Here is a 70,544-nt window from a genome sequence, read left to right on the forward strand (position 1 = left end):
ACAAGCATGGCTAATAATGCTAGGAGCTGTAGTTCAACAACACCTGGAGGGTCAAAGGTTCCCTGCACCTGTTCTAATCAGTGTCATAGGCCACCAATTAAATTTCCCATAATGCTTCAGACCACCACTATGTCAGGGACATTGTGGGAAATCAAAAGGGCCAGCTTCCTGGGGATAATCAGAAGTCTCAGGACAGTAAGACCCCAGCAGCTGCCTGAGGAACTTAGGAAGCCATCTTGTACTGAGTCAGATCATTGATCCATGTAGCTCAGCACTGTCTATGGTGGGAGCTGCCAATGTGCTGCCTGTGTGTACCATGGCACTCTCCAAGGCCTTCAGTGGTGCTGACAGCAGGGAGCCCAGAATCTAAGCTTTAAAAAAAAAAAGTAAGTCTCTAGCCTTTCTAGAAAGAAAGTTATAGAGCAAAATGTGCATGTACCTTTCTGAGCTATTTATATTAAATGAGTCAGCCTGACTACTATTGCCTGTCAATGTTATTAGTCAATGAGTGAAGTCAGAGCCCTGAATAAGTTAGTTTTTTGGACACCAGGCAATAGGAATTCCTGGGGTCCTAAAGAGATGCTGTTTTGCCCTCCCTTTTAGTGCATTTCTTTCTTCTGTCCTCCTCCCCCGGTCCTTGGAATCTCCATAGTTTGCCTTGCTGTTTCCCTGTCAACTAGGATGAATCTCTTCTGTGCTGGGTTTGCCGAGGATCAGGTAGTGCCCAGAAGTTGTTTTCTACAAATACTGCTACACAATAAGTGCAGGTAAACATTAAAGAATCCCCCTCCCCCAACAAAGGCAAATGCAAAAAGGCTTAGGCATGTCTCCTGCTTTGCAAGAGCTAAAGATCAGGGACTCATTAAGAATCCACTGTACAGTTAATTTACAGTTCGTTCTTTTTGTGTTTAATGGGGCTTACTTCCATGTAAGTGGGTTCAGGATGGCAGCCTAGGCTATGGTTTAGGGTTGGCATTGGGGAAAATCAGGATTCTCATGCCTTTAAGTTTTATGGCAGGCAGAAATCCAACAGGTCAAGCCTTTTCTAGAATGGAAATACAATGGTGGGGAAAGCTTCACCAGGACTATTGTCTAATATGTCATACCATGCCCCCAATGGCAGCCATTTTGTGACTGGTGACTCTCAAAAGTTGAAATGTGCCCTCTGGTCCGAACATTTTGGTGACCCCTGGTCTACACTGACTGGCAGCAGCTCTCCAGGGTTTCAGGAAGGGTTCTTTCCCAGCCCTATCTGGAGATGCTGGGGGTTGAACTTGGGACCATTTGCTTGCAGATACTCTACCACTGAGTTACGGTTCTTCCTGGAGAGTGCTGCATCCTGACACTGGGTCTGATGATCACCTTGGGGGAGGGAGTGGGAAAGTATTTAAATAGGCAGGAAACAGGGCCTCTTAATAGCTCTACATACAGTGGTGTGGGTCTCAATGGACAGCATACCCCACTGCAGGATAAGCCTTCTCATTTAATAGTATGCATCAGTCGGAAACACTTGACTGTAGTGTGTCTATCATTAGTATCTGATACTTCAAAAATCACTGAGAAATGTCAAAATGAGGGGGCTCTCCAAAATTAAGAGGAGGCACCTGCCTACCAAACACATGAATGTGTGTGTGGTGGCAGTGGTTGGGAAGCTATATGGAAAGTGTATTTTAATCTTGCTAGGCAGCTTTGGTTTTCAAAAATACATACATAGATAATAATTTTAGGTCTCTGCCTTGGGTGTTTATACTGTTTTCAAACCTATCTTGAGCTGCTATTCTTATTGTTTTTTAACCTGTTTTTAGTTGTTTTCATTGCATGATGGTAAATTGCCTGGAGATTTATGTGAATGGCAACTTGTAAATTAATAGTAATTTAACTGACTTTTAATACTTGGTTTTAAATGTATTTAGTTTTCATTGTTATATACCACCTTGAGGGCCCTTTTCGGGCTGAAAGGCAGTATAGATATGTTTTTATAAATAAATAAAAATATTGGGCTATAGTGCAGGAGCTCACTGGCACCTACATAAATATGTTGTTCCCTGTTCCTTGAGCCTTCTTTACCATATATGTCTTTCTTTGTTCCATTTCTGAGTCATATCCAAGAAGTTATATATTTCAGCTAGATATTTCTTGCTATTTGAGATTATTTTCTCAAAACTTGATTCTTCCGTCAGCTGAGTATCAGTCAAAATGAATTTATTTGAAATTATTGAAGCCAAAAGCAGATTCTAACTAGGAATTTACTTTTGATCTCCTCTAAATGTCAGTTTTCTGTTACAACTAGAATATCTCTAAAGTGATAAAAAGTCATTTTCATTCCATAGTTGAAATTTTAAACATGAATCACCTAGTAGGTCAACTAAAATCTATTTACATGGCAAATTCAGTGGGCTTAAGATTCTATCCTTGTTCCATATTCGTAACAAATTGGCTATTATGAGGTTTTGTTTTGAGTACTTTAAAACTAAGTTTCCTTATAGTATGGTATGGATTGGTGGTACTTTAATAGGGATATTGAAGCATTTGGTTGATTTAAACAGCCAGTTAACTAACTGATATAGTTAGCTATATAACAGTCCACCTTTTTTTCTTTCATCAGTGAAGTGCAACAGCTTCTATTCCCAGTCTTTTATTATTCTAAATAAACTTCAATGAAATGTTCTGCTACCAAATGAATTGTTGCACTTGCAATCTGATAGCTGAAAGTTGGAATAAAATGTTTACCTCTGGGAACAAGGCAATCTTAAAGGCAGACATTTTCCCAAAATTTTTCTTCCTTTTGTTTAAGGACAACAAAAAACATTCTCTTTGAGAGAAAGGGAACTCTGCACATGCTCAGATGTACTCAAAAGGGGGCAATCCTACATAGATGACAGGATCTGCATCTTGGTTCTCCTTGCGGGACACTAATGTAAAATGTTGCAAATGAAAATTATTGATTTAATAAAACAGACCTATATAAAATCACCTCTCACAATGCCGTTCAACTGAATTCCTCCCCGCCCCTCGCCCCCATATCAGTTGTAGTCCAAAGCATTCTCCTTGTGGCCACAGCAGCGAATGGTAAAGGTACTGAGGAACACACTTGCACGGGCCTGGAAGTTAGAACTACATTCCCATGATGCTCTTCGCCTCAACGGCCATCTTAAATGGAGTCCAAATATCTCCCTTTGAGCGCAAGGCTTACACAGGTCCGCTCGATGAGAGAGCGAAACTACTTTTCCCATGATGGACTGGGGCTACATCCGCAGGCTGCCATCTTAGTCGTAGTCCAAACACCTCTTTATGGCTATAGCGACCAATGGATCCTTGGCGTTGAGGTGAGAAGTAAAACTACAATTCCCATATTGCACTGCGCGGAAACCTTTGCCGCCATCCTAATTGTAGTCCAAACTTTTGCCCTGTGCCCATAGAGCCCGATGAGTCTGCGGTGGTATCAAAAACCACCTCCCCCAGCAGCCCGCGCGCGGCGAGTGTTCCCTTTTGGGCTTCCTGGGGCCGCCATGATGGGTTTTGTGTGTGTGTGTGTGTGTGTGTATATGTGAGTGAAGTGTGTGTATCAGTATGTGTGAGTGAGTGAATGTGAAAGGGAAGGAGGAAGAGAAGAGAATGAGAGAGACTGAAGGAGGGGGTTCCACCAACACCGTGGGACCTAGCTCTCTCACCTCTGAGGAGCTGTGGGGGGGATTGAACCCCACTCCCCGATTTGCACATTTGGAGGGGGGTGGGTGGGTTTAAAACCCTCCCTTATGTGGGGGGAGGGACAGCTGGGCAGCGCAGACCCCCCCTTGAGGGAAGGAGAGGGGGGCACTCGACTCCCCCCTTCTTGTTGTAGGACGTGGGGGCTAGAAGTGAGGAAGGCTTAGAGGGCCCCACCCCGTTCAATAAGCAAGGGTTTTGCCAAGGTTAACAGACCCCCCCCCTTTCATTGCTTTGGAGGGGGAGAGAAGGTTGAGAGATTGCTAAGGGGCTGGGCCTTTTTCATTGAGGCGGGAGGGAGGAGGAGGTCAGAGACATGCCTGTAATTTAAAGGGAAGAGCTAAACAAAATATTGTTTGGGGACAGGTTTTCCCCTATCCCCTTTTGATCCCCTCCCCCTTCTGCTCCAAAGTGAACGGAGATGTAGTTGGACTAACAAGCAAGGAAGGGGCAAATCCTTTCCTCCTCCTCCTCCTCCTCCTCCAGTAAGCCTAAAGAGTGGGGAGTGGGCTTAGAGAGGGGAGTGGTCTGCCTACATTTGAAAAGGGAAGGGTGGGTGTTCGGGCAACTAAGGAAAATCTCAGTGGTGGGCAGAAGAGGAGGAGGAGTCAGGAGGAAGCAAGGAGGGTTGGGGGGGTGACTGGAGGTTGCACGGCGCGTAAGCAATGCCAAGGCTTCATCCAAAATTAGGGGTGCAGAGGGTCCTTGAGTAGGTGTGTGGTACAGTGGGGTCTTTTTAAAATAATAATAATAATAAATGTTCAAGGGAAGGGAAGCCTTCTCACACAGCATCCCCTTGTTTTCTCCCAAGGGCAAGGAAGGAAATAGTGGAGGGTAGAACAGGAGAGAGGTGTGAGGTGTGGGGGAACTGCTGCTATGAATCTGTGATCACCTCTTTGGGGAAATTGACCCGCCCCTCCGACTCTTCTCCACCCCCTATTTTTGTGGGGGGGGACTAAGGGAGAGACGCACGCACACACAAATCCTTCAACAACTGGCTGGATCTCTTCTCTCTTCCCCCCCCTCCACTGCCCACCATGACAACAAACCCAGCATTAGAATCGCCATCCGCCCCATGGCCACACAGCAGGTGAGTAGCCCATCTCTCCTTTGATCCCCCCACCCCTTCATGGTTTTTAGGGAGTACTCCCCACCTCTAATCTCCTCCCATCCTCAGGCACCTTTTGCGGGTATCTGAGATATAAGAGTGTGTAGATATGTGTGTGTGTAGTGATTGTAAGACGTACAGCATCTTTTCTCTTTCGGAGGCTGCTGATGGATGAGGAAGAATCTTTGGTGCCTGGATGCGCTTCCCAAAGGTAAGCCTCTGCACCACCCCCACCTCACTTGGCTTTGCAAAAGAATGCTTTTCAAGGGATATTAAATCCGTGTCTAGAAACCGACACTTTCTCTCCCAACCCCCATCTCCCCATTCAAAATTAATTTGCTGTTCCCCTTCCCAGACATGATGGTCTGTGAAGGACCACCATCGCTTTGCAAAATAACCATCCCCCTCTCCACAAAAAAAATTAGGTATATGCAGGGTAGATCGTGTGAACGCACACAGCATGTGAAAACATCACAACAACTCAGATGCAGAGAAGGGGGAGGGCTGTTAAGCTGCTAGGCAGGTTGCATGAATGTATTTGTTGGAGGTGGGATCTTGAGCTTCTAAGCCTCTTCTCCCCCCCAACTCCCCCTGAAACGTAAGGTATATTATTGTGTTTTCTCAGCTTTCCCATTCCTCTCCATATCTCCTTTGTTGTTTTGTTTTCTTGGGTATTCTTCTCTTTCCACCCTATGTTCTGTCACCTTGGGCAGGATTGTTTGGGGAGGGGGGATTTTTTGTTCCTCAGAGGAAAACAAGCAAGCAAGCAAGCAAACATCAGGGTGTATTATTTGGCCAGGTTGGTTTTAACTGGGAGGGGGTCACTTCTGGGTGGGCTAAAGCTGGTGGGCAGAGAGAAGGGGGGAAAGCAGAGTAGCTTTGATGTGTGCGGGGGCAAGCGTGGAACCAAAGTTTCTCCTCTACGATTTCCAGGGGAAGGAATTGCTGGCCGTAAAACGCTCTTGCCTCTGTGTGTTTCTCATGTTTTAACCCCTGGGGGAGGGAGGGAAGGGAAGAGAGGGGATGGGCTGCCGAATCAGCCGATTTCATGGGGCCCTGGACCTAGGATGGCTCCGGTCTTGCTCCTTAAGGAGCTGTGGGATCCAGAGGGATCTGCTGGAGGAGGATCACCCCCGAAAGCTGCCTGGACTTTAAAGAGATTTTAAAAGGGTTGGAGAGGAGAAGAGATGGGTCAAGCAGGTTGCAGATGGCGCAGAGAATCTGAGGGGATCCAGCAACGGGCACCATGTAGGGCCACGCTGAGGTGCATGGGATCCCTTGCCAGGACTGGGCCTGTCAGCTCTGAGGCCATGCTGGGGCGTGATGAGGTATTGGTGCCAAGTTCCTATAGACACAGTCGTCTTGCCATCTTGCCTGCCTGCATTCCGCCTGATCTTAAATGCTCAGGAGAGCGAGGGGGGGCAGCATGAGGAAGTCTCACAGTGTTCTGTCTGTAGTGTTTGTGTGTATGCTGTGTGACAGTGGGGAGGGGTGTGTGCCTGGGAGGGGGGAAGATACAGCAAGCTCAAGTTTGTCATTCAATTTTACTGAGGCCTTATGATTCAAGCTGCACATGCTCTTCTGCCACCTAACCCACTCTTCTCCCTGTGCCAGCCCAATGCCCATAACATCCCCTCATCCTGATAAAAGAAAATGTAAAAATGAAGTGTTTGATTGCCCTTTGCAGTAAATAACCTCAAAATGCTATAGGTATGCCCAATTCTCTTCCCTTGCCCCTTTCTCCGGGGGAACTGAAATTCATTGTAGGCAGAGATGATTCTGTGCGGTGGGACCATTTTCTTCTCTCAAATTCCTCCTTGAATCTTTTGGTGTGAGGCTTTAGCCCTTGCTCCTCAGCTGAGACAGTCCCCTGCCCAAGTACATGTAACTCTTTTTAATCATATTTGCCCCTTGTTCCTCTTGCTTTCCCCTCCCTGTGACAAAGCAGGGGCAAAAACAGTGCTTGCTCAGAAAGCGCCAGTTCTGCTCCTGCTCCCCTTTCCCCTCCCCTATAACGCCCGGAAGAATTTGCCCATGTCCTAACAACTCAGTGCGCTGCGTTCCCCTGGCTCTGTCACATCATTTGTTGCCAATGGTGGGACATGGTGGCATCATGACAGGAGGTAAGTTCTGCTGGGCATCATGTAGGAGCAGTAGAGAACTATAACTCCAGCTGCTGTGTCCTTTGGCGGTTGTCACATGCCTAGGGATTAGATCTAGTCTGATGGATCTAAATACTGATGGTAGAGGAGACCGTGTTTGGTCCTTAGATGGCGAGCACCTCAGGACAGAGACCTCTTGTCCTTTGCTTACACTGCTGTGCCATGCACCTGTTGATGGTGTTCTATAAATGAATGAAAGGGTACTTTAAGATGCTTGCTGATGACCTTAACTCAGTGCTTGCAACCCTTTCCCTTTTGGCTTTTCTTTTCTGCTTCTAATGTGAAATGTCTTTACATCTCCATCATCCCTCCTCTAGAAAACATCCTTCTCCTTTGCTGCCTTTCCCCTTCTTCTTTCTCTCCCTCTATCAGGAAAAGGCTCTATGAAAATGGTTGTTCTTAAATTAAGCATATCATTTTTAAAAAAAATTAGACTTGTAATGCTTTGGGAAGTGCTTGCCGTTGAGAACCAGGCTTATCATCTTTTGTTTATGTCCTTGTGATTTGCCCCCTTCCCTGTATCCCAGTCCTCCCTGAACTCTGCTTCCAGTCCCTCTGAACTTTCCCATATTGACAGGTAGTTCCTTGTACGTTACAGCTGTTCTTCCCCTTTTTTCTTTTTCTGAAGGTGAAACTCAAATATCCATTGCCTTCACTACTGGTAGTCACTCTCTGAATGTGCATCAATTTTGTATCAATTCCATTTTTGAGCCACCTGCTTGGCAAACAGGCCTCCAGACAGAGATTGGACATTTCTTGTGAGAAATCACGATAGTTTCTAAGAACTTGACTTGGCTCTTCTTCTTCTTTTTAACTCAGTAAATAAACTAATGTTTTCTTCTTTTCTCCCTTCCTTTTTAAACCTTCTAAAAAGCCTTCTGAAAGCATGAAACATATCCCATGCCCTCCTGGCAGTTTTTCCCCAGGAAGGTTCACCTTTCAGGATAGTGGCATGAAATCAGTATATGCACGATTCTAAACCAGAGATGGGCAAGCTGTGGCCTTTCAGATTTTGTTGGGACTCCAACTCCCATTACCCCCAGCCAGCATGGCCAGTGGTCAGGGATGATGGGATTTGTAGTCCAGCAACATTTGGAGTTACATTATTATTATTTATTTATACTCCACCTTATGGCCAAAGGGCCCTCAAGGCGGCTTACAAGAAAAACACAAATACAGGAATACATCCATAAAACAATACAATTTACAAAATTAAATAACAAATAACTATTAAAAAACAGCGATTACAAAACTTCGAATAAAAATACAGTGTGGTGCAGGCGCCTGGAACGGCAGAAACATCTCAGGCTACCCGCAACAAAGCTATGGGATTGTTCGTTCTCTCTCTCTCCCCCCCTCCCCCCCTCCCCTTCTATACTTGCAAGTCCGACACCTTCAATTGAACTTCTAGTCAGCTTCTCTGGTGGTAAAATACGAGTAAGCTTTCCCCAGCACCAGCTGGTCCCGCAGAAGCAGGGTGGGTCATGGCCTGGATGTTGTTCCCCATCCCGCCGCCGTAGTTGTAAATGACCCCTACCCTTATCCAAACCATTTTAAAGCAGCACAGCCTCAACTGCAACGTGTTAACAAATAACGTGAGAGTTGCTCTGTTTATTTAAAGGTGCTACCCTTAGCTAGGATGCTTGTGTCCTTCTTCCCTCTTTTGCCCATCTTGCTTTGTCTTTGAGAGGGAAAACTTGCCGGCTTTATATTAGCCCCTTCTATAAGAATCTGCCTTACACTGAGTCAGACAGTTGGTCCATCTAGCTCAGTCTTGTCTACACTGACTTGCAGCAGCTCTCCAGGGTTTCAGGCAGGGATCTGTCCCTACTTGGAGATGCCGGGGATTGAACCTGGGACCTTCTGTATGCAAGGCAGAGGCTCTACCACTGAGCTACGGCCCTTCCCTATAAAACAGTGGATAGGGAGAACACACATCCCAAGTGCCATGAACATCTGTAATTAAACCAGGGTGTCTTTTGTTTCTAAGATGTGAGCAAAAAAGACATAACCTAAAGGACCCCTGTTGAGTTGTCTCCTCGCTGAAATCCAGCTTCTCTTTATCCCAGTCCTGCTTTGTCATCAATATTGCACTTGCAGCCTGCATGGGGCTCTCCAATTCTCATTGCTCTTGCAACTTCCTTGTGAGATGGAGTCAATGGTGCTCCCGTTTTAGAGATAGGGGCCCGAGGTTGAGAGGAAGTGATGGGCCCAAGGCTATATGATGAGTTTCTGGCAGAGCTCATATTTGAGTCCAGATCTGAGTCCATCTTTCTTGCCGTTCCAGTAGTTTGATCAGCAAGGCATTTCTTTGGATGTCACTTACGCTTTTGTCCTCCTTGGAATCATTGGTGACCCTGTGCTTTATGACAGTATAAGACTAAGTAGGTTGTATCAGTTGGATACAACTACAAATTTTTGTCCATTTCACAGACAAAAGGTTACACTTTAAAAAAAAATCAGGCAATCCTCTGACCAATAGAATTAATTGGCTAGTTTTTCTTCAATAACACAGAACTTCCTGCAAAGATCCTTAGTTCCATTCATATTTTTTTTGGCATTGCGGTAGAATCGTATCCAGAGCTGTGCATATTCCGTGATTGAGCTGTACATGTGCAAAAGGTGATACTCAGATAGAGAATTCAGCATCAGGACCAAGTTTCTAGGCTTGAAAGTTTATGAGCCAGTGGGAATGAAATGTCTGAGCAGGATTTCCAGTGGAGCAGGGGGTAGAATCTTTGGAGAATCTGCTTTCTGTGACCAGCAGAAACAGAATAAGTAATGTTGAGGAAAGAAATCAATGCAAAACTGCTTAATTTTGCATTGTATATCCAGATCTCCAAACTCAGCTTTTATTAATTCAGTGCTTTGGTGCAGAATCTTTTGTTTTGTACCACAAATATACATAACACTGCTTATTACAATGTTTGCACTCACTGCTTGATATATTTTTCTCCCTTAGAATGTAGTTGTTGTTGTTGTTGTTGTGGGTATTTGATATTTTGGGTCCATAATTTTTCATGGGAGGGAAGTTAGTTTGCAATGAACATTTGCAAGAGGTTGGGACAAACTGGAGGGCTTTCTTTTGGGATGGAATCCCTTTTATCACTTACATCTATATCCTGCCTTTCCCCCATGATGGACCTTAAGGCAGCTTACAAAAGGTACCCAGGCCTGCTTAGCATCAGGAAGGTTGCCACTTCATGTGTCTTTAAAGCCATGTCCTGGAGCCAGTAACCCAGGGAAGGAACTGAAAAAGCTAGAGCCCTGGCCTTCTTTCTGTATTTGTTAGTATAGATCTGGACGCAAATGGAGAGAAACAGCAGACCGTACCCCATACCCTAAAGCCAACTGCTTTTGAAAGAAAAACCTCTTGGATTCAAAAGTGTCTTCTCTGTGGAATGGAGAGCTGATGCTCAAGAAACATGGGTCCAAAGGCACTGTTAATAATCGTGTGGAGGGTTTTCTGTTTTTCTTTTGGATCACAGACATAGTTTTGGAACTGTTGAATTTTATTCAGCTTGATCAGGACAATAGAAAATTTTTTAGAACTTTTCAGATGCTGGGAAATGGAGCTTTTAAAATCTACTATGAGTTTCTTTCCCCTTTTTTGGCTTCTATTTGAGAACTTTGCTGCAGTTATATTCGGCAAAGGCTACTTTGCTCTGCATTCTAGGTGTTGGTATTGTAAGCCAGATTGAGTCCTTACTCTGCTGTGCAATGTTTCTGAGAGAGCTGCAGAATCTAATGCATTTTGGCGAGGGGGGGGGGTTGTTCAAATACAGGGCATCTAAAAAAAGTTAGTTTTTGTGGCAGTTGGGGCCAGCAGACGAATATATTTTTTCCCCTTGTTCCAGTAAAATGGTTTGTTCCTAAGGGCTGCATAGTTCTATTTTGGACAAAATCTAAAGCCATGGCCATATACAGGGTCTTCCTGTTTATAACAAGAAACATTGCCTGAGCATGTTAAAAGCTTGATGTTGTATGTCTGGAGCATTTTCCTGATCTTGGAGAATGAAAATCTTGTGTATGTGTGTGTCAGTGATAACACAGAATGGCCTGATGCAGGTTAAGGTGGACAAGGCAATCTGTGGTCAGGGATGACGGTAAAATGAGGTTTCACTGATTGCTCAAGCCAAAGGACCAGGAAAGTTCGTAAAGAGGGCAGGCTTTGTCACATTACCTGTCCCAACCTAGATGGCATTGGGATGTCTCCTGCAAATTCTGGTTTGCAGTTTCATCCTCTGCAGATCTCCCAGACAGAATCTCTGCTTGACAGACTCAGAAGGTCTGGGCCCACTGCAGGCTCCCTGTGCATGTAGGCCCTCCCAAAGCTGCGAATGGCACCAAGGCGTCCTGCCAAAGTGGATTGAGTGGGTCACCCTTTTCACTTAGACTCGGTTCTCCTTCCCTACAGATTCAAACTAACGCATCATTAATGTGACTTACTCCTTCCAGCAACATGTTCAATTTTTCCTAGTCCCAAAGTTTGGTGATTGTGTTGCTGACATGTATCCCTTGATTATGGGATATTTTGCTTTCCACATCTTCCCTGTAGCACAGGGCTTTGCAGGCCCCATCGATCAGCTGATCAGTGGTAGCAGCAAACCCCCTTTTGGCTGAGCCACATCTTTACCTGTCCCATAGACAGCATCAGATTTAGGGCAGGTGGCTGGGGCGTGGCCAAAGAGGGAGGCCTGGTGGGCTTAGTGCAGCCTGTGGGCCAGAGGCTCCCGGTTGCTGCTATAGCTTCTTTCAGCCTATCATGTGCTTAAGGGTTTTCTTCCCGCAGCAACTATGCCAGGGTCTTGGTTCATTGGTTTTTGCCTTTCAGCGCCATGCTCTTTCCTCCACCCTGGTGACCACCACTTTCTTTACTGTGCCCACCTTGGGAAGCCCCTGTTCCCTCATCAGTTGTGCCTCTTTCCCCCCCCCCCTGCATTGCAGCCCAGAGAGTAGCTGAAGCGGGACGTAGCCAATGTCGTCCAGCAAAGGGGCGGGGGCTGGAGCTCGCCGGCGGCGGACGCGGTGCCGGAAGTGTAAAGCTTGCCTGCGGTCGGAGTGTGGGGAGTGCCACTTCTGCAAGGACATGAAGAAGTTTGGGGGGCCTGGGCGCATGAAGCAGTCGTGCCTCCAGCGGCAGTGTACGGCGGTGAGTGGGGAAGTGCGGGAGGCAGAGGTGGTTTGTGAGCAGTGGCAGGTGGTGGCTCCATGTAAAACCAGGTTTTAGGACCTGACACAGCTCCTTGGAAGTTTGGACTAAAACCCCGAGTAGATTCCACTGCCCCACTGGCATGAAGCCACCCGCCGTCACCGTTTGCGGGGTGGATTTCTGTTCAGGTTTGATGCCATTTGGGTGAGGAGATGCTGTGGTTTTAAATGTGGCATAGGTTTCTGGACCTTATGATTGTGAAGGAAAATGCCTTGAAGTCCTCATAGCCTCTTGAGTGTTCTCGATTTTCTCAAGAGCATCCTTAGCTGGAACAGATGATGAAGAATTCTGACTGCATCTCTCTTTTCACAGTCTTCATTCTGGTTTGTTTTTCTCTCTTCTGACTTTGCTGCAATTCTCGGGCATATAGAAAAAGGTCTGGGTTACAGTTGCCCCCGGCCTTTACCCCTTCAGGATGCATATTGGAGGAACTGAATATATGAATTCTTCTCCATGTTTAAAACACATACCAAACTACGTGACTCCTTAGCATATCAGGGGGAGAGGTTTTTGACCGGTGTTCTGCCTGACATGCTTACTTCTCACTTTCCACATGCAGGGCTTATTTTTCACATGGGAGGGCGTTCACATATGCAACTTCCCCCGCTTGTGCTCTGATGTGACTTAGCACTGTCCCATGGCCTTTCCCCCCCCCATCTGTCGAGAGCTGCAGGTAAAGCCAGAAGCAAATAAGAGCATATTGAGAGAAAGAGGAACTTTGCAAAGAAACTCTGCATCTAAAAATCTAGCATTTCAGGCAGAACAGTTGTAGGTTCTTCTTGCGTGCTAGCTCTTCAGTGCAGGAATTGGTTTCTTTGTTTGTATACTGAGCGTTTATGCATGCGGTTCTCCCTCCACCGCCACCACCCTGTCCTCACACCCTGGTATTGTACAGCCCAGGAGCTGAGCTTACCACAAATTGTGCTTTGTGGGGGGGGGTCCTTCATGTTTGCATCTATTTTCTAGAGGCTGCAGGAGACTGCTTTTGTGCCTGCTAGATCTGAAGCACTTTTGATCCGTTTAGATGCTGCAAGCTCCAGTTATTCCAGGAGCATCCCACCCCATTATTTTTTTTAATCTTGTAGAAGGCCCCTTAACTCTCTATGCCCTGTTGCTTCCCTGAAATATTTGTAGAATGACTTGTCCCATGTTTTAGAATGTTACGACTTTGATTGGCCCTCCTGTTAAAGGCCAGGAACATAGTGGGGGGGGATGCCTCATTTTCTGACTGGGCTGTCTCTGTGATAGCTGCTTTTGGCGTCCCCATAGTAACCACACAGGTGAGTTTGAGGCAGGCATGGGGACCTGTTGGCCCTCCTGATCTTGCTGAACTGCAACTCCCATCATCCCTGGCTATTGACCCTGCGTGCTGGGGCTGATGTGGTTGTCGTTCAGCAACATCTGGATGGCCAAAAATCCCCCACACTTGCTTTAAATGAAAGTGAAACAAGTTGGGACATGTTTTAACTCTCTCAGTGTGAGGCTTGGACCTGTGCTTTCTTGTGTTCAGTGGAGAAACCTTGTCTGTCCAGCGAGCAAATGAAAACTGTAAAGCATTCCCCTGAGTAATGGCACACTTGACTGGGAAATTGTCCCGTAGAAGATATGCTTTTCCACATATTTAAATTAGCTTAAAGGGAGAGTGGCTTCACTGCTCTCATGCATATTAGTTGACTTTTCTGCATGTGATTGCTGCACCCGGTTTTGGGGTTTGGGAAGGAGTCTCCCACAGTGGAAACGACCCTCCCCCGCTGGCTTCTTCTCTATTCCTGCCTCTCACTTCCCCCCCACACCCTCTCGTTGCAGCCAGTTCTACCTCACACAGCTGTGTGTCTGGTGTGTGGAGAGGCCGGGAAAGAGGACACAGTGGAGGGCGAAGAGGAGAAGTTCAATCTGTCACTCATGGAGTGTACCATCTGCAACGAGATTGTGCATCCGGGCTGCTTAAAGGTGAGGAGTAAAAGAGAGAGAGAGACAAGAGCCAGCCCTTGCGATACCACTAGGCCTAACGCATACTCCTCCTTCTCTTTTTACAGATGGGGAAAGCTGAAGGGGTCATCAACAACGAGATTCCAAACTGTTGGGAATGTCCCAAGTGTAAGAGAGAAGGCAAATCGATGAAAGTACGTCCATGGGGCTGTACGATGGGGGTGGTTGAAGATGTTTGCGTGGCCAGCCAAATATGGGCTGAACCCTCAGTGTCCAGCAAAGCCTGTCTTGCCTTGGAGTCTGTGCATGTGTATATGTGGGGGGGGGGGGGCGCAGGTTTGTGTGCACCAGGTTAGATGTGACTTCAGCATTTTTTTGCTCAGTGACCTAATTAGTCACTTCCACATCCAGGATAGGCTTCCAATTTCTGTGCCTTCCCCCACCTCCCAACCCCCAACCAACATCAGAATGAGTGAAGAATGGTTGTGGAGCCTTGAGGGGTGGGGGATTCTGGGGCTGACGTTTCGTGTTCTTGTTATTCAGCTAGACTCCTCCTGCATAAGAGCTGTTGTTGTGCAGAACAACCTCTTCTGAGGTCTTTTGTTTCATTTTTCAAATTTAAATAATTACAAACCACACTTCCATATAAAATATCCATACAGACTAAAAAAATGCTATTACAATAAATATGTTAAAACACGTTTTGCCCTCAAAAAAAGTGGAATTGCATGTTGCCTTCACAAACATATGCTCCTGAACCTCATGGAGGGCCATTGATGGGGCAGGCAGAAGAGAGGGGTGCTTAACCCCTTTTGTGGCCACTGATTCCTCCCCAGGGAATTATTATCCATGTGCAGCTGGTTCTCTCTCCTCCTCAAGCAGGGCTTTATGAATTTATAAAATTATTTATATCCCACTTTTTGACCCTTAAAAGTTCCCTCAGTGGCTCACAGCGAGGCATAAAAAGACATTAACAGTCCAGTTTGTTTATTTTATTTTTAAAAAACCTGAAACCAATAGCAGCATAAAAATCAGAACACGATCAGTGGCAGAAAGAGACGGAAAGAGAACTCAACCCCCAAATGCAATAAGAAGGTCTTAACAGCTTGCCTGAAGCTTACAATGGAAGGAGTCGCTTGAACCTCCTCAGGAGGGAGTTCTGTAGCTTTGATGCCACAACCACAAAGGCCTCGTCCTGTGGCCCAGCCCCCCCCCCCCCGGATAGGCAATGAAATGAAGTGGTTTACTTCTTCCCATTAACAATAAATGCACTGGCATGTTACCTATTTTGGAAATCGGCAGTGAGGGACAACATTTTGAAACACCAGTTCTTTCCACCAGTTCTTTCCTGCGAGAGCCGCTGTATGAATGTTGCAAGGAACATGGGCGTTTAGGGACCCCATGTTTCCCTCCTACTCTTGGTTGAAGTCCTTGAGCAAAGGTGATGTCTGGCTCTCTGTCTAGTATCTGGAAAACGTGCTTCCATTATTCCTCACTCAAGGGAAAGCATTGATTGCAGCGTACCATCTTTTATTGTAACACAGTCAGTGTGTAACACTGTCTTGGAGAGGCTGCATCCTGCCGTTGTCCCGTTTCACGCCCAGTGGAGGTTCCCCCCCCCTGCCTTGACATTCTTGTGAGCTCTGTTGCTTTTGTTTCCCAAAGAGGTGCCCCAACAGGCTCATCTCAGCTGCTCTGTACGTGTCGCGAAATCCCCAACTCCCCACTTTTGTAGGTTAGTGGGAAGCAGCTAGTGGGCAGCTTCCCTTCCTCTCCCTCCCACCCAGGGTCTACTTGCAAGTGGCCCATCTGCAGGCACCTGCTGACTCCTCCTGCCTGTTTCCTGTCCTTGTGTCCTCAGGACTCGGGCGACGGCACAGGGAAGCGACGTTCCGACAATGGCGAGGACGGCGTCCGGTGGAAGTTGACGGACGAGCCTGCTCAGAACAAGAAGAAGTTGGTGCCGGCCCCGCCTTTGCCCCCACCATCCACCGAGGAGGGCCAAGTGCAGGCTGGAGCCCACAAGCGGAAGAAGGAGAAGGAGCTGCCGCCCCCGGATACGGGGCCCAAGAAAAAGGTGAGGGGCTCTGCCTGGAAGGTACTGCGTGCCTTACCAGAAGAAGGGGTGGATGGCTGCCAGGGATTCAGGGCCCTCCCCTCCCTTTCTTCGCACTCCATCCCTGGCATCTCCAATGCTGTGGGTACAGCGGCACCTTCTGATACCCTCCATGGTGCTGGCCAGGCCCTCTTGGCTTTATCTTCCCTCCTTTTTTCAAATACATACTGTAATGACTCCCCCCCCCTTTGGCAGTGACTGGTAGGGTGGGTTGATTTTTAAATCAAGGCAATTTTAGATCATGACTGAAATTGGCAAGGAATCAAAGGCCAATGTAAATTGCCGTTTTGTGATGGTGCCCGTGCCAGTTTCTCAGATTTCCAGGTGTGTCTCTGGGTCCCCTAAGGGCTAGCCAGGGGCTTCTGGGAGGTCCTTGAGCGATGTGGAAAGGCCATTGCCCTCCTCCACCCTCCCTTCGCAGCTTATATTCTGTGCCATATTGCCTTTGAATGTGGATATTCTTTCTGACACCCCTTCTTTCATCTTGCCCGGTGGGGTACCTGAGGAGAGACCCATAGTTGTTGCTAGAGGTCTGAACTGATTGCTTGCAGAGGGCTTTTGAAATTAGGCCAAGGGTTTTGTGAGATTAGGGCCGCACGTTTAAACATCTCTTCTGCCCACTCGCTGGCTAATTTCAGTCATCCCTTCGTAATGTACTGACAGTGGAATCCAGGAGCCCTGGTTACTCTTTCTTCCTAATACGTTAGGAGGACTCTTTTTCAGCCCAGGGGCTGGATCAAGAACCGGCCCACCCTCAGCGGACTATTTTTGGCAGACGGAGGGGGCTGCCCACCTGTCAGTTACCTGGTATCAGATGGCAACTTGAAAGGAGCTCATTCTAAACTCCTATCAGCTGATTGGTAGTGAGAACAATCCCAGCTTTGTCCATTTGCAGGCATGGTTTGTATTCAAACCGACCCGCAAATGGACATTTTTCAGACTTGGTGATCAAGCTAAATGTTTTGGCTTTCTGAAATGACCATAGTACTGGGGGTGTGGAAGATGACTTGTTTCTTCTAGAACACCTCATTCCACCTTCTTTCTTCTTTTTTTATCTCCTATAACTTGCCACACCTTCTTCCCTCCCAGACGTCAAGACAGAGCCCACAAATCTTTGCCCTAAGCCTACTAGATTCCTCCCACTTCCACAGGGCTTCCTGGCTTCCAGGATTCCTCTTGGGTCTTCTAACTTAGGGACACTCCAGCCCAGAGTTCCAACAGCCTTCTCTTCTCTCTTTCAGTTAAAAGGCACGCGGGAAAAGCATTTGAAAAAGGTGAGTGTTTGTGAGTTTCTCCACCCAGCTGGCTTTCACGCAGCAAGGCTGAAATAAGACAGCAGGGGCCCCTGGAGATTTTGTGGGGAGGGATGTGCTTTGCTGGGAAGGCTATGCTCTTCACGCTTACCACAGGCCGAGTTTGGGGTGCCTTGTCTGGCACAGCCACAAAGCCAGATCTGAGCATTGCACTCAGGTGGTATGTTATTTGACCATAGACTCACAGGGTTGGAAGGTCATCTAGCCGAACCTCTTTCTGAATGCTGAATCTGCAATTCAGGGACCTACTGCAGAGACCCTGAGAGATGGCTGCCCAGTCTGGGCATAAAAATACGCCCAGAGAAAAGGAGAGCCCGCCACCTCCCAAGCAGACGTCTTCAAGGAAGCTTCTCCTAATGTTTCACCAAACGTTGCTTCCCTGCCGTTTCCGCCCTTTGGTTCTAGTTCTGCCCTCTAAAGCAGCAGAGAACAAGCCTTCCGTCTTCTCTGGACCTAAGCCTGAGCCATCTCTCAGGCCCCGTTCACATCAGTATAAATTCTGGTGGCTACTGTGTCAGATTTCAAATGGGGACTCGCATGAATCGGTGCTTTTTCAAAGCTGCCTGCATGGAGGCAACTGGCTCTCCTCTCTCCCCCTAGTCCCCTTGAACTTTCTTCTCTTCCCTCGCCCTCCCCACTTCCTTTCCAGGCTACTGAGCAGCAACCTGGTGGGAACAAGTTGCAATCCATGCAGACCTGGAGCCGTATGGGCAGTGGGGACTTTGAGGTGAAGGGCACCATTTCCCACCCCTCCATCCACCTGAATCAGATCACCGCCAGCGACTTAGAGGTGAGAGGTTTGGGCAGGCAAGCAGGACGGAATAAGTGTCTGTTCTAGTGTTTAGGTTGGAGGTGATTAGATGGCGGCCTTTAGAATATAAGAAGAGTCCTGCTGAATCAGGCTCAGGGTCCATCTAGTCCAGCATCCTGCTCTCCTCACTGGCCAACCTTTTTGGGAAGCCCACAAACAGGGCGAGGAGATGACAGGCCTCTCTCACTCTTGGGCCCCCTGCACCTGGTCCCGAGAAGCATCCTGCCTCTGAAACCAGCAGTTGTCGAGTACAGGGAAAGTGGAAGGGTGGTCAGTTGAGAGAAAGGCCGCAGCGCCGTGGCAGAGCATCTTGTCTGATAGCCTGGACAGCCGCTGCCAGTCAGGGCAGGCAATGCTGAGCTAGGTGGACCAATCATCTGACCCGGTATAAGGTAGCGGGAAGGAGGTGGAAAGGCAGGACCTCTGGCCCTCGAGGGAAGCTGCTTTATACCATGCCCAAACTATTTTTATTTTATTTTATTAGGACTATATCCCACCTTTCTTCCAAGGAACCGAAGGCAGCATTGCATGGCCTGCCCCCGTTTTATCCTTACAACCACCCTGTGAGGTAGGTTAGGCTGAGAGACAACAGCTTGCCCCAAGGTCAGCCAGCGAGCTTATGGGCCAAGTGGGTATTCGAACTTGGGTCTCCCTGGTTGTAGGCCAGCACTCCAACTGCTGCCCTGCCGTGGCCCTAGCCAGTGACCAGCTAGCGCCGCTAACAGGAGCTCTCCGGGATCTTGGGTAAAGTTCTCTCGCTAACCTGGAGATACCAAGGATTCAACCTGGGAGTCATATCACTGAGCTACAGTCCCACAAAGCAAGCAACAATTTTAGGAAAGAGGGACTGGGGTTCTTTGCTAAGCATTCTCAGTGTGTTTATTGCCTGTCCAATCCCACTTTTCTCTAGGCTGCTCAGAATAGCGATGATGTAGTTTCCGCAGGTAGTCTTCATGCAGGCACTGACCAGACCAAGACATGCTTAGCTTCAGCATGGTTGCTGTAACACCCATCTTCACTAAACTGCATCCTCCAAGTCCTTGGCAACCAAGCTGGTTTCACATGTGTGTAGATGTGCCCCAAATGGCACTAATAATCACACAGGCCATAAGAATGGCCACTAACTTGGATGGCTTTAAAAGGGGAGTGGTCAAATTAATGGAGGATAAGGCTATTGGTAGCTGCTACCTGCAGAACTGGAGGCGGTGTGTGTGGGAACCTGACAGGGAGAACCAGGGAAGGACATCACAGTGTGCCTCTGAATGCCAGTTGCTGGGGATCAGGAGCAAGAGAGTGCTGTTGAGCTCATGTCCTGCTTTTGTGGGCTTCCCATAGGCCATCTGGTCAGCCACTGTGAGAACAGGATGCCGGACTAGATTGGTCTGGTCCAGAAGGACTGATCTCATGTTCCCTTTGGCCGCTAGGTGGGGCTGTAGTCATATGACAAGGAAAAGCAGTTCCCAAACATTTGCTTCCCACGGACCACTTGAAAATTGCTGCGGGTCTTGGCTGACAACATAAATGATTTTTCTGCCTGTTGTAGCAATTGTGATTCCATGGAATTCAACTTGTAATGCAGTAAGATATAAGAAACAAAAATGGGGAAAAAATAGACTGCCTTCAAGTTAATCTTTATGGCGACCCTATGAACAGGGGTTTCATGGTAAGGGGTATTCAGAGGTGGTTTTACCATTGCCTTCCTCTGAGGCTGAGAGGCAGTGACTGGCCCAAGGGCACCCAGTGAGCTTCATGGCTGTGTGGGGATTCGAACCCTGGTCTCCCAGGTCGTAGCCCAACACTCTAACCACTACATAAAAATATTAATATTCAGTATGATGGAGGTGCTGTCTCCCTTCTTCAGCCACATATCCACAGACACACCCTGAGCAACCCAAATGAAGCAAAAGAACCACTGGTGGTCCACGAACCACTGGTGGTCCACAGACGATGGCTGGGAACCCCTGACAGGGAACATTATCCACCCTGGCCATTTGGGAAGTAGGTATGTACTGTGAAGGGACTCTTCCCCAGGCTCCTGCAAGCAACCCTCTGGGCTAATTTCTCGTACGCAGAGATACACCAGACTGGGAAAGCGACATTCTGTTGTGTAGAGACACAACTGTGGATATCGGTATTTTTAATTTCCATGGGGAGTAAAAGTGGTTTCTTGATCCTTTACATCTATTTGATTTATAGTCCATCCCATCTCAAAGCCTCAAGGCAGGTAACAACGTATTGAAAACATTAAAACACTCCTTAAAAATACTAATCTTTGACGCCCTTACGGTCCCATCCCTGGCTATGGGTTTTAAGAGCTGCCCATTTTTTCCAGAAGATGTCTGGTCTTGGGCTTTGCTGAGTTGCTAGGCAATTTTGTTGATTTTAAAAATATTTGTATCTTGCCTTACAACAATAACGTTCCCTCAAGGTGCCCCACAAAAAATTATTTAAAACAATATTGTAATAGAAACATTGCGAAGCAGGATGCAGCAGAAAAGCAGCGCAAAGCAGAATTCACTCAAATACTGCTAAATGTTTGGCCAAATATGCTGATACAGCAGTAAAGTAGATCCCCCCTCCCCAGTCATTAGGTTTGGGGAGAAAGTCACATAAACAGGGTGCCACCACTTGCCACTAGTGGCAGTCAGCCTCCTTTCTGAAGGTAGGTGCACCTGGATCAGGGCCTGTTGGGCACGTTCATATAGGAGTGGGCATCTGTCCAATCCTGGGTCCCAGGCCGTTGAAAACTGAAAAGGGCAAAACCAGCACTTTGCATTGTGCCCAGAAACACACCGGCACCCAGTGAAGGCTTCTTGATGCTGACCTGATGTCATTGGTTCTGATTCCAGTTAACAGCCAAGCCGCTGTGCTCTGAATTAGTTGTAACTTTCTGAATGCTTTCCATAGGCGATCCGATGTATAATGCCCTTACAGCTGCCTAACCTGGACGTTATCAAGGCATGAATAACTGTGGACTGTACTCTAAGAGGCTAGACTTAGGCTTGCTTTCAATTGATCTTGGAGGTTTCAATGGAAAGTTTTATTGAATTAGTTGTCTCTTGCTTTGCCTTCCATAGCTGGTATAGCACAGTTGGGAGGAGAGCCTGGCTGGGAGTCCAGAGTCTGTGAGTTCAAATCCCCACTCGTGTCTCCTAGGTGTAAAGGGCCAGCTAAAGACCACTCCCACAGTGAGTGGCTCAGGGGTTATGTGCCCTGCCACCTGGACAGCCATGGGCAAGCTGCCTAGTCCCAAGGAGCCCAGTTGCCCCCCAGCTGGCAGTTGTGGACAAGGAAGGGGCTGGCTTGTGCAGCTGTGGCAAGCTGAGCAGGCCCTAGCCAGCTGAGGAGGACTAGCCTCAGAGGGAGGCAATGGGAAACCCCCTCTGAATACCGCTTACCATGAAATTCCTATTCATAGGGTAGCCATAAGTCAGGATCGACTTGAAAGCAGACCATTTCTTTTTTTTCCCATTTTGCCTTGCCTTCCATTATGGAACTCAAGGCAGTGGGTGTGGATGTCTCAGGATGTGCTGGGCCCAGTTTGTGTTTCTTTCAGGTGTCTCGAATTGCATTTTATAAGCTAGTAAAGTTGTAGGGATCTTGCCCCATGGTAACAAATAATTATTTTAAAACAAATATGTAAACCCTGTCATTGGTGAATTCCCCAGAAGGAAGATCCATGCCGAGGCCACCTTATCCAGGGCGGCTCAGGATTTCATGGTCTCCATGACAACCATGGGACTGTCCCAATATGCCATTGGCCCAACACATGTAGCAGGGCATACTCTATACTTGGTTTTTGCAACTGGACATGGAGATGGTGATCTGAATGTGGGGGGCCTTACACCAGTCCCTCTGTCATAGACAGATCACTGCTTGCTGAAGTTTAGACTTACAGCGACCTTTCCCCCCTGCAAGGGTGGGGAACCTATTAAGCTGGCCCGCCCCCAGAGACTAATGGATCCGGATGGTTTCCAAAGGGCTCTGGGGAGTTTTCCGGCTGATAGGGCTGGCGCTACTGTCGAAATCCTGGTTGAACTATGGAATACAGAAATGACCCGGGCGGTTGACATGATTGCTCCTGAGCGCCCTCTCCTGTGTAGAGCTCATACAGCTCCTTGGTATACCCCAGAGCTGAGAGCGATGAAACAATATAGGAGACGGCTTGAGTGCAGATGGAGACGAACTCCTGGTGGATGCAATTACACACTGGTAAGTGCCTATGGTAAGCTGTACTTAGGGGCAGTGAGGGCAGCAAAAAACACAATATTTTGCTGCCACTATAAAATCATCAATCTGCCACCCAGCAGAGCTCTTCAGAATTGTCCGGGGGCTATTACACTCTGGCCCCAAGGACATGGTAGAACCACCTGAGGCCCACTGTAATGAATTCGCTAGGCACTTCCAGGATAAAATCTTTAGCATCCGCCAGGACTTAGACTCCAATGTTATAGCAGATGAATCAAGCGAGGTATCCAGAGCACAGCCTTGACCTGATTTCTTGGATGAGTTTCAGTTGGTACAGCTTGAGGACGCTGACAAGGTGCTTGGACAGTTTCATGCAACCACTTCTGTGCTGGATCCTTGCCCTTCTTGGCTAATAAAAGCTAGCAGGGATGGAACAGCCAGCTGGGCCAGGGAGGTGATTAATGCCTCTCTGCGAGAGGGGGTGGTCCCTGGCTGCCTGAAAGAGGCGGTAGTGAGACCACTCTTGAAGAGACCCTCCCTGGACCCAGAAAATCTTAATAACTATAGGCTGGTAGGAAATGTTCCATTCCTGGGCAAGGTCCTTGAACGAGTGGTGGCAGGCCAGCTCCAGACACTCTTGGATGTGACTGATTATCTGGATCCATTTCAGTCGGGTTTCAGGCCTGGTTTTGGCATGGAAACAGCCTTGGTTGCCCTGTATGATGACCTTTGTTGGGAGAGAGACGGGGAGTGTGACTCTATTGATTCTCCTTGATTTCTCAGCGGCGTTCAATACCATCGACCATGGTATCCTTCTGGGAAGACTGGCTGAGTTGGGAGTGGGAGAGACTGCATGGCAGTGGTTCCGCTCCTACTTGGTGGGCCGGCTCCAGGAGGTGGTGCTTGGGGAACATTGCTCGGCAACCTGGACTCTCCAGTATGGGGTTCCGCAGGGGTCAGTTCTGTCTCCCATGCTGTTCAACAACTACATGAAACTGTTGGGTGCGGTCATCCGGAGCTTTAGAGTGCGTTGCCATCAGTATGCTGATGACATGCAGCTCTATTTCTCCTTTTCATCTTCTTCAGGTGAGGCTGTCAATGTGCTGAACCAGTGCCTGGCTGCGACAATGGACTGGATGAGGGCTAATAAACTGAGGCTCAATCCAGACAAGACAGAGATGCTGCTAGTGGGTGGTTCTTCTGACCGGATGGTGGATGTCCAACTTGTTCTGGATGGGGTTGCATTCCCCCTGAAGGAGCAGGTTCATAGCTTGGGGGTTCTCCTTGAACCATCTCTGTCACTTGAGGCTCAGGTAACCTAGGTGGCACGGAGTGCCTTCTACCAACTTTGATTGGTGGCCCAGGTACGCCCCTATCTGGACAAGGATAACCTGGCTTCAGTTGTCCATGCTCTGGTAACCTCCAAGTTAGATTACTGCAATGCGTTCTACATGGGGCTGCCTTTGAAGACAGTTCGGAAACTGCAGCTTGTGCAGAATGCAGTGGCCAGATTGGTAACAGGGACCAGACGGTCCAAACATATAAAACCGATTCTGGCCCACTTGCATTGGCTGCCTGTATGTTTCCAAGCTCGATTCAAAGTGCTGGTTTTAACCTATAAAGCCTTACATGGCTTAGGACCACAATACCTGATGGAATGCCTGTCCCGACACGAACCCACCCGTACACTATGCTCAACCTCCAAGGCCCTCCTCCGGGTGCCTACTCCGAGGGAACCTGGGAGTCTGGGAACAAGGGAGAGGGCCTTCTCAACGGTGGCCCCCAAATTATGGAATGATTATTTTGACGAGGTGCACCTGGCACCAACACTGTTATCTTTTCGGTGCCAGGTCAAGGCTTTCCTCTTCTCCCAGGCATTTTAGCATGTGTTTTTAAATTGCTTTTTAAAAATGTGTTTTTAAATTTGTATATTTGTTTTTAATGTTTTTAATTGTTGTAAACTGCCCAGAGAGCTTCAGCTATGGGGCAGTATACCAATGTAATCAATCAATCAATCAGTCAGTAAGTTTAAAAGGTTATGACAGGACAGGGATCCTAGTGCCCTCCAGATATTGTAGGACTCCAACTCCCATCAGCCCCTAGCCAGCGAGGCCAATGGACAGGGATGATGGGAGTGGTGTTTATTATTACGTTACATTTATGTCTACCTTTCCTCCAAGGAGCTCAAGGTGGTGTACCTGATTCTGTTCCCTCTCCATGTTGTTGTCACAACAACCCTGTAAGGTAGGTTAGGCTGAGAGCTTGTGACTGGCCCAAGGTCACCCAGCAACCTTCATGGCTAAGTGGGATTGGAACCCTAGTCTCCCAGGTCCTAATCCAACACTCTAACCACTATACCACACTGGCTGTAGATGTTGTTGGATCTAGTCCAACACCGTCTAGAGGGCACCAGGTTCCTCTTGCCTGGGTCCAAGGAATTACTATGCTAGAGTTTAAATAATCCAGGATATGAGCCCTATGACTGAAAGTATTTCTTTTCCCATCAGAAACCGAAGGGTCCTCCAGGCTCCTTGGAACCCTCGACCCAGTCGGACAAGTCCCATCAGCGAGAGAAGCTGGAGCGCTTCAAGCAGATGTGCCAGATGCTGGAGCGGGTGAAGAATAGCAGCAGTTCTAGTTCCAGTTCAGACTCGGACTCTGACACGGACTCCCGGGGCTCTGACGGCTCCAGCGAGGGCGTATCAAGCCGAGCCGCCTCCCCGGCCACTCGTTCCCAGCGCCTGGCTGCCTTGGGCTTCAGCGCCAGCGAGGACGAAGAGGAGGAGGAGGAGGAGGAAGAGGAAGGTGGCCGGCGCAATGGCGGCTCGGAGACAGCGCGTAACGGCAAGCAGCCAAAACCTCGGGGGAACTCTCAGGAGAAAGAGAACAATCATCGTCCGTCCAGCCGGGGCAGCGAGCGGGCCAAGCAGCAGGTGGGCGGGCGCAAGGCGGGCCGGCCCGCTGGGCAGACAGGGCTCCGCATGGTGGCCCGGACTCAGTTCCTCAACTGGCCCTTAGTGCCCTCCCCTCCCAAGCCTCTGCTGCAGCTGGAGAGGCACGTGGTCCGGCCGCCCCCCGACAGCCCCGAACCAGACTCCCTGCCCTTGGACAGCGGCTCTGACCACATCATGCAGCGGGACGTTTGGTTGGCCGTCTTCCAATACCTCAGCTATCGGGAGCTGTGCGTCTGCATGCGGGTGTGCCGGACGTGGAGCCGTTGGTGAGTGGGCGGAGTGGCGCGCGTGCCCGGGGATAAGCATTAGGAGGCCCCCTTGGGAGGCATCTGAGGTCCTCGGAATGGAGTGGGTGGGAAAGTTTGGCGCTGTGCTCTGACAGCCGCTTTCTGCTGTTTTCTCTTGCGCTGTGCATCAGCCCTGCTGTTCGGAACCATTTTGCCTGGTGGATCCTCCCCCCGCCCCCCCGGATGGGGGACCGGGTGTATCCCACAGCTCCACAGTCACTGCATATTCAGCCTCCCAAGCCTGTGAATGGAGATTACAGCGGAGGGGGAAGAAATGAGAGCGCATGCTGCAAGCATTGATGATGACACCAACGCTAGCAAAATTGCCTGGCATGGTGGATGCTAGATCTGCAGGGGGGACTGGTTTGTGCCAGGGAGACCTGCAGTGTGTGACAGGTCTCTGCCTTGCGCTCGTAGAGATGTATTCCCTGAGCTCATGCGTGTGATTTCCCTTGGGGGGGGGAGCTTCTCCCTGTCCCACGTAAGCAGTGGAGGGCTTATGTTTCCAGGCACAGAACTCTACATAGCATGAGAAGGAACCCTGACCATTCGCGTGGGAGAAAGCAAAGGGAGGCACGCAGGGTCACTATGTGGTGCGGGGGGGGCAGCTCCTAGGGACTCCTGCCATTGGGAACTGAGCCTCCTCCTGTTTGTGCTGTAGGAGAAAAGGGCTGTAGCTCAGTGGTGTGGAGCACAGCCTTTGAAGCTGGGACCTTTTGCAGGCCATCTCTGACGTCTTCTGGTAGGGCTGAGAGAAAGCCCTGCCTGAGGCCCTGGAGAGCTGCTGCCTGACAGTGTCAACAGCAATGAGCTACACGGTCCCAGTTGTCTGACTTGGTATGAGCCAGTTCTGATGTCCCTAGGCCAGCCGCTTCATAGACGCCATCCTGGCTTTTGTGTTCTTTGTTTTGCTAATTCCTTTTTTATTTGTTTGTCTGTTATCCCGTCCTTTCTCCAAGAAGCCTAGGGTGGGTTATGTATTTTCTCTTTCACCCCCAAATGTCATCATCACAACGACCCTGTGAGGTAGATTAGGGTGAGGGAAAGAATGGCTGGGCCAAGGTGGTTTGTAGTTCAGCAGTGATTTGACACAGGGTCGCCCTGGTTTCAAGAAATACTAAGAGGCTTCCCCCCTCAGATAGGCAGAGCACAATCGCTGTACGTGATGCTTTAGAACAGCCTTTGCCAACCTGGTGCCCTCCTGGTGTGTTAGACTGCAGCTCCCATCAGCCCCAGCCAGCATGGGGCAATGCTTGAGAGTTGTGAAAGTAGCAAAGGAAGAGCTTGCTCTCTTTTAAATTTCGGCTGTAGGAAAGGGAGAGACAAAGTCAAAGAGGCAAAAATGTGAACAAACCCAGTGATGCACACTTGGGTTTCTTGGCAGGTGGGCATGAGGGCCAAGAGGTTAAAAATGGCCTTTAACTGTTCTATTTTCAGTCCCTCTTCATCACCAGCCTCTGTACACGTACATGCCAACAATCTTATTCCGTTGGTCTTTTTATTAAAACCAGTTGTAAGAAACAGGATTTGGGATGGCGCTGGTGGGGCATCCTGATATACACGAAATTCATGCACGAGCAACAGTCGCCACGAGGCCAGGTGCTTGAGATCCCTCCCTGTGGTTGCCACTAGCTCAGTATGGTGTGCCACCTGCAAGCAGTGACTTGGCCTATGGATTGGGGGTGGGGTATTTTCTTTGCGCCACTGCAAAAGAAATCCCACCACCTTCCTGCGCATGAGCAAGTGGAGTAGTCTTTTCTGTGTAGCAGCCCAATTATGCGTGCCTGTGTAGCTGTTAAAACCTAAAACTGGACCTTTTTTCCAGCTTCCTTTTTTTTTTTAACCTTCCACATTCCTTTTTCACTTTCTGTTGAGTAGGAAACATCTCCCCATGCCCTCCCCCCATTCCTAATGCAGTTAATTGATTATCTGGAAGCTGTGAATGAACATCCCACTGCTTTCATCCATTCCACCAATCTGCAGCTAAAAACAGCTCTATCTCTTTTAGGGCCGCCTCCATTGTCAATACTCTGTAGAGTTCCTTGTGCCTCCCTGCGCAAACAGAATCAGAATTATAAAAAAAATTAAAGCAGATGTATGTTCTTTTGCATAAATAATTGCAGCCTTCCTTTGTGCAGAATCTGACAGTGTGTTTTGACTTCCTAGAATGATTTTGACATAGCTCAGAGATGGAGCCTGTTCTTTACATGCAGAGGGTCCATCTTTCAAACACCAGCATCTCCTGCTAAAAGGATCTCGAGTATCAGGATTGGGAGTGATCCTTGCTGCTGGAGACTTTGGACTTAAAGAATGAAAGAGAAAAATTAACAAATGTACACAGTCCTGGAAAATGGCTATCACTTTCTTTGACATGCTACAATTAGTTTTATTAAATATATATTGAATTGTGGATCATTCCTGTGGAGAAAAGTTCCTGCTTTTAGCCCAACATGTTGCAAAGTTTCTCTTTCGTATTTCCCAATAGTGACTTCTATTTTTCAATGATATGAGACCATTGTGGAATTGAGTTGTATCTTAGGGTTCCCAGTACATATAAATAAAATTTCATTGATTATGTTTAAAGACGTTTGTATGCTGTTGAAATAATAGGAGCCTCTTTTGAAATATTGAACATTTTTGTCCCACTTTTCTTCCAAAGAGCTCAGGGTAAGATATATCATTTTGTTTTTTTATCTTGACAACAAACCTGCAAGGTAGGTTAAGCTGAGAGATGGTGATTGGCCCAAGGTGACCTTTGCAGCTGATAGGGGATTTGAATCTGGATTTCCCTGATGTAAGCAATACATTAGCCATTACACCACACTCCCTTAATAAACGTACCAGAGCATGTAGTGGTTAGAGTTATATCTAGCATCAGGAGACTGTGAATTTGAATCTCTATTCTGTCACGAATTTGAATCTCCATTCTGTCATGAAACTTGCTGGATGACCTTCTGCCAGTCACTACCTCTCAGCCTAGCCTACCTCACAGAGTGGTTGTGAGGATAAAATTAGAGTGGGGGAGGGCCATGTATTACACCTTGTGATCTTGGAGGATGGTGAGAGAGGATCAGTGCATTTTTAAAGAAAAGCTGATTCTCATTATTTTTCCTTCTATCATAAATATTATTGAAGATATTTTCTTCTTACATCCCAGAAGCAAAATAGTCTCTGAAAATAAGCAAGTGTGCCCTTAGCACTCAGCCCCACCCATTAAGGAATCTTTTCCAAATTCAGTACACCTGCTGAGGTGAGGATCCCTAAGATGTCTGCCGCAAAGCTCCTTCACCTTGCATAGGATTCCTGGGGAATTTATTTGAGGGGGGCACCCTCAGTTGACATGGGACATTGTCCATGCCTGCCAAACCTCCCTGTCACCCAGCACGAAGTGACTGTGCGCTCTTGAATGTACAACTCTTGTCAGCTGCACACTGTAAAGGGGGATTTGGCATTGGTGGTCAAGCTATCCTTTGGAGAAGTTTGTCTGCCGTTCCTGATCGTTCTAGCTGAAGAACCCCTGATGAATGTCTGGGTTGAGCTGCAACCTTTGGTCAATTAAGCTTAATCAGTTATAGACTGAAAAGGCACTTCCATTGAATTGATTGATGCAAGATTTAAAAAATGTTGTTTTACTTACATACTTGTGAAAGAAGCCAACGATAAACTCAAATCATTGAAGAGGCATTCACTCTGCACAGGAGGGGAAGCCTCTTCTTGCCAGGCATTTCCTGTGAGCTATGTGTGCACCATCTCATTCTAAGACCTAAACTGTTTTTGTTGCTGTTGCTGTTGCATGCAAATGTGTGCAGATCGAATAGTTTTGATAATGTGAGTCAAGTGAAAACTCATTTGATTGGCTTAAGATTTATTGAATTGGGTGGTCATCCTGTTTCTGTGGGACTGGGGCACAGTTTGAAAGCAAATGAATGCAAGCTTTAGATCAGGGACAGAGAGCCAGTGACCCTCCCAGAAGGTATTGGGTTTCAACTCTTACAAGTCCCAGCCAGCATGGCCAACGGCCAGAAATGATGGGAGGTGTGGCCCTCCAGATATTGCAGGACTTACAGGTTCCCACCCCTGCTTGAGTTGATGAAGCTTTGTGAATAAGCCCCCTAAAGTTAATGGCCAGCTAAGAGGCTAGTAGCCAGTAATTCCACACTTTCCTTCAGCTTGAAAATGCAGGATGCTAGCCTCTTAGCAAGTTAAGCCCCCTCCCCCCCAAATTCCTCCTGCCAACCAGTCTGCCAGAGGAGATCCAGAACTGAAGGAGGGGCTTCCCTTCCTCCACACCCAGCCTGGAAACCAAGCATACTGGGGAAAGGATGGCAAGATCTGTCCCCCTCTGCCAGCCCACTCACTCACCTGCATGGAATTTCTGGTTGCCTGTGACCACCAAGCAAGTTGTAATGACTACTCCTTCAAGGCTGTGCACTGCTTCTCCTGCCAGAGGCAATATACCCTCTGAATACCGATTTGCTGAGAATGGCAAGTGGGGAGAGTGGCTGTCGCACTCAGGTCCTGCCTGTGGGCTTCCCATAGGCATCTGGCTGGCCACTGTGAGGACAGGGTGCTGACTTTTGGCCTGATCCAGCAAGGCTTTTCTTATGTTAAAAACAAGACTAGATAAATCCACCAGTGGTAAACATTTCAGCCCTGCTTACGAACGATCACACTGACACACTTCCCTGATTGAGTTACCATTCTTCCTTTTTGCCCTACCCCAGGTGCTGTGACAAGCGGCTTTGGACGCACATTGACCTGAGCCGTCGGAAATCCATCACTCCCTCCATGCTGAGTGGCATCATCCGCCGGCAGCCAGCCAGCCTCGACCTCAGCTGGACCAACATCTCTAAGAAACAGCTAATGTGGCTTCTCAACAGGCTACAAGGTAGTGCTTGCAGGGATGTGAGGGAGGGGAGGGGGAGAAACGGGTACTTACATATTTGGAGCATGTATACCCTCCTTTACTTATCCAAAAATTCTCAAGTTGCTGTACAATATTTTAAAATTGGACAAATTTTGCTAGCAAGGGGTAAAACTGGGTATATAATTCCTCCGTCCCTGGTCCTCAGATGTTCAGGTTGCTGCTCTGTTGCTGAATCCCTGGGCTTGGCGGGTCTCAGAGGAAATAACCCCATCTGGGAAACATCTGCTGAAGCAGCCAGATGTTAAGTTGCTCAGAGGGCTGCTGCTGACGTCTTTCTCCGCTTCCGATTCTTGGCAGCCAGAGGCACTGGGAGGAGCAAGGATGTTTACACAGACCTGCCCCCCTATCTTCAGATGTCCCAACTGCCTCTTTCTGCTGCTAAATCTCTGGGCCTTAATGGGGTCTCTGAGGAAATAACCCCGGCCAGGAGTAAAGCTGAGCCATCGGGGACTGGAGTACGAGGTTCAGGAGTGAGTAGCAGAGAAGGAAGAGGGCCTTTGTGGGCATGAGCAAGGGGGCAGTCCTTACTCTGCACCCCAACAACTGAACCATAATTTCTAGATCCTTTTTCTTTCATTTTTTTAACAGGAGCCCCTCTTCCTTCTCTTCTACTCGCTCCCGAAAAGTCCACCAGGTTGGATGGCTTTAAAAAAGAGGATTAGACAGATTCAGTGGGGAATGAGGCTGTCAGTGGCTACTTGCCAAATGGGCTGTGCTCTTCCTGCATGGTTGGAGCAGTGTGCTTCTGAATACCAGCTGCTGGAAACTGCAGGACGGGACAGTGCTGTTGCGCTCAGGTCCTTCTTGTGGGATTTCATGGGCATACAGTTGGCCACTGTGAGAACAGGGTTGCTGGACTAGCAGGGCCACTGACCTGATCCAGCAGGCTCTTCTTCTGTTCTTACATGTCTGTAGAACTGAAGATATGTGGGAAAACGTATAGGTGCTATTCTTCTCATTTTTCATGAGAAACTAGCCTGCTCCTCCTTTCAGTGTTTATCCCCCTTCCCCATAAAAATTCCCGTAGACGTCCATGCTTGGGCCAGTGTTCGTTGCGTGTGTTAGGTGGTAGGAGATGATCGAGTGGGTTGGGCAAAGGGTATGTTTGATAACCAGAATTTCTGGGTTCAGGGAGACCTAATGTAGAGTCTTCGTTCTCTGAGGCCTAATTTGCACTCTGGTGGCAAATCTGCACCCAGGTTGTACCTCTTTATTTCTTTAGAACACTGGTATCTGCTTTTGTAACCCTGAGAGGCTCTCAAAGCAGCTTTCAAAACATTCTCAGAAGAAAAATGTTCTCCCAGATGTAGTATCAGGATCCTAAACAGCCCTATGGCGACAGGGTTGTTCAGACGCATTTTCTGTCCCTTTGATCTCCCTTGGTGATGCCTTCTGAAGCCAGGGAGGGCGTGAGCTGAGCTGCTGGATCGCACTTCCACCCATGATGGAACCTGAGAAAACAAGAAGAAGTTGCTGGATGGGGCCAAAGGCTCATCTCGTGCAGCATCGTGTTCTCACAGTGGCCAATCAGATGCCTGTGCACAGCCCGCATCTGGATCCTTCCCTTGCTGGCAGTTGGCAGGGCCAGACAACAGCACCCACTGAGGACCTCTAAGGCAAGGGAGTGGGGCTGAGTGAGCTGGGTCTCAGTCAGCCCATGATGAAGGCCCATCCGAGACAGTACAGTACTGAGGGAGGTTTTTTCTTCTGTATGTTTTGGTTGAGTATCTCCCTGCCCTGTACATGGCCTGAACTGAAAGACAAAAGCTATCTGTTCCTTTCCCCTCAAATTATACGTTGTTTTTGTTCAGTTTGCTCAGGCCTTTTCTGTCTGGACTCTGCCTGTGCCAGTTCCCATCCCCAGTGCTGCATCCTCAACTCTCTGAAGTGGCTTTTGGGAAGGAAGGCAAGACGGGCTACAGCAGGAAGGGGGCAAGGGCTGGAAAACCCGCACTGCCTTTAGTCTTTTGGATCCAAGCATTCTTGGGGGTGGGGAGGGAGAGGATTGGCCTGGAGCAGGGCAGGGAGAGAGAAAAACATGACGGTTTTGGCAGGGAAGGATCTGGAGTTGAAAGTCAGAACTTGCAGCTTCTTGCGGGAGGAGTCCAGAGTGAGGATTAGGTGCATCTCTTAAAAGGGGGTGGGGACCGTTCAAGGGCGGGGAGGAGGACCTCAGCAACTGTGTGTCATCTCCTCATCCCCACAGGCCTCAAGGAACTCATCCTGACAGGCTGCTCCTGGTGCTCTGTGTCAGCGCTCAGCACAGCCAACTTCCCCTCCCTGCGGCTCCTGGATTTGCGTTGGATCGAGGATGTCAAGGACTCTCACCTCCGTGAGCTGCTGTTGCCTGCCACGGATGCCAAGCCGGGTAAAACTGGGTCCACCAGGGGTTGTTGGAGGAACACTTTCTCCCACAGTGTGGCCATCTGCCCCGTTTTGAGACTGCTCTAAAACCCAAACTAAATCAGTTTAGTAGGTAACAAGACTTTGTTCTCTGGATGTAGACAGAAGTAAGTCTTACGGCAACTCTCTTGTGCAGATCTGTATTTAACTTGTGTCTGCCTTTAGCTCCCGGAAATTTGGAGCTTCGTTTCATTCCACGAGAACTTTCTGCCAATTTCCGCCTAGTCAGGGCACCAGTTTTGCCCAGAGCACAGATAATAAAGTGAGCCTGAGCTGAAATCTCTGAGTGGCTCCCTTCCTCATCTACCTGAAATCCTAGTTCTCTATGTGTATTATCACACCGTCAGTGTGCGTGGCACTTCACAAAGTACAAGGGTCCCTCTCCTAAGGAGCTTACTTACCCTGCAACTACCTTGTTCCTGTCACCAAGTGGCTGGCAGCTGGATCCTGGCGTCCACATGAGGGGTTGCCAGTGTGGTGCTCCCCAGATGTTGATGGGCCACAGCTCCCGTCTTCTTGACCGTTGGGAATGCCGACTGAGGCTGATGGGAGTTGTGGCCTAGTAACCTGAACCAACCCAGACCCTGTGTTCAGTTTCCGAAGCCCTTCTTCATATGCTACCTCCGAGGGAGGTGTGGAGGGTGGCAACACCAGAGTGGGCCTTTTCAGTGGTCGCTTCTTGTTCAAGGAATGCTCGCTGCAGGTCATCTACCTTTAGGTGCCAAGCAAAGACATTTCTTTTTACACAGGCTCTTGGCCTTTAATATGCAGGAGTTTAAACATTTATGGCCGCTTTTCAGTGGGTGGGATGTGTTAGATCTGCTTTTTGTGTGGATGTGTTCATAGGTTTTCATTTTGTTTTGGTTTTGTAGTGGTTTTTATTTTTTGTGTGTAAAAAACCCAAAAAAATTAATAAGGCTGACCTGCCCACCTCACTCATGCACCTCTTCTTCTCTTGACTGCCAGGCCAGACTGACAGTCGGGGTCGGCTCCAGAATGTTTCCGAGCTGCGGCTCTCTGGGCTGGACATCACGGACTCTTCGCTGCGCTTGGTGATCCGGCACACCCCCCAGCTTGCCAAACTGGATTTGAGCCACTGCAACCATGTGGGCGACCAGTCTGTTAACCTGCTGACCGCTGCTAACTCCCCACTCCGAGAGACCCTTGCCGAGCTCAGTCTTGCCGGTGAGTGAGTGTGTGTGTGTATTCCCTCTCCCTGAATGCTGTGCTTAATCCTGTCTCTCCTGGTTGCCTGAGTGCCAAACCTTGCCTGCCTCTACCACTTAACCATCCCTATGGACCCCATTGGTAGTCAGTTGCCAGTCTTTCCCAGTTGGAGGCAGTATGCTTCTGAATTCCAGTTACTGGAAACCACAGGAGGAGAGAGTGCTGTTACGTTCAGGTTCTGCTTGGGGGCCTCCCACAGGCATTTGGTTGGCCACTGTGAGAACAAGATGCTGCACTGGATGGGTCACTGGCCTGATCCAGTAGGCTCCTCTTACGTTCCCACCACCAAGAAGGCCCTGGAGCAAAGCCACCAGAGGTCCATCCTTTCCCTGTTGCTGGCACTGGCCAGATCTGAATGTTGCAGGGAAACGGTGTCCTGTTTTAAAAGCAGCTTTGCTATTTCTGCCTAGCCCCAGCACTGCCTCAGAACGTCCAAACGCTGCTCTGGAAAAGAAGGAAGAGCAACTGCTTCTCATATTCAGGAGAGAGCCCAAAGAGCAGCTAGAAAAGTGTGCAGGGCGTACCAGCTTCATTAGCATGAGTAGAGATGCGAAGGCCCAGCAAAAAAAAATTGGGAAAAATCGAGGGGGGGGAGGGGGGCGCTGAGGAATGTTTTTTCCCAAATGGTTCCAGGGTTTTTCCTGAAAAATTGGAAAGGGGGGGTTGGGGTTTTTTCTTTTAATTGCATTTTTCCCCAGGCCTTCATGGGTTTTACAGCTTTTTAAACTGTCATGGCTCTCAACTCCCACCCCCAAACTCCTGAGAATTGTAGTGTATCGAAGGTGCTGAGAATCGCATGAGAGATCCCTGGACCAGCGTCTCAGGGCTACAGTTCCCTGGGCCAAGAAAATAACTCTTACACCTGTTAAATTTAGATACGTTTAGCACCCCTAGTGCAAGCCAACTTAGATTTTTCCTCTGCGTGCTTATCTTTTTTTAAACTTACATGCCACAGGCATGTTAGGTTATTCTTATGCTTGAAAAGCTCTATTCCCGAGTCCTCTCTGTGAGGTTTTTTGGTTTGCATCCTCATTTTCAAGCCTCTCTGGATTTCTGAGAGCTAGAAAAATTAGCTGTTTGTTTGTTCATGTTGAGTCTTGTCTGTTAGAGGGGGAAAGCTTGATCCCTGGGGCCCTGAGTTTGAACCTGTCCCTCCTCACAATAGGGTCTTACAAAGAGAAACTTTTATTTCTATCTGAAATTGAAAGACCTTTGACTTGCTTGTCCCCCCCTCCTCTCCCCTCCACAGGGTGTAACCGACTGACGGATCAATGTCTGCCCCTTTTCCGCCGCTGCCCACGCCTCTCCCGCATTGACCTGCGCACCTGCCACCACATCACGCCTGAGGCCTGTGCCCGCTTTGCTGAGGACTCGGTCTCCAACAGCACCTCCGTCCTGCCTGCCCCCGGCTCAGCACCTCCCGGCCCTCCTTTCCGTTGCCCTGAGGAGAAATTGCTGCTGAAGGACAGCTAATACCCGCCCTGGGGTGGAGGCGCAGGGAGACTCTGCCTCACCGAGCTGGACAACCAGACACGGACTCTGAGAGGACCTTTTTACTTAAAGCCATGCACTGAACCGGAGTGGCGTCTCCACCCCCTTCACGTGTGCAGCAAAGACAGGGTGGAGGGTTGTGCTCTCCCCAGCCCCGATATGGCCTGCCAGGGAGCAGGCCGCCTCTTGCTCCACCCCCTCGTTCCAGGACAGAGCCACGGAGTAAGTGGGGCCTGGGGTAGCCTTGTTGCTTTACAATGCTGGGAAAGTCATATTCCTCCTCCCACCATGCACTGCGTCGCCCCGTCATCCTCTCCCCCAAATCAGTCTGTGCCGCAGTTGGTACCATGCTGTCTTGGGATGGGGGTTGACACACAGCCTTGAAATGCTGACTCTGGAGGAAGGCAGCTTATTGTATGGTGTCAGTTTTTTTTTTCTCACTCCAACACCCCCCCCCAACGCAACTGTGCACTCCAGCCTCATCCATCCCTCCACATGCTGCCTTTATGATTTTGAAAGTGAGCGTGCGTGTGTCTACCTGTCTCTCTCTTTCTCCTTCCCGTCCCTCTCCAAAAACACATTTTCAGTGTGGTTTTAACGAGGGGCTGGGGGAGCCGGCAGCTGATACTTAGATTCCCCCACCCCGCCTTGCCTCACTACACACCCACACTGAAATCCCCTCCGCCCCACTTCCCTTGCAGTGTGTAGGCTTCCAATTGCCCTGTATGCGTGGGGTTGACTCCCTGGGTGCCCCAAAGGTGTTCTCTTTATATACACAATCTTCCCCCACCATGCAGGTGCATGCACAGAAAGCATCACCTGCTTCCCTTCATGTTTCCCCCTCCCCCGGCTGATCTGAATGTGCAGATGGTCTCCCAGGGGCAACACACACCCCCCCCCGGACCTTGACATGTATTCCTAACCTGTGCACAAATTGCCCTGAAAAGCCAAAACCATCACACGCGCACACGGCAATCTGTACGTATGCTGTCTCCGCTGCTGTATTGTTTATACTCCTGATCTACATGCGTGCACGCACAAGCCATGTGCAGGAATAGACTCCCTGATGAATGTTTCAGTGCTCACCATGTGGCCTCTCATTCTTCGCCCCCAGCCGCCACAGTTCACGCTTGGATATATTCTGCATCTGTTCAGAAGCCTTCCTTGCGCACACAGGGTCATAGGAGTATGCTCCCCAAAATACTTCAGGTCCATTGTGTGTTCCTGTGTGGAGACATATATTGGACATCTGCTTTTCTTTGGCAGCACACTCCCATCTTCCTTGTTCTCAGTAAGCAGAACTGTAGCTTTGCACATCCCTGCATGTCACCTTGATCCCAGTGCCACTTCAGGCCACAGATGTGTGGACGCATGTGTGTGTGGACATATTTGCACACGCATGAAATGGAACTTTTTTAAAAAAGTATATGTGTGTGTGTGTGTGTGTGTGTGTGTATATACACACACACACACACACAAAAAGTATATATATAAGTATGTATATGCATGCACACCACCTCCCATTCTGAAGTGGTACTGTCCATTCTACCCTCGGTGCATTCAAAACAGCTCCAAAGGCCCCTTCTTACACGTCTTTTGTGGCATGGGAGATGCTTCAGTGCGGCTCCTTTCCACATCACAAAGGTAGTGTCAAAATCCTTGGGCCACATGGGAGGGGCCGCACTGTGAAAGTAGCATGAGAAGTGCCCTGGAGTCAGAAGACTTTGGCACTGTTGATACCAGGAGAACAGAAAAAGGTGGACCCCATGAAGAGTGGCCATATGCACCAGTCCATTCATGCCACAGGTATATTCTCTACCTTTGCCCACCCCACCCTGGTGCATGCGCATACCTGTTCATCCAGGCTGCCCAACCACCTCCGTGCACACTCATGAATTCTTTGCCCATCCCACATAGGCCCCTCTACCTACAATTCCACTCTAGTAGCATTTCAACCCCCCCCCCCACTTGTAAGTCATGTTTCTTCCTCGCAATTCTTTCTCTTACACCCCCCCCCCATGATGTTTTTATGGGTCAGTACTGGGAGCAAGCAGGAGGGGAGAGATTAGTGGTTTCAGAGTATTGTCTTTGTGTGTGTGTGAGAGAGAGAGATTTTAAACCATCCTGGGAGAAGAGATGCGGCTGTCTGTCCTGACCCCACTCACCCCTCCCCTCCATCCTCGTCTCCCTCTTTTCTTCTTTGGTCCATAAGCTTTAATGACCACTTTTTGGAAACCGAGGCAGGGGGATCAGGGAGCTGCATTCCTTTGCCAGAGCGCCATGCCTGTTGGGTTTGGGTAGGCCAGGCCTTGTCTTAAATTCTAGTCGCCCTCCGTCGCTAGAGTTTCAAACTTGAATACACACATCACCCCTATCCCATTGCGGGTGTTTTATTTTTCCTTTTTAAAGAGTGTGTGGGAAGGGGGAGAAATACTGTAGAAAAAGGCACACAAAGAATGTTCCAGACCGAAGACGTGCCTGTTCATTGGTCTTTTTTCTTCTTCTTTTTTGCTCCTTCCATGCGGAAGTGAGATTCCATGGTTTAATACAGACCTTATTCCTTTCCTCTGTGTTCACCCTGTCCCAGGAGCGAAGCTTGTACCCTCTTGAGGTGCCCACTGAGTCATCTTTTGCTTCTTTTAGATCCTCTTCGTCACTCCACCCCCCCCCCAGTTTTGCTTTCTTACTGACTTGCTGGAGGAGGCCGGGATGGGATTCATACAGTTCTTGAGCCCACCCCTTCCCATCTTCTCAAAAGTTTCTCAGACTTTTCAGAGCCTCTTCTCTTCCTCGCCTCACCCCCGCTCCAGTTTCCCCGTCCTGCCTCCCAGGGTCTTCATATGGGTTGTTAGAGGGCACCAGGCAAGCGCAGCCCACCTCTGTGAGCACATTTGGGAGGAAAGGGAGAGATGGCGTGAGACTGGGGGTGGGGGTTTTTGTTTTTCAAATTGGTAACCGTAACTACTTCTCTCCTTTTTTAATATATACTTGAACGTTCATTTATTACTAAAGCATTACTTGAAAAAAATACGCAGCGATAGGTTGTGGAATTGGAGGCGAGGTTTTCGGTGTTTGTTTTTTGTTTTGTTTTTAAGGTTCTGTTGGGTGCTTTTTATATTGTTTTAAGAAAATTGGTTTTGTTTTTGCTATTGCTCTTTTTTCCATTTGTCTACTTTTTTTAAATCCTTCCCTCTCACTTGATTAGCCAAAGAGGGCCGAGGTATCTTACTTTCTCCCCTCACCCTGTTCACCCCTTTTCTGGATTTCCCATAGAGGAGTTTCCCTCCTCCCACAGTTATCCCCTAGAAGCTCCTAAAGGGAGAGTATTAAAGATGTGAGGAGTCGGGGGGACAATTTGGGCTAAGATATGATGGAGGGGTGTGTGGGGAGGTCAGTACTGTGCATTTGTGAAAGGGGGGAAACTATCAAACAGACCTTCTTTCCCACATCCTTACAATCTTAATCCCCCTTTTTGACACGGTGTCAATGTGTACTTCTGGCCTTCACTTGATTCACTGCTCCCCCCCCCCTCTGCTTGGCATTGGACCTCCAATCTCGATTCCTCCTCCTGCCAAAGGAGACACTTGTACACTAAGAAATGGCCATCTATGGTTTGGGGGTTTCACTGTGTGCTGTATGGTGTGGAGGGGGTGGGGGGTGTACAAAAGCGTGATACAAAAGGAGGGGGTCACACTCCCTGTGCCATGGTGACCCTGCCCTCGGCTTTCCTTCCCTAACCAAGGGCAGTGATGGCACGATGGTGCTGTTTCAGACATATTGTTTAGGGTTTGTTTTTTGTTTTTTAAAAAATGTTTTTAATGGATGTTTTAACGAAAAGAAAAAATACCTCAGGTTTTAAAAGAAACGGTGAAAAGAGAGAGAAAATTAAGAATATCATCCAAGGGTGCGTTACTATAGACTGCTGCTTTGGGGATGGGGGGGGCAGGGGAGTCACATGGGCCAACTCAAGAGAGGTGTCCATGGCCAGATGCTCACTTTGGTCAAAGAGATGGCCACAGATGATAAGCCCACCTCCTTGCTCTGCCCCCCACAATCTCTCCCCACACACACAAACACACATACACAATCACTCAAAAGGCATATGCGCATTAATACACAGGCAGCTGTCTCTCAAACCTAAATGGTTTGCTCCTGGAATGATAGAAGAACATGGGGAAACATTTCCTAACACACACACACCCACACACCTCAACTGTCCTCCCTCCTCCACTCCACAGATGTAGCCTTCCATAAAATGTTCCAAGGGATTTTTTTTCCAAGAGGTATACCATGGAACATCACCCGGTCACAGACATATATACGCACATAATCCTTTCCCCAGTTTAGCGGACCAAAGCTATATATTCCAACTCTTCCTCACCCGCCCCCCAACCTCCCCAATCAATTCTTCATCTTTGGCTACAACTTTAATCGCACATGTGCCCGTGCTTTTTCCTCCTTACCTATCCATTGAGACAAAGATAGCCCAGGGGGTGGGGAATGGGAGAAAAAGAGGGGGGGGACTTTAAAAATCCAGATTGGAGCAATGTGTCTTTCGCAATGTTCAGTCTGCACATTTCTAATCCCTGCCCCTTGGGACTACTTGGACGTGGGGAGGGGGGCGTGAGACCAGGTTCCGATCTGAATTTCAGGGGTTCTATTATTGTACAATAACTGTTTGCTATATAAAACAAAACAAAAAAATCAAAAAAAAGGGAGTATGTGTTTTGGTCTTAAAAGCCTGTTTTTTTGTTATTTTCCTTCCTCCCCGGTTTTATTTTCCTTCCAAAAGAAATGTTGCAAATAAAAATGTTGGGGTTTTTAATTATTTTTTTATTTTCAATGGGTTCTGTTTTATGGTTTCTGGAAAAATTTTTTTATAAACTCTGTTTTTCGTTTTTCCCCAAAGGTTTTAATTTGTTCTTACTTTGTGTTGGTCCAATGGGCCAGGCATTCTGGTTTTGGGGCAGTAGGGAGGAGGGGTTTACATTGTGTAGGCCAATCTTGCAGGGATTGACTTAAGTCAAGGAGCATTAGTAATAATAATTGCACTACATCCCCCTTTTTTTCCAGGGAGCTCAAGGTGGTGAACACGATTCTGTTAGCGTGTGTAGGAATTGCGTGTCCGGCTCTTTACAGGTGAACAGCGAGAAGAGTAAGAGATCCAAGCACAAACAGATAACTTGAATAAGAGTCCTTTACTATGGACGTTAGGGACAGCAAAAAACACAGAGCTCACAAGACTTTTCTCTTCACCTCACAGCTACAAAACATTCGTACAAGAACTTCTCCCCCCACAGAGCTTCTTTCGGTTTCTCTCCAGCCTTTTGTAGATAAGGATGGCCTCGCTGGGCACAGCTGCCTGCCAACGTCCTTGGTGCTCACCCCGGCTGGATTAACCCCATAATTACAGTTTGGCTCATCTACTCATGTGAGGCACACACACACATATCCAACAGCCCCCACCTGTGTCTCACACGCACATTATCAATACATTCATTAGTGCAGCTCTACAGTCCTTTGCCACATCACAACATTACGTTCTTCAGTACAGCTTTACATTCTGGTTTACATTGGTCATTGGTTCCTTTGGGTTTTATTCACAGAATTTGGGTTTTACACAATGCCAAGCTTTGTGACTAATGCGCTGAACTTCTCTTCGCACAACGGCTTGGTCATTATGTCCGCCAGCATGCCTTTTGTGTTGCAATACGTTAAGGCAATTAACCCCTTCTGCACATGATCCCTTACGTGGTGGTATCTGACGCTGATATGTTTGGTCCTTTTCGTGTGGGCCTCTGAGAGTGCCATACTGATGCAAGTCTGATTGTCTTCATGCACAGGAATGGGCAGTGGCACCAGTATGTGTAGTTCCTGCAGGAGCAGGTCATACCATTGGAGCTCATTACAAGCGTTCGATAGGCCGACATATTCGGCCTCTGAACTGGACGTGGCGACTATCGCCTGTTTTCTGCTGCTCCAGTCTACCACTGATCCATTCAATACTACCACTATACCCGTGGTAGATTTCCTGCTGGACATATCACCTGCGTGATCCGCATCGACATAGCATTCTAAACCACCTTGCGTTTGTGCAGAGAGCAATAGACCTTTTGTTTTTGTGCCTTGCAAGTAACGTAACACTCTTTTAATACCTTGCCAATCGGCCTCTGAAGGCTGCGCAACCTTCCTACTTAGAATACTGAATTACAAATGTCTGGCCGTGACACTTTCGCCAGATATTGTAACTTCCCCAGCACACTTCTGTACAAGGCTGGGTCAGCACAAGGCGTATCTGTAATATCCTGTTGGAATGTTACTGTCATGGGTGTTCGCACCCTGTTACATTCTTGCATGTTACACTCCTTCAAGAGACGTGTGATTTTTCCCTCCTGCTTAAGTATTACACAGCCATCAGTAGTGCGCTCTATGTCTGTACCTAGGTACTGTGCCACAGGACCCAAGCTTTTGGTGTCCACCTGCTTACTCAAGCAGGTATGGAATTCTTTTTCCTCCTGTTCATCATTATAGAAATAGAGGATGTCATCCATGTAGACCGCACAGTACGTGTACCTAGTTCCTGTCGCCTTGACATATACACACGTGTCAGCCGTGCACCTGCTGAAGCCCATGTCCCACAACACACTATCGAGTTTCTTGTTCCAACAACGGGCACTCTGTCTCAAGCCATACAGTGATTTATTCAGCTTGCAGACCAACCCCTGTTCGGCTATAAAACCTGGGGGTTGCTCCATATAAATCTCTTCCTTCAAGTCACCATGTAGGAAGGCCGTGCTGATATCGTAGTGATTTATGTGCAAACCCTGCATTGCCGCCAGCTTCAACAACACTCTCACAGACTCGTGTCGGACAACAGGCGCAAATACCGCGTTGTAGTCTGTGCCATGCTGTTGAGTGAAGCCTTTAGCTACCAGTCTAGCTCTGTACCTCTGTACCTCTCCTGCACTGGTCCATTTTCTTTTAAAAACCCACCTACACCCTATAGCCTTTTTTCCTATAGGGAGTTTACTCAGGGTCCATGTGCCATTATTCGCCATAGCCTGCAGCTCCTCCTGCATGGCCTGTTGCTATTTGTGCTGCTCTGCCTCAGGCATCAGCCTGATTTCGCTAATAGAGGATGGCTCCTCGTGTGCTGTGTTAGGCACCTGCGTTCTGGCTGTAAATACCGGCAGTGGGCTGTTGACAGCAGTATTCTTGCAGCTCTGTCTGTCGTTCCCTCCATGCCTCGTTAACCACATGCCATTAGTGCTTCTCACACGCAACACACCCATGGGCAATTGAAACAGCCCCTTTGTCATAAAACCTCTGCAGGTGACCTCGCCCCCCTTTTGTATAATACATTTCTCTTTGTCAAAGATTACAGTATACCCAATATCAACTAACTTCTTTACAGACAGAATATTGCTAGCTAACTGTGGCACATACAAAACGTCTGTCAGAATTCCCAGCTTACTTATTTTCACCGTGCCTCGCGCCAGAACGTCCCTCCTGGATCCGTCAGCCAACAAAACAGAGTCGTTTACTGCTCTTGACGTGTGAAACAGGCTTAGGTCCTTTAAAAGACAATGAGAAGCACCACTGTCACACACCCAGTGAGTATTGATGGTTTGAGGCTTCTCTGCGCTGACAAAGTTCACACTCGACTGCTTCCAGCCTCCGTCTCTGCTTTTCCACTTGGCTGCACAGTTCCTTTGTATATGCCCCCGTGCTCCACAAAAATAGCAGGATTTCAGCCCCTGCTGCTCCTTGAAGTTGGATTGCTTGCTTTTGACAGCTTCCTTCGGCTCAGTTCTTTTTGTCTCCTGTCTTCTTTGCCATTCTTGATTCAGTTTTTCCTCCACAAAGTCCAGGTTCAGGCCTCCATCTGGCATAGCTTCCATTGACATCACGAGGTTATTCCACGTTTCGTCAAGCAAAGACAAAACTATATACACCTTTTGTAGATTGCTATGCTCAATTCCTCTGTCCTCCAATTCTGCAAACAAACGTCTGAACTCTGTTAGATGCTCGAGCATGGTGCTTTCCTCCGTGAGACGCATCTGGTACAGCCTTCTTGCCAAACAAAGTTTGCTCCCCGCTGTCTGTTGCACATGTACAATTTGCAACACATCCCACATCCGTTTCGCTGTGGGTTCGTCTCTCACATAGAGCAATTGAGAGTCAGAGAGTGCCAAAGTAATAAAAGCCTGTGCCTTCTCATCCTTACGCGTCCAGGCCGCCTGAGGAACCGCCGGTGGGGTGGTGTCGATAACTTAAAACAAGTCTTCTTTAATTAGGAACGCTCTCATCCGTAGCTTCCAGCTGGCATAGTTGGTCTCCGTAAGCCGTTCCATTGGCATGCCCACAGACATATTCACTGCCATTTCCGCTCACCTCTCCGAGGCACAATCAAGCTGCTGCCTGGATCAGAACTGTCTTCACTGCGCTGTAAAGTGCGCTGGATCTAGGCCCATAACCCTGTTAGCGTGTGTAGGAATTGCGTGTCCGGCTCTTTACAGGTGAACAGCGAGAGGAGTAAGAGATCCAAGCACAAACAGATAACTTGTATAAGAGTCCTTTACTATGGACATTAGGGACAGCAAAAAACACAGAGCTCACAAGACTTTTCTCTTCACCTCACAGCTACAAAACATTCGTACAAGAACTTCTCCCCCCACAGAGCTTCTTTCGGTTTCTCTCCAGCCTTTTGTAGATAAGGATGGCCTCGCTGGGCACAGCTGCCTGCCAACGTCCTTGGTGCTCACCCCGGCTGGATTAACCCCATAATTACAGTTTTGCTCATCTACTCATGTGAGGCACACACACACATATCCAACAGATTCTCCCCCTTTTCATTTAATCCCACAGTCACCCTATGAGGTAGGTTTCTGGCCCAAGGTCATCCAGTGAACTTCATAGCTGAGTGGGGATTTGAAGCCTGGTCTCCCAGATCCTAGTCCAGCACTGTATCCCCTACACCGCACTGCTCTCTTCAACACTGGCTTTCCCCCCACCTGTAGTCTGTAGTGGTTAGGTCCATGCTACCACCTCCATTTTGCTGCCTTTGTAATTTGTGACCCTGAGAGAGGCTCAGGCTGGCAGCCAAGATGTCCTGCATTGTTCCTTAGTAGACTAGCCCTGCTTCTGCTGTGACTCTCCACATTGAGGGTGATAAAATGATCCAGGCACCCCCAATGCTGCACTGGTACACTCCCTGGCAAAGATTCCAAGGAATGGCAAGTTTAGAACTATTAATCATTTAAAGAAGTAGTGGGCATTTTTCTGGGGCTGCATAGTTTAAATTTCCCAAGGCCACCTGCTGATCTTCACAATCGAGTGGAGATTTGAACCTGGGTGTGCTTGGATTTAGTTCAACCCTCTAACCCAGCCTTTGCCAATGCGGTGCCATCCAGATACGTTGGCCTACAGCTCTCCATCAGCCCCAGCCAGCCAGCACTGGAAGTAGTAGCCCCAAACATCTGGAGGGTACTTGGAATAGTATTCAGTGCTAGTCTTGCTCAGAGTAGACCTGTTGAAGTTTATAGACATGAGTAACTCAGGTTCATTAATTCATTGGGCCTACTCTGAGGAGTACCTAGTTGAATACAAGTCTTGGTTTATTTATTTATTGTATTTATATACCGCCCCATAGCCGAAGCTCTCTGGGTAGTTTACAGTAACTAAAAACATTAAAAACAAATATACAAATTTAAGACACATCTTTTAAAGACAATTTAAAAGACAATTTTAAAAAATTTAAAACAATTTAAAAACACATGCTAAAATGCCTGGGAGAAGAGGAAAGTCTTGACCTGGTGCTGAAAAGATAACTGATGGCGCCAGGTGCACCTCGTCACACACATCATTCTATAATTTGGGGGCCACCACTGAGAAGGCCCTCTCCCTTGTTGCCACCATCCGAGCTTCCCTCACAGTAGGCACCCGGAAAAGGGCCTTAGCTGTTGAGCATAGTGTATGGGTGGGTTCGTATCGGGAGAGGCATTCCATCAGTTATTGTGGTCCCAAGCTGTGTAAGGCGTTATAGGTTAAAAACAGCACCTTGAATCGAGCTTGGAAACATACAGGCAGCTAATGCAAGAATCAGTTTTATATGTTCGGACCGTGTGGTCCGTTACCAATCTGGCTGCTGCATTTTGCACAAACTGCAGTTTCGAACCGTCTTCAAAGGCAGCCCCACGTAGAGTGCATTGCAGTAATCTAATCTGGAGGTTACCAGAGCATGGACAACTGAAGCCAGGTTATCCCTGTCCAGATAGGGACGTAGTTGGACCACCAACCGAAGTTGGTAGAAAGCACTCCGTGCTACCTGAGCCTCAAGTGACAGAGATGGTTCTAGGAGAACCCCCCAAGCTACGAACCTGCTCCTTCAGGGGGAGTGCAACCCCATCCAGGACAGGTTGGACATCCAACATCTGTTCAGAAGAACCACCCACTAGCAGCACCTCAGTCTTGTCTGGATTGAGCCTCAGTTTATTAGCCCTCATCCAGTCCATTGTCGCAGCCAGATTGGCAAAGTTTGCTCTACCACACTAGTTCTTATTATTTTATATCCCGCTTAATGGCATAATAGGCTTCTAAGTGATTTACAAAGTATAGAAACCAGTTGCACAAATATCAGAATAGAAATCCATTTAATTAAAATACACAATAAATCAATCCCATTAAAGCAGGGTTCAAGATATCAAGGGAGTGCCTATGTAAACCTATGATGTATAGGTATATAAGTAAATCTTAAGTGGACAGGTTTTATTTTGTAGTTAAATCATACAAATAAATACATTAAAGCCTAGGATTCAAAGAAATGAGTAGGGTCCCACAAGGAAAATCCCAATTAAATTACTACTTTTTTCATTCTTCCTTTGAACCAGCTGGCTTCTCCCCCCACCATGTCTTATCATAAAAACTGTTTTTGAAACTCATTTTTGCTTCAAAAGCAGTTTGCTGCTCAGCAACGATGTAGGTGCTGCTGTTTTGAGAAAAAACAAGCTTCCCCACCCTCATGATTCATTTCATAGTCCTTGGGTCCTGAACTAATTTTTTTGTTTACATTAATTTTTTGCTGAAAAATAGTAACAAGTTGCATTTTCAGATAGAGCAGTTTCTGACCATTTTCACCCTTGTAACAGCCCTGAAAGATGTGGTGGATAAATCCTGTTTTATCTGGGACTGGCAGCAGCTTGCCCATGGTCAGCCAGTGAGTTCATGTCTCAGTTGAGATCTGAACCTGCCTCTACTGATTTTGCTTGATAACAGGATTTTTAGCCTTCTGGCAGCACAAAATGAGGATGAATTGCAAACACTCTAGAAGACATGATTCCAAGCCATAATAGTTACAATAAACAAGAAGAAAATTTTAAGTGGTATAGCCTTTTTACCTCTGCATTCCTTTTATGTTTTGCACCTTGGCTGGGGTGAGAGGGGGGGTGGGGGTGGCGGTGGCGGTGGCAGCTATTAATAACCAAAATATTGAAGGAAGGAAGAAACTCCCCTATGCTTTGCTTCCTGTGTCAGTGTAGGCTTGAAGCTATCTGTGTATTTTATTTAAAATATTTCTATCCTGCCCTTCTAGCATACAGGGAGGCTCTCACAGCAGCTCACAATGCCATCATACACAGTAAAAAACACACAAAAATTAAAATAGATAAAAATACGTAAGATACAGGTAATAATTCAAGGGGAGAGATATTAAAAGGGGACTAAAGAGGTAAAACCAGAAAGGGGGAGGGGGGAATCAGTTTCAGGATAGACCTTCAGTCCCTCCCAACGGCTCTCCTGGTTTCCAGAAGTCTCCAAAACACCACCAGGGAGGGAGCAGAGTGGGCTTCTTAGAATCATAGAATAGTAGAGTTGGAAGGGGCCTATAAGGCCATTGAGTCCAACCCCCTGCTCAATGCAGGAATCCAAATCAAAGCATTTCCGACAGATGGCTGTCCAGCTGCCTCTTGAATGCCTCCAGTGTCGGAGAGCCCACTACCTCTCTAGGTCATTGGTTCCATTGTCATATGGCTCTAACGGGAAGTTTTTTCTGATGTCCAGTCGAACTCTGGCTTCCTGCAACTTGAAAAGCATCTGGAGCAGAGCTTGGAAAAGTTACTTTTTTAAACTACAACTCCCATCAGCTCCAGCCAGCATGGCCACTGGATTGGGCTGATGGGAGTTGTCGTTCAAAAAAGTAACTTTTCCAAGCTCTGATCTGGAGGCCACCTCGTTGACAAAGGCTGGGGTGAGCAGATAATAACATAGCTGGATGGATCAGTGGTCTGACTGGACAGAAACACAGGAAGCTGCCCAATAAGTATATCCTGTCAGGTTTATATTTCCCGTCAGTTAAGTGTACGAGCCTGATGCCCAGAATGTAGCTGTGTCTTTATGCCTTCCTACATATTTTTGGCCATCCTCAGATCTCCGATACATCCACCATGTGCACATCTGTCTGCCTTTCATCTATTTTTCTGTTGAGGGCACAAGATGTGTGTGAAGGTAGTCAGATGATAAGCAACCCTTGAGTTTTTTTACTCGGACCGGAGAGAGAAAGTCTGACCTGGAAGCTTTTAGCCGGGTAGTTTTGCTTGACCTGCTCAACGTCTACTGATAGATAGAAGCTTCTCGTGATGGTGTACTCCTCTAGCTGAGCTCCTTGCAGTTCCCCCCCTTTAGCCACAGCTGGGCGGTTGCATACAGGCTAAATTCTGTATTTTTACTGCAGGTTTGAATCCTAACATTGCTCCATATTGGTTTATTTCAAGAGATCTTGTATGATGCCCTTGTTTTATCTCATTTCACTCCCTTCAGAACCAGGCTCTGTGCGTGTGTGTGTGTGTGTGTGTGTGTGTGTGTGTGTGTGTGTGTTCAGAACCAGGCTCTGTGGTGTGTGTGTGTGTGTTCATGTTAATTCATATTCTCAGCCCCCACCCCCACCCCAGGCTTCTTGGAGGGAACTGTCAATGGTCAAACCATTTTGATTCTCATGCCACAACTTTATACCTCTATCAGATGGAGAAGCCCTTGAAGGCCCTTTTCATTTTTGCCTTTTAAATCATTTTCATCAGTTTCCTCCCTTTTGATTGACTAAATTATTTTTTAATTCAAATTTTATTTGATTTTCCACAAGCTCTGGCCTGGAGTGTATATTTTCTAGGAAGTGATTCCTTTTGAGCACTCACAGGACATTGAACCTGATTTAGAGGCTTCATCTAGTTCTCTTGAGCAATGCCTCTGCATGTGTAAGATATTATTCAGGCGGGCCATGGATACACTTGCAGCTATGGCCTAGTCTATGTATGCAGTACTATGAGGTCAGAATGCGGTGGCAGAAGGCTAAGATGATAGAATGAACTCTACAGTAAAAAAAGGGGGGAAATCCCAAGATGCTGGAAAATGTGGTGTTTATTTTTTTAAAAAACAACCCAACGCATTTCGGCCACCATATTGCCTGGCCTTCGTCGGTGGATGGACTGATCTGTGTAATATTCTTTTCTAGCAAGATTGCTTGAAATGATAGACAACCATCAAATCTTGCTAGAAAAGAATATTACAATTAAGTGTTGGGCTTTTTAAAATAAATAAATAAATAAACACCACATTTTCCAGCGTCTTGGGATTTCCCCCTGTTTTATTTTCAGCTTCTTGGATGCTTGCCACTTTCTGCCTTTATTTATTTATTTATTTATTTAACTTATCATTTGATTTATATCCTGCCCTTCCTCCTGGCAGGAGCCCAGGGATGCATTCTATCTTTTGATAGAATGGATTCTACCACTTCAAACCACATGTGGAATATACCAATCTGAATGCTCTTACACACACACACACACACACACACACCTCAATGCAAATAAAAAACTAGCAGCTATTTCAGGGATAGAGCTCCTAGACGCAGCCTGTTATGCTGTTTTTCCATCTGCAGGGAGCTTTTAACAGAGGAAAGTCTTCAGGAATGGCATTCCTATCTGCAGTCTGAAATGGTGCAATCTTTACTTGCACCCCTTCAGGCCACAACCTCCTCTTGCCGCATGTATAGACTGGGCCAGCTTGGATGTGATTTCCCCAGTTCAGGGAACGGTGGGGCAGGGAAAATGTTCTGATGTGATCCCAAAGTCACTGTGTGGGAAACTGCAGCTGTGTCTGTGGCTAGCCCATTTGACAGTCCCATCTTAATGTTTTTCACAGAGATTTGCCCCTGCAACAAACTGCCTGCTGGGCCTGGTCTCCATACGTAGCCTTTGTTACATCTCTGAATGGCCCCATTCAACCTGCTTTGGTCATATCTGAAGTAACTATACATGACGGAAACTTGTGACTGGCCAACGCAGCAGACCTGTGAGCAGATCTCTAGATTTTAAAAGAAAAGAAAAAAACCAACTCAACTTTAAAGCAGCTGGTGGGAACTCTGATTTTAATCAGAACAGCAGTGCCGGGGGAGGGATTAACCCACACGGAAAATAATGCATTTCCATAATCAGCAATCAATGTGCACGGAGATTTTAAAAAGTCAGGGTAAATATTTTTTTAAAATCTTGTACTACAAACACATGAGAATTTATTGAAATACCAATCATAGAAAATATCTCCAATCTTCAATTTTCCTAGACATCATTGACATAGATGTGCAACATTTGTAACAAAAAACAGTGTGTCTCTAGGACATGAAAATCAATAGCTAATATTTTAGTGTATCCATTTCAGAGTAAATATTTTACTTGGCATTTGGCTGACAAATATTGATAATCTTCATTACTGAGTCAACATACTATAAGATACTGAAACTGTAAACGTAAGGCTAAAGTCCTGTACCCCAGGCTTTCTCAGCTTGCGAAGACTTCCACCAGCCCGGCCAATGACCAAGGAAGATGGGAGTTGTAGTTTAACTGAAACACCTGGAGGGCACCTGGTTGGGGGATGCCTGCTGTATGCAATGACCTTGGCAGTTGGTCCCACTGAACTCAATGGGGCTTGCCTCTGAGCAGATAATTACTGGAATATAGGAAGCTACTTTATATCAAGTGGATCAGGAAATCCATCTACACCATACATTTAAAGCACTATGACACCACTTTAAACAGTCATGGCTCTCTCCCCAAAGAATCCTGGGAATTGTAGTTAAGGGTGCTGAGAGTTGTTAGGAGACCCCCTACTTCCTTCACAGACCTACAATTCCCAGAGTGGTTTAACAGTCAACCCCTCTTCCCAGGGAACTCTGGGAATTGTAGCTCTGTGAGGGGAATAGGGGGGTTTCCTAACAACTTTCATCCTGCCCTGTGGATCCTGCATTGACCAAGGAGTTGGTGACTCCCATCGTCCCTTCCAATGTCCACGTTTTGTGATTCTAAGTCAGAACTATTGTCCATCCAGCCTAGCAGTTTACTCTGACTGGCAGTGACTATAGCAGGAAGTCAAAGCCATTAAATGCTTTGGTTTGGTTCCTGGTTAGGTTCAGCTGCAACTGAAGTTTTTCCAGGCTGGTTCCAGTTTAGGCCCAGAAATGTTCAGTAACTGGTTCAGAACCCTTAACCAACCCCTCTTCCCACAAATTACCACAGAGCTTCTTTTCATTTTATGTTTTGAAATTAAACGTATGCATGGATACATACATGTAATTACATTTACTTTCCATCAAGATATGCAATCAAGGAGAACAATAATCAGATCTTCGTATATCAAAAGGGACTGATAATATTTTTACAATCAGCTCAGGTCAGTATTCAAAAACCTGGTCACATGTATAAGTCACCCAATATAAATCCATCTTAATATTTCCTTATTCAGATCAGTTCCAGGTTTATACATATTAAAATACCAATAGTGTGACAAATGCAATCGAGTATGCTACAACAATATAAAGACAACTAATGCAATATAGTCTGAGGTTATAAATATTATAATTAACCAAAAGATTTAAATTAGTTTAAAAGAATTATAGCAGTTAATGTCTAGTCCATATCTGTCCCTCATCATTTGCCCAATTATAAAAATGCCCAATTATCATAAAAACTTTTTGTGTGCCCCCGTCCTGATGTCCTGTAATTTAACACACTCTGTAACCTTTGCCATTTCTTTGCAATATTCCAGATTTTAACCAATCACATGTTCAGTGTTGGTATTTTACAGTCTGTCCACTTAGGGCTCATCCAGACGACTGCAAAATATGTAACACGTGCTCTATGTGTGCTTATTATTTTTCGGTCGTCCAAATGACGTTGCGCAGTGTCACACATTTTCGCGGGTTAAATCCGCTCCTTCCAATACCGGCAAAAATGTGATTTGCTGTTTGAAATCAGGAATTTCATTGGGACATTTTTTTTCATTGGGAAACAGCGAACAAAAAGGCGAAAAGTGAGGACTATCAGCTGACAAACCGGATATGGAAACGGTGGATTATCCCACTCCGTTTGGATAAGCCCTTAGTAACAATGTTTGTAGCAGGCTCCATAGTAGCTCATGATGTCCTCTCTTTACTGCATCATTCAAGTATAACCTAATAACATCATGAGACGATCTAGTGATTGTACTGTATAACCTAATATTAGATATGACATATAGCTAATCCTTTTTCCAAAGCAAGTTAATTTTCAGGCCAGTCCTCCATATGTGGCAGAAATTAGCCGTATTTTTAGTACAATGGTAGCACCAATCTGTGGGGAAGCGCTGCATGTGTTAACGTTCCCTTCAGAATTCTCAGGAGAAAAGTTAGGCCAACCCTTCCTACCTTGCTGTGCTACTTTTCTACATGCAAGGAGAACTGTCTGGGAGTGAAGCTGCTGCCATGTGTGTGCATAGCACAGGGACTGCTAACTTTCTGCTCTTCAAATGGTGCAGACTAGAATTCCCATTATCCTTGACCATTGGTCATACTGGCTGAGGCTGATGGGCATTGTGGTCTAAAAAAATCTGGAGGTCCATAGGTTTATCACCTCTGGTGTAGCACAAGTGTGGGGAACCTTTGGTGCTCCAGATGCTGCTAAGCTGCATCTCCCATCAGCCCTAACCAGCATGGCCAATGGCCAGGGATGATGGGAGTTGTAGTTCAGCAACACCTGGAACACCAAAGGTTCCCCACACCTGGTGTAGCATGTAAACATGCACCCTCCGCTTGATGATGCACATCTTCAAGGCAGGGGCGGGGAGTTCGTAGTCCTCCAGATCTTGCTGGACTACAACTCCCATCATCCCTGACCACTGGTCACTCTTGCCTGGGGTTGATGCTGGAGTCCAACATCATCTGGAAGCCCACATATTCACCACCTGTGCCTTAAGGGAACGCCTTCTCACTTCATACCAACTCTATACCAGGCGAGTCTGTAAGTTCAATCCCTGATCGTGTCTCCTGGGTGTCAAGGGCCAGCTAAATATCACCCCACAGTGAGTGGCTCACGGGTTATGTTTCCTGCCACCTGTGCAGCCGTGGGTAAGCTGCAGAGAGCTATTGCTAGTCGGGCGGTTTATAAGCTTAATTAATAAATAAATTAATAAATACTCCCAAGGAGCCCAGTTGCCCCCCAGCTGGCAGTTGCGGACAAGGAAGGGGCTGGCTTGTGCAGCTGTGGCAAGCTGAGCAGGCCCTAGTCAGCTGGGGAGGACTAGCCTCAGAGGGAGGCAATGGTAAACCCCCTCTGAATACCTCTTACCATGAAAACCCTGTGCATAGGGTAGCCATAAGTTGGGGTCGACTTGAAGGCAGTCCATTTCCATTCCAGGGGATCCCAACATCCCTTCCTTACAGTGCCTGTAGGTGGCTACTCAGAGAAGTGAATTGCATGGACATCCCACCCGGTAAGCCCATTGAGCACAGCAGGGCTTACTTCTCTGAATAAACCTGCGGAGGGCCTGCACTCTTAATAGCATCTCTCTCCCCACCCCATCTTCCTCCTTTTTGCAGACCAGGATTCAAATCCTGTCTCAACCAGGAAGCTCTTTGGGGGATCTTGGGTCAGTCACTGTCTCTCAGTCTAATCTACCTCACAGAGATGTTGTGAGGATAAAATGGAGAGTGATGTATGCCCCCTTGTGCTCCTTGGAGAAAAGGCGGGATATCAATATCAAAATCACCTTATTGTTATGTGCCTTCAAATCAATTATGACTTTTGGTGACCCTATGAATCAGCAGCCTCCAATAGCATCTGTTATAAACCACCCTGTTCAGATCTTGTAAGTTCAGGTCTGTGGCTTCCTTTATGGAATCAACCCATCTCTTGTTTGGTCTTCTTCTTTTTCTATTCCCTTCTGTTTTTCCCAGCATTATTGTCTTTTCTAGGGAATCCTGTCTTCTCATTATGTGTCCAAAGTATGACAACCTCATTCATCATTTTAGCTTCTAGCGATTGTTCTGGTTTAATTTGTTCTAATACTACCAGCAGAAACCAGTAATGATTTGAAACGAATGCTGATGAAAGTTAAAGAGGAAAGCACAAAAGCAGGACTACAGCTGAACGTCAAGAACACTAAAGTAATGACAACAGAAGATTTATGTAACTTTAAAGTTGACTAGGACATTGAACTTGTCAAGGATTATCAATCCTTGGTGCAGCCATTATCCAAAATGGAGACAATAGTCAAGAAATCAGAAGAAGGCTAGGACTGGCAAGGGCAGCTGTGACAGAACTAGAAAAGGTCCTCAAATGCAAAGATGTATCACTGAACTCTAAAGTCAGGATCATTCAGACCATGGTATTCCCAATCTCTATGTATGGATGTGAAAGTTGGACAGTGAAAAAAGTAAATAAGAGAAAAATAAACTCATTTGAAATATGGTGTTGGAGGAGAGCTTTGGACATACCATGGACTGCGAAAAAGACAAATAATTGGGTGTTAGCACAAATTAAACCAGAACTATCCCTAGAAGCTAAAATGATGAAACTGAGGTTATCCTACTTTGGACACATAATGAGAAGACATGATTAATTAAAAAAGATAATAATGCTGGGGAAACCAGAAGGGAGTAGAAAAAGGGGAAGGCCAAACAAGAGATGGATTGATTCCATAAAGGAAACCACAGCCCTGAATTTACAAGATCTGAACAGGGCGGTTCATGACAGATGCTGTTGGAGGTCGCTGATTCATAGGGTCGCCATAAGTCATAGTCGACTTGGAGGCACATAACAACAACAAAAACACCCAATTATTTGTCTTTTTTGCAGTCCATGGTATGTGCAAAGCTCTCCTCCAACACCACATTTCAAACGAGTTTATTTTTCTCTTATCCGCTTTTTTCACTGTCCAACTTTCACATCCATACATAGAGATCGGAAATACCATGGTCTGAATGATCCTGACTTTAGTGTTCAGTGATACATCTTTGCATTTGAGGTCCTTTTCTAGGTCTCTCATAGCTGCCCTCCCCACTCCTACCCTTCTTTTGAATTCTTCACCATTGTCTAATAAAACCATAATCACTTAAGGACCGTTCGCCCTCCCACCCCGTCCCATCCCATCCCATCCCATCGTTTCTCTTCTCTCGCTGCTTCCCCTTTAAATGCCGGCGGCTGGGAGCCAAAGCAAACTCCTTTCTCCCCGCCCGCCGTCCCGCCTCTTTCCCGTCCGCTGGTTCTCGCCCAGCCCAGCTGCCTGCGCGAATCGCAACTTTTTTACCCGACGCGGCGCTGGATCCGGGCGCTCCCGTCGGACTTTTCCTTGTCTGCTTCTCCTCCGACCACCCGCAGCCCCCGTCACTGCTCCCTCCGTTAACCCCCCCTTTCCTCCCCTCCCCTCCTCTCTCTTTGATCTTCGGGGAGGGTCCGCTCTTGCTCTCGGCGGCTCCTCTCGCCTTGGCAACATCTTCGCTCCTCGCCGCCACCCCCCCTCGCCGCCTCCCTCCCCCCCCCACTTTTAGTCGGGGGTGGCCCCACTTTGCCGGGATTCCCCCTCCCACACGCACCTTTGTTCCCTGCCGCCTCCTAGCCCAGACCTTCCCCAGGCGCCCCCCAAATCTGTGACCCAAGACACCCCCGAATTTACTCCGCCTCCCCCCAGACCCTTTTCTCCCTTTGTTAAACCCTCGCCCCTACCCCTCCCTCTGTGGGCTCCCTCCACCCCGCTGCTGTTGGGCAATTCGTCCATTCTCGCCCCGGCCACTCCTCGGATTTGCCTCCCCCCCCCCTGTCCTTTCCAGCGCTTTTTTTTTCCCGGCAGCGCAACTGGTCCCTTCCCTCCTCCCGGACCGATGAAGCCCGGCGGAGGGTCCGAGGGGGCAGACGCCGAGGGGGCAGAAGGAGAGCGGGAGCCGCTGAACCCCGAATCCTCGGAGACTCTGGGCGCCTCGGCCACCTACCGGGAGTTTGTCCGGCGGAGTTACCTGGAGCTGATGAGCGCCAACCAGCATTCCCTGCACGCCCTCAACTGGCGGCGGCTCTACCTCAGCCGGGCCAAGCTCAAAGCCTCCAGCCGGACCTCGGCCCTGCTCTCGGGGTTCGCCATGGTAAGTGGGGACAGAGGCCACCCCCACCTGCTTCCCAGGGAGGCTTGTTCTGAAGCGCGCGGCTCCAACCCAGCCTTCGCCAAGCTGGTGTCCTCCATATGTTTTGGACTGCAACTCTCACAGCTGTCTGGGATTGATGGGAGTTCTCCAAAACACCTGGAGGGCACCAGGTTGGCGAAGGCTGCTTGAACACGGCAGGCCCTTGTTCCGTGGGTGTAAACACTTGTCACTAGGCTTACTTTCCGGAGAATTTGGAGGCTCTGCTTCCGTATCCCATGCTGCTAAGCCCCTTTGTGCTTTTTCCTCCCAGGAGAATCCAGGAATATTGTTGTTATAACCACTAGTCATTGCTCCCTTTCCTGAGATAATCCGAATACACTAACTATTACGTCCTTTTTCTCTGTTTCCACTATCGGGCTTCTGGATTGCTGGTTCATAATTAGTAGACCCTTCCCAGAGTTACGAATAGAGCCCAGGAGTTTTGACAAAACAAGCTAGTCAAAATCACCTTCTACTTTTTAAATATATTTTTAAGGACTGTGTAACTCTTTCAGTAGCGTTAGGACTGTCCGGAGTTCTATGCAAAGGCTGGCATGAGTGTGGGTGGTAAGAGCAGAGAAGTTAGGTCTGGCGCAGAGCTTGGAAAAGTTACTTTTTTTGAACTACAACTCCCATCAGCCCAATCAAGTGGACATGCTGGCTGGGGCTGATGGGAGTTGTAGTTCAAAAAAAGTAACTTTTCCAAGCTCTGGGTCTGGGTCCCCATTTATGATGCATGCTGCCGCTTCTGTTCCCCTCCCTGCTGCCACCTTTCTTCTCCCCAAAATATGGTGGGAATCTTGAGACTTTTCCAGCTGAGTGGGCCCCTCTGTGCTGCTGCTGCCCAAGTGGGCTGAGAGTGCAAGGCCTGATGCTTGCAAGAAGACAGAGGCGGTATTGCTGACTTGATGTTAACTAAAGTAGCCACCAGTTTGACAATGGATAGTGATTTGAATTGCCACCCCACCCCACTGCCCCCCTTTCCTTTGTCTGAACAGACCTACAAGCACCCCCAGAGTCTTGTGGCACCTTAAAGATGAGGAGCTTTTGTGGTGGTATGTGCTTTTGTGGACTAGGGTATCTGGTGCTCTGGTCCACAAAAGCTTAAGCCATAACAGTGCTGTCGGTGTGCTCCAGGATTGCCCGTGTGCTGTAATATCTCTGGAGTTTGGATCCGAAATCAACTGCGCATCTTGGAAAGGGAACTGTCTTTCCCATGCCCGTATAGTTTGAAAATACTCCACGGGAAAGAAGACATGAGAAGCTGCCTAAGGTGGAGTCAGGCTGTAGGTCCACCTCTCTCGGTGTTATCCACACTGATGGGCAGTGGCTCTTCCAGGGCTTCAGGCAGGCGTCTCTCCCAGCCCTGACTGGGTGCTTTGAGGGATTGAACCTGGGATCTTTTGGGATCTTCTACATGCAAAGCAGATGCTCTGCTGCCAAGCTACGCCCTTCCCCATCAGCTTGTGTTTATGTTCCTTGGTAGCGTGAGCCTCTGCTTGCTTTTTGGAGCCACCTTGAGCCTCTGCTCTGTCAGTACTTCTTTGCTGCAACTCAGTTTCATCAGGGTGTGTGTGTGTGTGGTTCTTTTCCAAACACCAGGGATTCCACCATGCAACTGAAGTAGAGAAGATGTCTGAGCATGCACAGAAGGCCTCCCCTCTCCCAATCTAAGTAACCATCATAGCCCTCTTTCATGGAGTACATAGGGTTGCTGTTCTTATACCTAGCATATTGTGTAAAATAATTCCTATTATTATATTACACAGATGCCACATTTATTCCAAAGAGCTCAGGATGGTGTACAAGGTTCTCTGCACCCCATTTTATCTTCACAACAAAACTGTGACGTATTTTAGGCTGAGAGAGAATGACTGGCGGAAGGCCACCCAGTGGGCTGCATGGCTGAGTGGGGAACTGAACCCAGGTCTCCCTGGTGCTAGATATCAGGGTCCTGCTGGATCAGACTAAAGGCCCGTCTAGTCCAGCATTCTGTTCTGTGGCTAACCAGATGCTATGGGGATGCCCCCAAGCAGGACGTGAGTGTAATATCCAAGCTGACCCTAACATTGGGCAGAGTGAGGCAGCCGATGCTGGATTCTGTGAAAGGGCAGTGAACAGTTATTACTGTATTTTAGGAAGAAGAGAGGCCCTTGTGGGCTTTTCTACCTCAGATGCAAAAACTTGACCAGTGATGCACCTTACTGCGTGGGGACACCACCCCATTTGCTTCTCTGCCCCAGGCAGCAAAATATCTTTGGCCGCCCCTGGCAATAGCCCTCTTGCCAGTTCCCAACTAGTGTATCAATGATTGGGGGAAAACTTGCTCTGCGGTGCCTAATGGTCATTATTCAGCTTTTGTTGTTGTTTTATTATTTATAAGCACCTAAGAATTGTCCTATGTAGCAATTTCAGTTTAGAGAGAGGAAATGAAACCAAAAAAGTCCTTACTCCATATTTTCTCAAAACATTTTGTCCTCATCTGATTTTTAAAAAAATGTCTATCTTCTCTCTGCCACCATCCAATCAGAATATGAGAGAACAGGATTGCTAACACCAGGCCCATAGTCAGCCTAAAAGTGTGGGCACACCAACAGTAGTAAAGGGGCTAAGTATTTATTTTTTGTTTTTTTTAAAAAAATAGGGGGGACAGAAAACTTTAGGGGGTGGTCCCTCCGGCCTCAGGCCTGGCTCACACGCAAAGTAAAATATACCCTCAGTGCATCATAAAATCCCATACTAATTTCAGACAGATCTCTCAAATGTGAAAAATGAACAAATGGGTGAAGACCTTGGCGGTATTTGCCTACAGTCAAATAGCGCCTTGCCAACGTTTCAGTGGGTTGATTGTCAAAAAGTGCATAGAAGAGAGGTTTGCAGGGCCAGTGGGAGAGGGAAACAGGTGTAGAAAATTAAAAGAAAATCATACAGCTATAACTTTGCAAATGTTTGGGGGGGGGACATTTGAAGAAAGTTGTTCGTGTTTCTTTAAACATGCAACTCTTCCTTGCTTCTTAAGGCCACCCTAGAGCTTTTGCTCAAATGTTCAGGCCTATCGTTTGGCACCTCTAGTTTTAAAATGTCCCAACTGGGGCTGTTCTTCATAACCCATGCACGTGCACACTTTCCCCCCAATGACCCAATTTCTCATTCACTTCCCCTTTCCCTCCTTTCACGTGGATGGTGCTGAAATGAAGCATCTTAAATGTGGTTTTAACTTCTACTTTTGGATGTTTGGGAGGTGGGGCATTAAAACTCAACAGTGTGGAAAGTGAGGCAAGCTGCAGCACCACTGGACCGGAGTTTAACTTTCTAGCCTTACCAGAACAGAAGGATGTAAACTCAGACAATAAATGTTGTGTGCGCACGTGCTGTGTTTTGCTCTCTTTTTTTTTGAAGTGTAATCTAAAGATCCTCCCTTCATTGATATGCTGCTCTTACAAATATAACTGCTTCTGATCAGAAGGGAATTGCACAGTATGCTTAAAGGCAATGTGTCCTTAGATCCATTAAAAGCACTTTTTAAACTAATTCCTTTCACAAAAGATAGCTACTCTGCACATGCTCATAGACATGTTGCCTTCAGATATTTTGCAGGGCGAGGGGGAGACCAGTGGGAAGAAACTCTGTGCACCTTGAGAGAAAGGCCTAGGATTGAAATCATTCAGTTTTAATCAAGAAGTTTTGAACATGCATGTGCAACCCTGCACAAGTACGTCCATGCCGAGAAATGGGTGTTATTTATGAAGCTGTAGGTGACTAGGTGATTATTATTTAATTGCTCGGGGGGGCACTTGTAAGTTTAACAATTGATTTCCCCCCCCCACTCATAGCCTGCTGGTAACTCCCTCTTGTGTGTGGGTGGATGCTGTTTTGGCTAGATAAGTAAGAGCACTTACAGCCTGAACATCAGATATAGCCGAAATGATATTTGATGGTGAAGATGCAGTGATGATTTCACCCCCAACCCCACCCGTGTGTGACGGAGTTTCATGCAGTTTTCACTAGCTGTCTTTGCCTGGACCCACCCATTAGTTCCTATCTCCAGCTTTTCCTCCTGTAATCCTGGGCTGCCGCAGACGCATCCCATCCCGCAGATTTAGGCTTTGTGCCACCTTAGGTAAACTTTTCTTTCAATAGCACCACACCCTATCCTGTAGGCTCATGGCTCCTGCTTATAATTTTGAAACCCAGCAGCATCTGCAGGGGAGAAAAGGCTAGCTGGCTCTTTTTAAAAATCAAGCCTAGCATATAAATGCACATATGTAGTTCCTTCTCTCACTGGGCACATCATTCCACTTTGTCTGCCTTTGGAGTTCTGACACCCTTTCCCTGTGTGGTCACCTCCTGTCAGCCACTGTCCAAGACATTTTGTAGTAGAGCCAGCTGTCTCCTGCAGTGTCCAGCCTGCCGTACTCTGTTGTTCTTAATAAGATCGTTGCAAGGATAACAGAGCACTTTACCGAATCCGAAGAGCTTTACATGTGTTCTCTCTTTTACAACAACCCTGTGAGGCAGTAGGATAGTATTATGACAGCCTTGTAAATAAGCCCACAAAAGTTGCTGGCCTGCAGAAAGGAAAACTAGGCTGTTGGGGGCAGGCAGAGGAGGAATGGAGAACTCTGTCCCTCCTTCAGCATTTCTTGGATGGGTGTAGGGCTGGGGAGGTGGATGCTTTCTTCCTCTGGCAATCCACTTTGTTTCTATGCTGGATGCAGAGGGTGACGGAGCAATCTGTTTCTCCTCTCCTCGCAACCTGCTCTGCAGTTTTCTTGCATGGGAATATAGGAAGCCACATAATACTAATTCAGACTCTCAGTCCATCTAGCTCAGTATTGTCTACTCTGACTGGCAGAAGCTCTCCAGAGTTTCAGAAGAAGCTTTTCTCAGTCCTATCTGGAGGTGGCGGGGATTGCGCTTGCGACCTCCTTGCATGCCAGGTGGATGCTCTACCTCTGAGCTACGGTCCTTCTCCGTGTGGTTCCTAGTTGCCAGTGGCAACCAGGGTAGGGCTTAAATACACAGCGGTACCGTGACCCGCTCTTTGCCCCATGTTCCATGTGAATGAGTGGACTGAGACCAAAAGAAAGAGAAGGCCAATTGCTTAAGGCTATGTAATAATTTTTTGCCAAATATCAGATTGGCTGCATAGACTATATAGCTCAATTCTAGAGAATACTGGGAAATAAAATCTTCAGTACAGTGGGGCTTACTCTCATATCCAGCGTATGCCAGATGGCAACCGTAGCTGTGAAGGCTACTCCAGTTTCTCCTCCATCTTGCCCTTCCCTCCCAAAATGGTTGTACTGTTTGATGGTCTTCAGCACACGCGCGCATACGCCCTTGCCCCAAAATTGGTCTGCCCGCCTTTTAAAGTGTGTTGTCCTCTTTATCTCTATGTCAGAGCGACTGGGGAGAGTTGGGTTTTCTAATCCCTGCTCAGCCGCAAAGCTCACTGCTGACCCTGAGCCAGTCGCTGGTGCCCCGCCTAACCCACCTTGCAGGGTTGTTAGGGGTATAAAATGGGAACGGGACCAACAAACGCCATTCCGAGTTCCTTGGAAGAAGAGTGGGATTAAAAAAGAAAAGGTCCCAAGGCAAAACTGCATTCCGCCCTGTGTGATCTCATTTGCTTGTAACCAAAGCAACAGGGGGAGCTTAGACAGGGAAGGGAGGATCTGAGAAATTAGACCGGCTGCAAGGCCTATTTCCGGACCGCCAGTTTTTGGGGCGGGGATTTTATGAAAGAAAATGTGAAGGTTCTTCTCTTGCTGGAGCACCTTTTGGTCCGGCGGAGGTGGCGCCGGGCTGGGTTGGAAACCGAAGGCTGGTGACTAAGAAGCATGAGCGTTGAGATAGGGAAGTCTCCAGTTTGAATGTTGTCTCTGTTCAGGCAAGCCGCCCCGGTCTCTCAGCCTGAGCTGCCACCCACCCACCTCTGCCTGGTGTTGAGATAGGAGTGGGATGACACTGCCCTGCCCTGCAGGGTTGTTGTACGGTATACAAGGTCCTAGGTTCAATTCTTGGCATCTCTAGGTAGGACGGGAAACCATGTAAGGCTGCTGCCAGTCACTTGACAGTAGTGAGCCAGATGGATCCAAGGTCTGACTTGGTATGTGGCAGCTTCCTCTTTTCTGTGTTCGATCCTTGATGTAACGCACATGAGGCCCTTTGAGCATGCACAAAGAACTAGAGAAGTTGTCATTGTTTTGAATACAGTGGAGGACTTTCTCCTATAGGGAGCAGAGGTGCCAGTTTGAGGTCATCTGGATGTTGGGGGGTCAGAACAGAGCCTAACTGAACCTCTGAAGTCTGTTTTCAGGGTCAACGCAGGCCTCGGTCCTGGAAGCGGTGAAACCATAAGGCAGCAGAGTGCCTCTGAGTATATGCAGAGAGGTTTCTCGCACAACTGCTTAAGAACAGCCAAGCCCTACATGCTTCCAGGCAAGCCGGAGGCCTGCGCCTCTCATTTTTAGAAACAGTTTGGTAGCTTCTAAGTCTTGCTTGGAGAGGGTGGGTACCCTGGTGAGTGTATCGCATGCACATCTTAGTTATGTTTTGTTTCGGTGGTTCACGCACTGGGAAGTTACTCTTTGGTCATGGCTTCCTGGGAACAGTGTCAGTAAATATGGTGAAGCAAAAGTGTGTGTTCGAGGGAGCGTGCATTTTTTGCGTGTGAGTTTCTTAGACAGGAGCGTGGTGGGTGTAGGAAATTGGCAGTGTATAGATTGGGCCTAAGAAATGGAGTTAGAAAGATGCTGTGTGTCTCTAGGGACAGTGCAGCAAAGGCTAAGGGACGCCTGTGGCAGCCTCCAGCGCATGGGAACAGGGTGACTCTTGGCAGGACGCCCTCTCTGGGTTGCAGGAGCCGAAAAGTGAACACTTGGTCAAAATCCCTCAGTGGCCCCGTGTGGCAGCGGCGGCAGCGGCATGGCTGAGCAGATATTCTGGGTGTCTCAGCCAATTGCTCTTAAAGGGACCTCTGAATGAGGCCCAGAGGGAGAGGGTGGGAGAGAACCTGCCCCTGAGCGTTGTCATTTGGCTCTTGCTTAGAGCAAGAAGTACTGGGAGCCAATGGGCTGGGGCTTCTGGGAGGGGAGGAGAGTCTAAAGATTAACGTGAGTAGTGGGACACTACATGAGGGACCGTCATATTTTTCTCCTCCTCCAGTAATAAAGAGCATGTGCTCCGGACTTGCCCATAGCTGTCGTCTCGATTTAGCGCAGGGGTTTAACAATACCTCTGACATGAGTCTTCCTCACTCTGTATGTGGGAGGCACTCTGCATGTGCTCAGAGACGCTTATGATTTCATAGGCTCCAGGCCTAAGTAGGGTACAACTGCTGCTACCTAGCCTGTAATCCTGCCACCAAAGCCAGCATGCGAGTGTCCTCTGCCCTTCCCCCCCCCACACCCCATTTCCTTCCATTCATCCCCTGTCAGCTTCAGCTGAGTCTCCAGCACGTGCTACCTCATAGGGCCTGTGCCAGCCAGCTGTCATCACTCAGTTTAACGTGGTCCACTTTCTGAAAATAAGCCCTCAACCGCCACTGTCTTCCCCCCCCCCCAGTAACTAAACTCAAGGCGTCAAGGTTGGCGAGGGTTCTTTTACTGTGACACAGCAACACACACACACACACACACACAGGGATTACTTGGGGGAATCTTCTTTGGCCAAGCCTCACCTTTTTGAAGGGGCTCCCCCCTCTCACTCGGGGCTCCTTAAAAACTGACTCCTCCTTTGCTTCCCAAAGGTTTTGGTGTCTAGCCAGGCTGTGGGAACTATCTTGCGGTGGACTAAATCCTCCATCTGCTCTCTCTCCTCTCCCACCCACCCTGCCGCATCCCCATTCTCTGGGGAAACTGCCAAAGAACTGGGATCTAAGCCAGATCTGGAGCTGCGACCAGTCCGACTGGAATATGGGACACTTTCCCCTCTTCCCCCCTCCCCACATTCATCCATGCAGAGGGTCTGGTGCCAAGTTGGGATTTAACAGGAATGCCGCTTTTAAGGCCAGCCATGATGGCTCCGGGCCTCAGCCACAGAGGTGTAGCAGAGGGAAACAAGACAAGCCACACCCAGGCCTTACTTTTTCTTTTTCTTTCTTTCTTTCTTTCCCTCCCCCCAGGAACTCAAGGCAGCATAGATGGTCCTCTCTCACTCCACCCCATTTCATCCTCGCAACCTCCCTGTGAGGAAGGTTAGGCTGAGAGTTGTTGCCTGGCCCCAGGCCACCCAGTGAGCTTCATGGCTGAGTGGAGCATTTGAACCTGGGTCTCCCCCTGCCCTGTAGTCCAACACTCTTAATCCACTCCCACCCCCACCATACTGGCTCTCTGAAAGCACGCTGTGGGGTGACAGGACCCCAGCACGTAGTGGGAGTTGGTGGCTCTACCTGCTCCTCACATTTCTGTGGGGCAAACCATATTTGCCCGTCGCCCCACCCAAGCAGTTGAAAACTGGAGGCGCTGACCAAATTGCCGCAGGGCTGGGCCTTCTTGGCCTCAGTCATCCCACTTACAATGTTGGAATAACACTGCCTTAATTTAGGGGGTTCCGTTTCTGAGGATTACTGAGATATCTATATCTTTGTATATGCGCAAAGGCCCATCAGTGGCGCATGTTTTAGCTGTGGTTTTTCTTCTGTTTGTTGCTGGATGAGAGCTAGAGCTTTAACAAAAGAACCTTACTGTGATCTTTGTGCGTGTGTGTGGGAGAGAACGCAAACTGGACAGATAGAGACGGAGGGTTTATCTCAGGGGTTAACTGGGAATTGGGTTGCAGCCTCTGGGCGGGGTGCTGCACAAATTCCTCTCTTGAAAGCCCATGCAGGAGTGGCTGTTTCTCTCCACTTGTGCTCTGTTTTTTTTGCAAATAAAGCAACAATTACAAAGGTACTGCTCTCTTCCGAAGGAAACTGAGGCTGCCATCCTAAACACAAGAGCAAGAGTCAGTCCCTTTGAACTCAGGACGACTGAACTTCTGAGTAAACATGCATTGAACCTGGATCTTCCTGGTCCTGGTCCAACACTCTGTTTAAAGCAGGGGTAGCCGACATTGTGCCCTCCAGATTCCGTTGGACTCCCAACTCCCATCATCCCCAGCAAGCACAGCCAAAGTCAGGAATGATGGGAGTTGCAACCCAGCATGGAGGGCAGGCACTATGCTGACTCTCCCTGGTTTAGAATGTTGGCCTAGGACAGCTTTCCCCAACCTGGTGCCCTCCAGAAGTTTTGGACTACAACTCCCATCATCCCTGTATTTAAGTAATAGAAGATAATCCTATTTCCCTCCCTTCCAGGTAGCCATGGTAGAGGTGCAGCTGGAGGATTATGACTACCCCCGGGAGCTGCTGGTAGCCTTCAGTGCCTGTACCACAGTGCTGGTGGCGGTCCACCTCTTTGCCCTCATGGTGAGCACCTGCATCCTGCCCAACATCGAAGCCGTCAGCAACATTCACAACCTCAACTCGGTCAACGAGTCTCCCCACGAACGCATGCACCGCTATATTGAGCTGGCGTGGGGCTTCTCCACTGCCTTAGGAATCTTCCTCTTCCTCACCGAGGTGGTGTTGATCTGTTGGGTCAAATTTATGCCCGTTGGCAGCGTCTCCTCCGCCACAAAGTGCTGCCCGCCTGTGCCGGCCCTTGCTGGTAACACCACTGTGGCCCCTCCAGATAACTCCGGCTGGAACGCTGCCATGGCCTCCACCGTCATCATGGTCCCAGTTGGCGTCATCTTCATTATCTTTGCCCTGCACTTCTACCGCTCCCTAGTGGGACACAAGACTGACCGGCACCAGCAAGAGCTGGAGGAACTCAGCCAGATCAAATATCAGTTGGATGGAGAAGCCACGGCATTGCAGGTGGTGTGAAGTTTGGTGGCCTAGGGGCAAGGCCTTTGACGCAGTGATTATTCCGAGAAGAGGCTGCCTGGTTGATGCCTGGATTCCTTGCTGAGTGGGGCAGCTGTGAAGTGACTGGCACAGTTGGAACTAACCAAAAAGCTACTGTGACCTCTTTTTCTCTCCCTTCTCTATCTTTTTATCCCTGTTGCTTTTTTAACAAAATTCACTCGCGTTGCCTGGAAACGACAAGGAAGAGGGTATTGAAACCCAGAACAATTTGTTGAAATGGGCTACTTCTTGAATTTCAAGTAGAAACTTGAATTCCCTGCCCAAATTCCTGCTACCCGATGGAGATTTCAGGATGCAATAAAATGTTAACTCAAAGCAGCCTTTGAGTAAGGAGATGGTATTTGTCCCCAGGAGAAGGGACAGTGACTTTACTTCTTTGGGTGCCATTTGTTTCCTCTTGGCTATGCTCTTTTTTTTTGCACCCCCCCCCCCAAAAAAAAAACCCAAAGAGAGAAAAAAGATTTTCAATATTTTACTCATACAAGCTGGGATTTAAGAAAGGGAGTGGGAGGTGGGGGGGGTCTGGAAGGTTCAGAGCAGTCCACCCATCTTGTCCTTTTGCCTTCTCTCCCTCAGTAGGAAAGTCTGTAGGGAAGGGATGGGGAGGCTCAGGGGCCAAATGTGGCCCTCCAGGCCTCTCTGTCTAGCCCTTGGGATTCTCCCCGGGCAATACTCCCTCTTCCCAGAGGGGATGGAAAGAGAACCGTTTGCAGTTGCCTAGTAACAGCAAGGCACATTCCTCAACACTGAGGAACCTGTGCTGTGGTTGCCAAGCAATGGCAACATCTTCCCTTCCTCCCAGAGCTGAGAACACAGTGAGTGGGGTGGGGAAGCAGTCTAATGGCAGCCGTGGAGCACTCGGCTCCTGGCCTAAGACAAAAGATGTGGGCAGTCTGTGGCGTGTGTGTGTGTGAGAGAGAGAGAGAGGCAGAGAGAACCACACACACACACACGCTCTGTCACTGGTCCAGACAGCAGTCAAGTTCCTAGAGAAAGCCTTGCCTTCCAGATATCAGGCAAGGGGATGTTTTAAAGATGACTCATGCTCTTTAGTGTTGTTGAAGCCCAGTTCTTTTTCTCTATAGAAGGACAGTTCATCCTATCTGCCAGGCCTGAAGGGAAGGGAAATAGTATATTTTTGTTGGACAAAGAGGAAACGGAGGGGCGAGGAATATCTGAAGCTGAACCGCACACAGCTGTTCCCGCTCTTTTTTTCCTGCTGGTTTTTGTTTTCTGTTTTGTTTTGCAGAAATGCCCCTTGCGCACAAGCACACAGATTGGCGCTCGGGGTGGGGGTGGGTTTCTGGGTGTAAGCTCTTCTTTGTGAGAGCCCCATTTCAAATTATTGACAACGCCAAGAAACGCAGAGGTATATAATGTGACTTTCTGGCCGAGGCCTTGTGCTATCTCCTCCCCACACACACACATCCTGCCCCACCCAGCCATATTTATTTGGGGTGGACAACTTAAGCCTGATCTTGGTGACCCCACTTGCCTGGCGCAGGGGGCAGATTTTGCCCTCCCCTGGGACTTTTCCCAGCAAGTCCCAAAGGATGTGGTGAGAGCCACTGAGAATTTAATTGGTCCACCTCAGCCCCTTCATGCCCTGGGGCCTGTTTGCTGGGTCAGGCTAGAGCTTGGGTCTCCAACATGGTGCCTGTGGGCACCACAGCACCCTCAGACACCCCCGTTGGTAGTCATCAAGGCCCCTTGCCTTTCCCAGTTTTTGGAAAATGACGGCTTATTTGGTTACATGGGAGGAGGTTGCCTGCTTTTTTCCCTTTTTTTGTCTTGGGGTGTGGGTAGGTGCTTTGCCTGTTTGGGGCAGAAGTGTTTCTGAGCATTGCCAGTTTTTCATCAATGAAATGGGTGTTTTGTGGTGCCCACAACAGTTTCTTAGAGTTCCAAATGTGCCCCTTGGGCCTCCAAAAAAGTTGGAGACCTCTGGACTAGAGGATGGCCAAATTCATGCTTTTATAGATATGATGTTTAAAACGAGACGTTGCATTTTTTTTTAATTGGGTAAAAGAGCTGTAAATGGCCTCTGGTTGAGCCCAAGAGCTGCTGTTTCTGCCCCAGATGTTCATCCACTCAAAATCTTGTCATCTGTTCCCTTCTCCCCCAAGAGTTAGAAGGGGATCCATGGACCTATAGAGAAAAGTTTTTAGGGGTAGGAGAGGAATGAGAGATTTTGAAAGGACGAATGGGGAAGATTTTTTTGAAAAATCCTTTCCTCCTCTCCTCCCCCTCCACAGCCTGGTGTTCTCTGCTCTCTTCGTAGCTGTCTTATTTAATAAAAGAATGTCTTTGGGATGGAGGTACGGATTGCAGAATTACCACATCCGCATTTAAAGTTGATTCACATTCCTAGGGAGCTGCAAATGTTCGGTGACGGCTTAGCCCAGCAGAGGAGGAAAAGATAATTTCTTGATGCACAGCATCTGCCTAATGCAGATGTTCAATGCAGCCTGCTATGGAGCAGTGCTGATATATTACCCTATTTTTTCAATTGATTGTATAAACCAGGGATAGCCAACGTGGGTGCCCATCTGGATTGTTTTTGGATCGCCGACTCCTATCAGCCCCAGCCAGCATGCCCAATGGCCAGGAATGATGGGAGTTGCTGTCCCAACAATTATAGGGGTTGGGCACTACCCCTGTTATAAGCTCACTATTAACCACACCAACTCACTCGTTTGTATGCCCCAGGATGTGGTTGTCTTGGTTTTTAAAAAAATGTTTTTCCCTAAAGGGGGAATTGTTTTAGTTTACGTATTAACCACATGGGTTTCACACATGGAGACAGGACATGCTTTATGTTTTGGTACACACTTGACCATGTATTTCTGGTCTGCTCTCTCCTTGGTGGAGTAGGGGAGACCGATTTTTGGCACTTTTTATTCTGTGTATTTTTAAAATAAAAATAAAAAATTTAAGAAAAAAAGGAAAAGTTGTCCAAGTGAACTTGCTGCAAACTGTAGAGAGATTATGAGCCATATACTGGTGTTTTGGCTGCTTTTCATTTTCTGTATTGTGTATCTTCTCAAGAAGTGAGTGAAACCATATATACTATTTCAGAAGGCAGATAGGGTGCTGCATATGTAAATATTCCTTCCCCCAAAATATATATATTCAAAAATGTATCCCTGCAGGTTGAAAGCTAGCACAAAAAAGCCAAGCCTGATGTGCTATTTCTCTATATGCAGGGATTTTCATTACCTGTGAGAATATTTGCATGGCAGGCTGGCCCAATGGAAGAGTGGAAAAATACTTGTTCTGTACTGTTGGCACTGCTCACAGTTGAGTACTGTACTGCTGAAATTACTGCCTACAGTAAACTACTGCTGTTTTTAAGATGTCAGGGTGGTATATAACAGATGCTACTGGAGGTGATTCATAGGGTCGCCATAAGTCGTAATCGACTTGAAGGCATATAACAACAACAAAGTGCAAACACACCCATGGTAGGAATGCTACCTGCGGGGTTTCATTTGAGGCAGGTCCTGGAATCTGTTTTTAGAGACCAAGTTCCTTATCTATCCTATAATATATTTTCTGGAATTGTATTTTGATTAATTTTCTGTTTGACATAGTATATGCTCAAAATAGGTCTCAATCATATTTGGCAAGGAATTCTGTGTAACTTAAAAGCTTGCATATCTCAGTCTTTACCTATTGTGTGTGTGTCCCTTGTTCTTCTAAAGAAATCAATGACATTTAGAAGACTGCAGTATAGTTTACTTTCTCTTCTGCACCTTTCTCGGGTGTCTAAATATGTGTTAAGCTAGCCACTGTTCTCTGGCTTTCTATTACTATTTTTAAAGCCTATGTTCTCTTTTTTAATTACTCAGAAGTGTTATTTGAAAACATGTTTTCCCAACTGATACTTCCCCCCCATGCTTCCTGTCATTGCCATTTCAACCCACTTCCCCTTTGTCTTAAATTTTGTCTCTCAAGAATTCACCATGGACCTATACATAACAGCAGAATTAGATGATAGAATATGAAGCTGGTAGACTAGACTGCATTACTACAGAATGCAGGTAGGGATTTGTTTTCTTTCTTTTGTTTATGATCCCTCGTGTAAAAAAATCCCTGCAAATAGACATCTGGTACACCAGGGAGAAAGGTTCTGTCTCCACCCCTATGCCAGCTAGGCTAACTTCTACTTTCAGGGAGTTTTTAATGTCAGGAAAGCATTTTAAAAATGTGATCATCCCACCTGCCAACTCAAATTGTACAGTCTATTCAGTATTTGACCAGCCGGTTCTCCTGCATATATAGAGACACGCTGTCAATGTAATGCCATCCTTGGAAGTAAGTCC

At 47.7% G+C, this 70,544-nt stretch overlaps 2 protein-coding genes across 6 annotated transcripts; both read left to right on the forward strand.

Moving 5' to 3' along the window:
- The first annotated feature begins 214 nt into the window (after positions 1 to 214).
- FBXL19 (F-box and leucine rich repeat protein 19) lies at positions 215 to 40,661 on the forward strand. Of its 5 annotated transcripts, XM_061588731.1 has the most exons (14): positions 3,491 to 4,795; positions 4,974 to 5,024; positions 11,923 to 12,127; positions 13,994 to 14,137; positions 14,224 to 14,310; positions 15,978 to 16,193; positions 17,474 to 17,506; positions 18,195 to 18,335; positions 18,841 to 18,924; positions 25,052 to 25,764; positions 30,510 to 30,673; positions 32,919 to 33,080; positions 34,082 to 34,300; positions 35,592 to 40,661. In XM_061588731.1, exons 3-14 carry the CDS (start codon positions 11,954 to 11,956, stop codon positions 35,813 to 35,815), a joined length of 2,361 nt encoding a protein of 786 aa, XP_061444715.1. In that variant the 5' UTR covers positions 3,491 to 4,795; positions 4,974 to 5,024; positions 11,923 to 11,953; the 3' UTR covers positions 35,816 to 40,661. The 5 variants fall into 5 exon arrangements, with proteins under 5 accessions (XP_061444719.1, XP_061444715.1, XP_061444720.1 ...); XM_061588735.1 differs by lacking the exons at positions 3,491 to 4,795; positions 4,974 to 5,024 and adding an exon at positions 215 to 386; XM_061588736.1 differs by lacking the exon at positions 18,841 to 18,924.
- Positions 40,662 to 55,348: 14,687 nt separating this feature from the next.
- On the forward strand, positions 55,349 to 66,537 carry ORAI3 (ORAI calcium release-activated calcium modulator 3). Its single transcript, XM_061589753.1, has 2 exons — positions 55,349 to 56,264; positions 65,605 to 66,537. The coding sequence occupies exons 1-2, from the start codon at positions 56,010 to 56,012 to the stop codon at positions 66,175 to 66,177; spliced, it is 828 nt and encodes a 275-aa protein (XP_061445737.1). The 5' UTR covers positions 55,349 to 56,009; the 3' UTR covers positions 66,178 to 66,537.
- The last annotated feature ends 4,007 nt before the right edge of the window (positions 66,538 to 70,544 follow it).

This window comes from Rhineura floridana, chromosome 11 (genome assembly GCF_030035675.1).
Source record: "Rhineura floridana isolate rRhiFlo1 chromosome 11, rRhiFlo1.hap2, whole genome shotgun sequence".
Classification (NCBI taxonomy): Eukaryota; Metazoa; Chordata; class Lepidosauria; order Squamata; family Rhineuridae; genus Rhineura; species Rhineura floridana.

What these genes read in the sequence shown, in the direction of transcription:
- FBXL19 (XM_061588735.1), top strand. Translation starts at nt 11,954, where the DNA reads ATGTCGTCCAGCAAAGGGGCGGGGGCTGGAGCTCGCCGGCGGCGGACG. An exon ending in GCTTCTCAACAGGCTACAAG is followed by an intron (nt 30,674 to 32,918) that starts GTAGTGCTTGCA and finishes TCATCCCCACAG; the next exon opens with GCCTCAAGGAACTCATCCTG. An exon ending in TGCCACGGATGCCAAGCCGG is followed by an intron (nt 33,081 to 34,081) that starts GTAAAACTGGGT and finishes CTTGACTGCCAG; the next exon opens with GCCAGACTGACAGTCGGGGT.
- ORAI3 (XM_061589753.1), top strand. Translation starts at nt 56,010, where the DNA reads ATGAAGCCCGGCGGAGGGTCCGAGGGGGCAGACGCCGAGGGGGCAGAA. An exon ending in TGCTCTCGGGGTTCGCCATG is followed by an intron (nt 56,265 to 65,604) that starts GTAAGTGGGGAC and finishes CCTCCCTTCCAG; the next exon opens with GTAGCCATGGTAGAGGTGCA.